Consider the following 70,881-nt stretch of genomic DNA (forward strand, 5'->3'; position numbering starts at 1 on the left):
TTCCTAGCTACTCGGGAGGCTGAGGCAGGAGAATGGCATGAACCCGGGAGGCGGAGCTTGCAGTGAGCCCAGATCGCGCTACTGCACTCCAGTCTGGGTGACAGAGCAAGACTCCGTCTCAAAAAATAAAAAATAAAAATAAAAATAAAAAATAAAAGAAAAATCAGCATTTATAAAACAGCCACATTTGAGGGGTGATTACTGCTTTTTTTTTTGAAAAGGATTCACTATAGCACATTTCCCCTGTGCAATACAATTTCATTATTTTTTAAATGTCAAAAGCAGTCTATGCTATTGGAAAACAAGCAAATGACACAAAGAAGTGTGTATGTCAAAGTGAAGGGCCTCCCTTTAGCTCTCCTCTGTTTCTGCTCTCTGGAGGCAAGCTCTGATAATAATTTGGGGAGCATCCTTCTGGAGACCCTTTTCTATGCGCCATTCACTGATATAGTTATATGTTTTATTTACATTCAATTCTACTTAAAAATGATAATCACAGGCCGGGCGCAGTGGCTCACACCTGCAATCCCAGCACTTTGGGAAGCCGAGGCGGGCGGATCACCTGAGGTCAGGAGTTCGAGACCAGCCTGACCAACATGGAGAAACCCCATCTCTACTAAAAATACAAAATTAGGCGGGCGTGGTGGCACACACCTGTAATCCCAGCTACTTGGGAGGCTGAGGCAGGAGAATCGCTTGAACCTGGGAGGCGGAGGTTGCGGTGAGCCGACATCACGCCATTGCACTCCAGCCTGGCCAACAGGAGCAAAACTCCATCTCAAAGAAAAGAAAAGAAAAAAAGTGATGACCAGAATGTGTATCTTGTTTTATGACATGGTATCTTTTTCTTTTTTTTTGACATGGTGTCTTTTTTCCCTCCTATTGCATTCTTTTCATAGTAAACTTTAAGTCTTATTTACATTGTTTTTAACTAAACTTTTTAGTTTAAAACAACTGTAGATTCACATGCAGTTGTGAGAAATAATACAGATCCTGTGTACACTTTCTTCCAATGACAACACCTTGCAAAACTGTAATACTGCAACCAGGATGTTGATATTTATGAACAATCCACTGATCTTTTTCAGATTTTCCCAGTTTTACTTGTACTCGTGCGCGTGTGCATGCGTGTGTGTGTGTGTGCGTCGTTTGTTTTTGTTTTTGTTTTTGAGACAGGGTCTTGCTCTGTTGCCCAGGTTAGTGGGCAGTAGCAGTGGCAGGATCATGGCTCACTGCAGCCTCCAACTCCCAGGCTCAAGTGATCTTCTCACCTCAGCCTCTCACCTAGCTGGGACCACAAGTGTGAGCCACCATGCCTGACTCATATATATATATTTTTTTTTTGTAGAGACCGGGTGTTCCTATGTTGCCCCGCTGGTCTCCAACTCCTTGGCTCAAGTGATCCTCCTGCCTGGGGTTTCCAAAGTGTTGGGATTACAGGTGTGAGTCAGAGCACCCAGCCAAGTTCTATACAATTTTATCATGTTTAGTTTGTGTTCCCACCACCACAGGCAAGATACAAAATGGTTCCTCATCATTCTCCTGTTGCATTTTAAATAACACAATTTACCGTGTTCAATACCATGTATTTCTCCAGGTGAGGTGTACATGTGACAGGCTCCAAAAGGCTTTTAATCACCACAGTAGTGCTGCCCAAGAAAATTCAAGGGCCACGAATGAAAGTTGCCTATGAAATTAGACATTTCTCAGGAGCCAAAGGTAAAAGAGGCCAATTTAAATAATATATTTCAGAAAACCGAATATATCTAAATATCCACATTTCAACATGTAATCAATATAAAAAGTATGAATGATATGCTACTTTTCTCATACGAAGTCTTTGCAATCCAGTGAGCCCAGTCCTCTGGCAGCTGTTAGCATGGACTGAGTACCTCTTATGTGTCTGACTCTGATCCAGGCACTGAGACACAGACCAGCTCCTGCCCTTTAAGAACACAGGCCAATGGAGGACAAGCACAGTTCTACAACATGAGACAGGCCACGGTGGAAGCAAGCAAAGGGGGCCTGGGAACACCTGGCTAGTAGTGAAGGCTCTGTGGGGGCTTGGCCTCAAAGCCCAGGGACAGCAGGGGGACCAGTCAGAAGGAGCCCCAAGTGTCTGGGTGGGAGCGATGGTGTTCCCTGAGATGGGAACCAAGAGGAGAGGCACTTTGGAGGGAAGGCCCAGTGTGGTTTGGGGATATCCAATAAAAGATGGCCCCTCCTCAAAGTTAGCGGATGCTAGGCTCTGGGGTGCAGGGGAGGGTTTTGGGCTTGCTATTGAGGTTTCCCTGGAGGTTGATGTCACTGGGGGCATGGAGATTACTCAGGCCAGAAGGTGTGTGGGAAGCATGGGGCGTGGGGTACAGAGTACACCACATGGAGAGCCAACATCAGGGGGATTCCCAAGGGAGAAAGACAAGCCAGGGATCATCCAAGGAGGCAAGGCGGGAGGAGTGCAGGGATCTGTGGACCCACCCAGCCCCTTCTGTTCTGAGGTTACAATGGGTGATGGCTCTGTGGGGCTGCAATGAGTGGTGGCACGCGCGGAGGGCCAGGGGAGGAGGGACATGCTGTGGGCTCCGGGTTCAGGTCCCAGGACTGAATTGGAAGCACCCTGTCTGTGTTGAAGTTCAAGATCTACCACTTCTGTTCCCAGACCTCCCAGTTCTTCCTCACCTTTATGCAATTTCATTTTTGATAATTTCAGCTTCCTAAATGTACACATCTGACTTCACTTTCACTCACATGTCTCACCCCCACCCCTCCACCGGCCCCTTCTATTACAAACCCAGGAGACACAGGAAGTGCAAGGAAGGTCTGGAGCGCCAAAAGCCAGGAGCCTCAGGAGTCAGGTGTCCTGACAGCCAGGAACCCTGACACCCAGGAGCCCTGGCACCCAGGAACCCCAACAGCCAGAAGCCTCTACCACCAGGAGCCCTGACAGCAAGGAACCCCGACACCCAGGAGCCCCTACTACAGCCAGGAACCCTAACAACCCAGGAGCCCCTACAGCCAGGAACCCCGACACCCAGGGGTCCCGACAGCCAGGAGCCATTACGGCCAGGAACCCCGACAGCCAGGGACCTCGACGGCCAGAATCCACTACATCCAGAAGCCCTTATAACCGGGAACCTCCACAGCCAGGAGCCCCTTCAGCGAGGAGCTCCTTCAGCCAGGGAGCCCCGAAAGCCAGGAGCCCCGACAGCCAGGAACCATAACAGCCATGAACCCCGGGAGCCAGGAGGCCCGCAGCGGAGTGCCCAGACTTGGCAGGGTCAGAGCCCCCAGCGGGATCCAAAGCCCGCCGCCGAGGCCCCTTCTGGGATTTCTCAGGCTCGGCAGCCTCAGCGCAGGCAGGGGCGGGGCTTTCCCTCGCGCAGCCGCTCAGCTCCCCGCGGCCCCGCCCACATCCGGCCGCCGACACTGGATTGCTTCTGTCTGGCGGCGGCAGCATGGCGGCGGGGGCGGCTGAGGCAGCTGTAGCGGCCGTGGAGGAGGTCGGCTCAGCCGGGCAGTTTGAGGAGCTGCTGCGCCTCAAAGCCAAGTAAGCGGGGCGGCGAGCGGCAGGAGTGAGGAGCCAGAGCGGGAGCGGCCGCGAGACCGGGCCGGTGTGGGGCGGCGGGTGGCCCAGCCTGGCTTCTTGGTGCCCGGCTCCCTTCGGCCTCGGGGGACCGGGCCCGGCGCCACCCGTAGACTCCCCCGAGCCTCCGCGTGAGTGGCCCGAGCCGCGGGTTCCCCGCCCCGGAACAGCGAGCAGGGCGCGAGGCTCGCCTGGCAGCCCCGGCCCCAGCCCTGGCTCCGACCCCGACGGCTGTCCAAGCCCGGGGGACGCGACCTTCCCGGCCTCTGGCCTGGGCGGCCCCGCCGCGGGACGGAGGCGGTGGTGACTCAGCCGTGCCGCAGTGGCGGGGCGGGGGACGGGGCGGCGCCGAGACCCCGGCCCTCGGCGCCACGGAGCAGGACCCACGGCTGCGGGCTCCACCTTTCCTGTGCCCGCCGGGAGGGAGCGGCAGGCTCGGCGTCGGCCCGTTGCTCTTCAGCCTCCCTTCAGGAACGCCCCTGTCGCAGGAAGAGCGGCTAGGGAAGGCCCCGTTGCATTAGCTAGGCCTGGCTGCCTTTTGAAGTCAGCCTTTAAAGTTTGTTGGAGAGCAGGTAGCCTCAGTCTTCAGACTTAACCTGTTGCCGGAGACAGAGATTTCCTGTTCCATGAACTGGTGTAGTGAGAGTCTGTTCAGATTTGGCGCCGGTGTCCAAGTCTTCAATCCCTGGGAAGACTACAAAAGGAGATCCATAGGAATGCATAGAAAACGCTTTCTGGGTGGACTGGAAGCTCTGAACTGCAAGCATGCTTACGAGTAAATGCTTACTAGCGTGCGTGCCTGCAGGGAAAGGTCTGCACGTGGACTCTCCGTGATAATACCACCTCACATTGTAGACTCCTCCAAGGACTGAATTGTTCTCTTAGTTGTATTATTAGCGGTTGTTATGGGAACTCTTATGTCGGGTTGCCTGGGATCCAGTCCCACCGCAGCCACTCAGTAGCCATGTAACCCCTGGGCACGTTTCATGCCCAAGCCTCAGTTTCCCAACGGTGACATAGATTAGCACCTGATAGTACCTCAGGGTTGTTGTGAGGGTTAAATGAGATGACGTATGTAAAATACAAATAATACAATGCCTAGTATGCAGGAAGCACTCAGTAGATGTTGGCCCTTAGTATTTCAGTAGGAAGTAGAATGGTTCATGGAATTCACAGGCAAAAAGCTTTGTTTTGTTTTGTTTTTGAGACAGGGTCTGGCTCTGTCACCCAGGCTGCAGTGTAGTGGAGCGATCACGGCTCCCTGCAGCCTCCGCCTCCCAGGCTCAAGTGATCGACCCACCTCATCCTCCCGAGAAGCTGGGACCACAGGTGCTCACCACCACGCCCGTCTAATTTTTATTTTTTTTTATAGAGACGAGGTCTCGCCATGTTGCCCAGCCTCGTCTCGACCTTCTGGACTCGAGCGATCTGCCCTCCTCAGCCTCCCAAAGGGTTGAGATTACAGGTGTGAGCTACCACGTCCGGCCAGAAATGCTTATTGATCTAAATTTTGTTTTGTTTGTTTTCGAGACAGGCTGTTGCTCTGTTGCCCAGGCTGAGTGCAGTGGCGTGATCTCGGCTCACTGCAGCCTCTACCTCCTGGGTTCAAGCGATCCTCCCACCTCAGCCTCCTGAGTATCTGGGACTACACGTGCGGTCCACCACGCTGGGCTAATTTGTGTATTTTTCGTAGAGGCAGGGTTTCCTCATGTTGCCCAGGCTGGTCTCTGGAACTCCTGAGCTCAGGTGATTCGCCTGCCTCGGCCTTGTAAAGTATCGGGATTACAGGCTTGAGCCCCCGTGACCTGCCCTGTTGATCTAAATTGAGTGAAATTTTGCTGACTGAATTTGAATTAGAGGCAAGTAGTACTCTGATTTTGCAATGGAGAGTGCAGGTGAGATGGGGTGTTGCCTTTGGAAATGGGGAGGGGTGCGAGTTACTGACTAATGGTTAGAAATGCTTTATGGGGGTGATGAAATTAAAGTGTTATTTAAACAGCTCTTTAGGCATTTCAGGTTTACCTGGGAAATTGTTACGGAAAAAAGCGGGGGTTGGGGAGGGACATGTGACATTTACTCACTGATGGAAGCTGGGTTCTGACTCATCCAGTACAGATCAGCACAATCACAGGAGTCACCAGAAGTGGCCTCTTGAAATGAGCAGGTCTTGTGTGGACCTGCCCTAAGTAAACGTTTTGAATTTACCATCACCTGAAAAGACTGTTTTGTCTGTTTTACATGTTTGTTTTAAATGCTTCATGTTTTAAAAAGTCCTTAAACTATCAAAATGAATAAAAGTGTTTTTTTTTTTTTTTTTTTTTTTTTTTTTTTTTTTTTTTGAGGAGACAGAGTCTCTCTCTGTTGCCCAGGCTGGAGTGGAGTGCAGTGACACAATCTTGGCTCACTGCAACCTCCGCCTCACGGGTTCAAATGATTCTCCTGCCTCAGCCTTCTGAGTAGCTGGGATTACAGGTGCCCACCACCACGCCTGGCTAATTTTTGCATTTTTAGTAGAGATGGGTTTCACCATGTTGGCCAGGCTGGTCTTGAACTCCTGACCTTAGGTGATGGGCCCGCTTCCCAGCATGCTGGGATTACAGGCATGAGCCACTGCGCCCGGCCAAAATGGATAAAAGTTTAAATGTAAGTACCATTTGGATGTATCCTTGCCACTGGCCTGTACTTGAAATGACCCAGGAAACAATGTACACTTTCCTTAGTGACTAGTTTAAACGGACACATGATGAATGATGTGTGGCATGTGGGGAAGGAGCAAATTTCTGCAGCTTTTTTGGTGAAGATGGAGACATTTAAGAATATTAGGCCGGGCGCGGTGGCTCACGCCTGTAATCCCAGCACTTTGGGAGGCCGAGGTGGGTGGATCGCGAGGTCAGGGGATCGAGACCATCCTGGCTAACACGGTGAAACTCCGTCTTTACTAAAGAAAATACAAAAAATTAGCCAGGCGTGGTGGCAGGTGCCTGTAGTCCCAGTTACTGGGGAAGCTGAGGCAGGAGAATGGCGTGAACCTGGGAGGCGGAGCTTGCAGTGAGCCAAGATCGTGCCACTGCACTCCAGCCTGGACGACAGACCGAGACTCCATCTCAAAAAAAAAAAAAAAAAAAAAGAATATTATGGTGGCTTACACCAGCAAACCCAGCACTTTGGGAGGATGGCTTGAGGCCAGGAGTTTGAGAGTAGCTTGAACAACATAGAACCCATCTCTACAAAAAATAAAAAAAGTAGCCAGGCATGGTGATGCATGCCTGTAGTCCCCAGCTACTCAGGAGGCTGAAGTGGGAGGATTGTTTGAGCCCAGGAGTTCCAAGCTGCGGTGAGCTATGATCCTGCCACTGTACTCCAGCCTGGGTGACAGAGTGAGACCCTGTCTCAAAAAACAAAAAGTGCCCGAATTTTAGTACTTGTGTTGATGTAATAATTTTAAATCTACTTTCCAAATCATCGCTTCTCCAATTTTAAAATTTGACATGAATTGAAATTTTTTTCTTTTAAGTAGTTGAATCAGATATTTACATAAGTTGCTGAAATCTCAGCTGGTTTGTACAATGGGGTTATTAATATCCATTTGCAGAGTAAGCAGGTTTAGTATATGATATGTTTAATAAGCAGTAGCTGGTATTATCTGCAGATGAATGTAGTAGCAGAATACTATAATAATTGAAAAACAACTATTTGCTGATGAAGAGCTGAAGTTTATTACATTGTCTAAAGTTACATTAGTCAGGATTTGAATGTGGTTTTTGTCTGATGGTTTTTCTCCAACAATGCTCCAGGCATATGGGGCTATCCATTAAGATGGAAAGAATACTGTAACATGTAATCCAAAAGGGGATAATGTTTATATTTGTTTGAGATATAGTATGTCCTTATAATATTGGACATTATGTGCTTAATTGAGAAATGGAAGGTAAGCATTAAATAGGAGAATATTGTGGATAATTTCAACTAACAATATCATGTTTTAATGTTTTCAAATGTTTTATATTTTTGTTTCATCTTCTCAACATCCCAGAGTGTTGGTTATTGCTATTTTACAGATGTGGAAGTTAAATTACTCTTCAAAGCCATGTTAGTAATAATGAAACTGAAATGAATTCAGTTTCTATGGCATACTTTCTTCTTTTCTTTTTTACTTATTTGGGCTCATACTGTTATAAAGTTTGGTAACCTACTTTAATTTTTGAAAAATGTAGTTATATTAGTATTTTCCTGTGGCGTTGAAAGTTCTTTGAAAATTTGATTTGTAATGGCTTTATAATGTTTTCTTATGACCATTTAAAAACTATTATTGAGCATCAGAAATTTTTCTGATTTGCTACGTAAAGTAGTGGGAAAATATCCATGTACAGAAAATCTTTGTCTCTTAATTACTTCCTTAGGATTGATACTTATGTGTAAGAAATTTCTGAAAGGTCCCAATTTAATTTTTACCAGCAGGACATGAAAGTACTTCTCGTCATCCTTTTTATCATTGAATATTATGATTTAAACAGTCCTTTTGTTGGCTGGGCACGGTGGCTCATGACTGTAATCCCAGCACTTTGAGAGGCGAATGCAGGCAGATTGATTGCTTGAGCCCAGGAGTTTGAGACCAGCCTGGGCATTGGCCAAAGCCCAACTTTACAAAGAACAAAATATGCCTGTAGTCTGGGAGGCTGAGGTGGGAGGATCACCTGAGCCCAGGAAGTCGAGGCTGCACTTGCCTTGCACTCCAGACTGGGCATTAGAGTAAGACCCTGTCTCAAAAAAAGAAAAAGAAAATTTTTTTTTTGGTCAATATGGTGGAAAATGGTATCCCAGCTTTAAAAAGAAATTGAAGTATTACATACAGTAACAATGCACAGATCTTAATCGTCAGATGTGGTGAATTTTCACAATTGTATACACACCGATAACCACCATTCACAGGAAGAATATAGAACCCAGGAAGTTTTCCATCCCCTTTAGCCCAACTACTGATTTCTTACTGTCACTGTAGATGAGTTTTCCCTGCTCTTGGACTTTGTGTGAGTAGAATCATACAGTTCTTTGTCTGTGGCATCTTTTGCTCACATATTTTCAAGCTTCATTTGTGTCATTGCTTATGTCTGTAGTTGGTTCCTTTTTACTGCTAAGTTACATTCTGTTGTATGAATGTCTATCACTTTCTCCTGTTGGCGGACATTTGGCTAATTTCCAGTTTTGATTTATTATGTATAGGGCTGCTGTGAGCATTCTTGCATGAGGCCTCTGTGAACCTCTGTTTTATTCTTGCCATCCTTAGGCAATGGACAAAAAAGCTTCCCTGGATCCTCTTCATTGCTGGAGGCTATGGTGGGCAGAGGCTCCTGAGGGAGGGTTTTGAGGGGTCAGGCCTGTGTTCTAGTTTTAGGGCCAGAATTCAGTTCCAGGGCCCCAGACAACTGCAAGGAAGACTGAAAAATGTAATCTAGCTGAATGCACAGGAGGAAGATGAAACAGTGCTTGATTGAAACAGCACAGTCTCCGCCGTGGACCTGAGGCCCCACCTACTCAACCATTGAAGCTGCTGAGTTGTGCTGGATGCAAATTAACACCCGGTGACTAGGGGCTCCTACAGTGTGTCCTTCCCTGCCTTAGGTGGGTCTTCATTTGGAGCTTCCTGCTTTCCTTGTGTGCCTGTGGACACTCTCCCTTCATCAGTCCTACCAGTGGTCTTGCCCTCTGTTTTCCTATGCTTTGATAAATGACCTTGCTTCCCACCTGAGAGAAAACAGGATTTCAGGTAGCATCTCCCCAAGCCCTCCTTCCAATCTCACCTCTCCCAACACTTACCATTTATTTGTAGCCTTACCCATTCTTAATTCCTTGGCTCCTGACTCAGAGGAGACTGCCTTCTTCTTCTTCAAGGTAAGCTCTTCTCTGCTCTGGATTTCCCCTCTTCTGCCTCTTCTGAGTCCTTGCATCCTCAGCTGTCTTGTGTCTACGGCCCTTCCCTCTCCATTTGCACTATCCCCTAGTAAAATAAACATATAAGGATTTTCTTGTATTAAAAAGGCCCATCCCTTGATTTTGTCTTTTCCTCTGCCTGTACAGATCTCTTAGAGTACATCTCTGCTTCCTCATCTTCACTTCAGTCCTCAGTGGACTGCAGTCTGACCTGTGCTTCTGCTATTCCATTGAAGGTACTCTCTCTGTTAGTTGCTCTTTCCTGCTGCATTGGATGATTGTCACTCTCTCTTGACACTCTTCTCTTGACTTCTATGTGACCCTTTAATCTTCCAGTACTGCCTAGGACCCCTTAATCTTCCAGTACCGCCTAGGAGCCCTTCTCTGCTTTACTACGTAAGTTCCTTCTCCTCCATCTGTCCTAACTTAATGTTGATAAGCCCCCTGAGGCGCTGACCTCGGGTCTCCTCTGTGTCCCTCTGTAACCCTTTGCGGTGTGGTGCTGGCACTGTTCCTTTCTTGATTCCCAAATCTGTATATCAAGTGCAGACTTCTTCCCTGAGCTCTAGACATCATACTAACAACCCACTAAACTTCCTTTCCTCAGGTTGGCAGCTTCTGCACTATGATTTGAGGCATAGTGCCACCACTAGCCATCAGTCTCTAAGCCAGAACTTGGAGCCAGCTGTAGACTGCCTTATCTGTCACCAAATCCTGCCCCTTCTACCTTTGAAATCCTCATGCTGCTCTTTGCTTCTGCTTTCCTGACACTTTATTGTAGGCTTATTCTTTTCTTGCTGGTATTATTTGATCAGTTTTTACAGTTTGTTATTCCTTTCCTTACCCATAGGTTAGTTGTCCTTCGTTCTTTTTGCCATGGAACATTTTCTGTTCGTGATTTTTCAGATTTTTTTGGGAGGTGGTATTATATTTGAACAGAATTCCATAAAACTGAAGGATTTTTTAGTTGGATATGACCATAGATATCTTTGCCAAGATAATTTTGTATGAAAACTAACTAAAATAGATACTGAGTTATTAATATATTCTGTGTGTTCATACTATAAATGTTTAGATTTTTTTTTTTTTTTAAATGGGTCTTGCTCTGTTGCCCACACTGGAGTGTAGTGGTATGATCATGGCTCACTACAGCCTCGACCCCCTGGGCTCAAGTAATCCTTCCACCTTAGTCTGCCAAAATGCTGACTACAGGCATGAGCCACCTTGCCTGGCCTAGAAAAATCTTTTTTTTTTTTGAGGCAGAGTCTTGCTCTGCCGTCCAGGCTGCAGTGCAGTGGTGTGATCTCAGCTCACTGTAACCTCTGCCTTTTGGGTTCAAACAATTCTTCTGCCTCAGCCTCCTGAGTAGCTGCGATTACAGGCGTGCACCAACACACCCGGCGAATTTTTTGTACTTTTAGTAGAGATGGGGTTTCACCACGTTAGCCAGGCTGGTCTCGAACTGCCGACCTCAAGTGATCTGCCTGCCTCGGCCTCCCAAAGTGCTGGGATTACAGGTGTGAGCCACTGCTCTGGGTCTAGAAAAATCTTTTGTAGCATAATATTAAAAAGTATAAAAGAATGTCTTTGTGAAAAGCAGTTCTATTCTTTTCCTCGTTTTGCACTGGCATGCCTTCATTTTCAACACTTACTGCTGTTTCTATGGCCACGGTTATGTCTCTCCATCACTATACCACATTTAAAAAGTAAATAGTGATATTATTAGTAATGTGTCTACAACCATTTTTCACAAACATTGTGCCATTAATACAGAAATTCAGTTTCCACTTTGCCCAGGGGTCTGAAAATATGGTTGATTTGCCTGGCTTTTTATTTTTTTTTCGTTTACTTTAAGTTCTGGGATACATATGCAGAACGTGCAGGTTTCTTACATAGGTATGCACGTGCCATGGTGGTTTGCTGCACCTATCAGCCCATCATCTAGGTTTTAAGCCCTGCATGCATTAGGTATTTGTCCTAATGCTTTCCCTCCCCTTGCCCCCCACCCCCTGACAGGCCCTGGTATGTGATGTTCCCCTCCCTGTGTCCATGTGGTTTCATTGTTCACCTCCCACTTATGAATGAGAACATGCAGTGTTTGTTTTTCTGTTCCTGTGTTAGTTTACTGAGAATGGTGGCTTCCAGCTTCATCCATGTCCCTGCAAAGGACATGAACTCATTCCTTTTTATGACTGCATAGTATTCCATGGTATATATGTGCCACATTTCCTTTATCCAGTCTGTCATTGACAGGCATTTGGGTTGGTTCCAAGTCTTTGATATTGTAAATAGTGCTGCAATAACATAATGTGTGCATGTGTCTTTATAGTAGAATGATTTATAATCTTTTGGGTATATACCCAGTAATGGGATTGCTGGGTCAAATGGTATTTCTGGTTCTGGATCCTTGAGGAATTGCCACACTGTCTTCCACAATGGTTGAACTAATTTACACTCCCACCAACAGTGATTTACATGACTTTTAATTGAGGTGGATGAATATTCAGATCTACTTCAAATGGGCTTCACTTGAAATATCATTGACTTGAAAATTTATCTGAAAGAGTCTGAAGACCTTGCAGAGTGCTTTTATGTTCCAGTGTTGTATACAACAAAATTCTAGCAATATGAAAAACTTCAGACGGTTCTTTTAAAGCTTTCTTTTTTTTCTTTTTGGTAATTTATATCAGTATTTGTTTATTTCCAAAATTGGTATAATTTTAAATAAATGCATTTAATTGATTTACAGGTCCCTCCTTGTGGTCCATTTCTGGGCACCATGGGCTCCACAGTGTGCACAGATGAACGAAGTTATGGCAGAGTTAGCTAAAGAACTCCCTCAAGTTTCATTTGTGAAGGTATTTATATTTCAATGTCATGTCTTGTGAATTTAATTCTGATTTATGGGTTAGATTAGGGCTGGGTGCGGTAGCTCACACCTGTAATCCCAGCACTTTGGGAGGCTGAGGCGGGCAGATCACCTGAGTTCAGGAGTTTGAGACCAGCCTGGCCAACATAGTGAAACCCTGTCTCTACTAAAATACAAAAATTAGCTGGGCGTGGTGGCGGGTGCCTATAATCCCAGCTATGTGGGAGGCTGAGGGAGGAGAATCTTTTGAACCCGGGAGGCAGAGATTGCAGTGAGCTGAGATTGTGCCACTGCACTCCAGCCTGGGTGACAGAGCGAGACGCTGTCTCTAAATAAATAAATAAATAAATAAATAAAATAAAAAATTAGATTTTATTAACTAATATAAAGATGGAGTGGTGTGGAATTCCAAATATGTATAATTGGTGTGGGATCTGTTATTTTTGCACATCATTCTTAAAAATCTTAAAATAATTTTGCATTTTTTTTTTTTCTTTGAGACAGAGTCTCGTTCTGTCGCCCAGGCTGGAGTGCAGTGGCACTATCTCGGCTCACTGCAACCTCTGCCTCCCCGGTTTAAGCGATTTTCCTGCCTCAGCCTCCCGAGTAGCTGGGACTACAGGCACATGCCTCCACACCCAGCTAATTTTTTGTATTTTTAGTAGAGATGGGGTTTCACCATCTTAGCCAGGATAGTTTTGGTCTCTTGACCTCGTGATCTGCCCGCCTTGGCCTCCCAAAGTACTGTGATTAGGCGTGAGCCACCATGCCCGGCCAAATGTACACTTTTCCTTGATCATCCTCGGGTGTGAGGCATGACTACCAAATGTCAAGGTGGCTGTGGGCTGGAGTTTTGGAGAGCACAGGCAGACAAGTTAGTTCCCTGTGGGTAACTGTGGTTTTAAGGCATTTAAAATAGTAACACAAATTATGTCATTGAAAAGCTAGGTGTGCTGTAGAAAATAATTCAGGAAAGGGTATGTAAATGCTGCTAGGGAACAGGAAGTTGCTATCTTGGTTTAGATGAAGGCAGACCTACGGGAGAAGGTGAAAGTCTTTCTAACCTGTTCAGAATGCAGAGGAAGATGGAAGCCAGTCAGTCTCTTCCTTGCCTCTTTTGTTTTTCACTCTGGTTTTGTGTACTCCTACATTCCTGCTGTCTCTCTTGAGTGGATGAGTGCTAGGAAAGCTGTAGTTTTGACTGTGGATTAACTCAATTGGTTTAGTACGTTAAAGATATTATTCAGGACTTAGTACTGGTTTAGGCAGCAGGGCCAAAATATGTGTTGAGAGTCTTAGAAATGAATTATCAGGAGGGGAGGTGCACCTTGTATTCCCAAGCCTGAATCCTTAAGATTTAAAAAACAAATGAAAAACCAAAGTCTTATTTTTTAAAACAAGAATCTGTGAGTTCAGAGTACATGTTACCCAATATACTCATATATGGGGTTAAAAATAACATCAACTGTATTGGTCTGTATGCCTCTTTCTATGTAAACTGAAAACACAGAATTTTGACAGGGTAATTCATTCGTATAGTAGGTGATAAAATTTTCAGGAGGCTTCTGTATAAATAAGTTTGCTTTGAATAGATATTATACTCAGTTGGCTCAAAATTCCAAACAGTATAGAAAGATGTCCATTGAGAAGGCTCACCCTGTTCCTCCGTTGTCACCCTTGTGTCCCACCACATAAGTAACTGCTTGTATTAATTTTGTATGAATCCTTCTAGTGTTTCTTTATGCAAATAGAGCAGATGTGAATATAGTGATTAGCTTTTTAAAATTTAAGGACTTATTTAAAATTCCAATGAAATGTATAATGTAACTTTAGAGTGTAACCCTAAAATGTCCAATATGAATAATAGAAGGGGGCGTTAAAACTGCATGTTTGGTCAGTGATAAAAGATAATGATTACAAGTGAAATGAATGATTAAACATTTCAATCATAAGATTAATCAAGATGATGGTAATTGTTCTAAGTATGCTTTTATGTGTATCATGTTACTGGTTTAGGTAACACATTGTTCTTAGCTGCTATCTGAATGATTTATTTAAAGTGGCTGTAGAATTACTTCTCACATTGGTACCAGACTTGGCAGTGAGATTTTAAGTTGTTCAAGTGCTTAAGTATCTCTGTGAGCCAAAGGTTGGAGGAGCCCTCAGCGATTTTGGGTTGTGGGGGATACCTGAGCCTGACTGCACCTGCCACTCATGAGGATGATGACAGCGTAAGATTGGTCATTCTTCCAGGAGTCATCACTTTCCAGAAATTCACTCTATGACATAGTTTTTCTTTGATTAGCCATCATTAAGGGCAAAGGTACTTTGCATGGCATTTGTAAGGCAGCTAATTAAAAGGCACTTGCCGGACAATAGTAAGCAAAAGAGAAGTAGAATGAGAGATCATCGTTCTTTCCCAGTAAGAGAGGCATGCAGGCTGGGCGCCGCGGCTCACACCTGTAATCCCAACACCTCTTGAGGCTGAGGTGGGAGGATTGCTTGAGGCCAGGAATTCAAAACCAGCCTGATGCACATAGCAAAACCATCTCTACAAAAGAAAAACTAAAAAAGTTAGCTGTGCATGTTGGTGTGCACCTGTAGTCCCAGTTACTTGGGAGGATAAAGCAGAGGATTCCTTGAGCCCAGGAGGTCTCAAGGCGGTCACACCACTGGACGTAGAGTGATACCATGTCTCAAAAAAAAGGAGGAATGTAGTTCATTTTAAAACAGCTTTCTTTTTGTTAATGAGAGTTTTTGGAAAGTTCTAGAGTAAGAACTAATGTTCTTCTGCTTCATCTTGTGTCTATTTGATTTCTTTTTTTTTTTTTTTAAGAAAAACATGTGCCAAGGATTTCATTTCATTTTTTTAAAAAAAGAGTATATAACAAATACTCATAGGAAGCCTCACCTGGACCAGGCATTTTATTTAATTTATGAATTTTTTTTTTATTTATTAATTAATTTATTTTTTATTTTTTATTTTTTATTGATCATTCTTGGGTGTTTCTCGCAGAGGGGGATTTGGCAGGGTTACAGGACAATAGTGGAGGGAAGGTCAGCAGATAAACAAGTGAACAAAGTTCTCTGGTTTTCCTAGGCAGAGGACCCTGCGGCCTTCCGCAGTGTTTGTGTCCCTGGGTACTTGAGATTAGGGAGTGGTGATGCTTTTAACGAGCATGCTGCCTTCAAGCATCTGTTTAACAAAGCACATCTTGCACCGCCCTTAATCCATTCAACCCTGAGTGGATACAGCACATGTTTCAGAGAGCACAGGGTTGGGGGTAGGGTCACAGATCAACAGGATCCCAAGGCAGAAGAATTTTTTCTTAGTACAGAACAAAATGAAAAGTCTCCCATGTCTACCTCTTTCTACACAGACATGGCAACCATCCGATTTCTCAATCTTTTCCCCACCTTTCCCCCCTTTCCATTCCACAAAACCGCCATTGTCATCATGGCCCGTTCTCAATGAGCTGTTGGGTACACCTCCCAGATGGGGTGGTGGCCGGGCAGACGGGCTCCTCACTTCCCAGTAGGGGCGGCCGGGCAGAGGCGCCCCTCACCTCCGGGATGGGGCCGCTGGCCAGGTGGGGGGCTGAACCCCCACCTCACTCCCGGACGGGGCGGCTGGCCGGCGGGGGGCCGACCCCCCCACCTCCCTCCCAGACGGGGCGGCTGGCCGGGCTGAGGGGCTCTTCACTTCCCAGTAGGGGCGGCCGGGCAGAGGCGCCCCTCACCTCCCGGACAGGGCGGCTGGCCGGGCGGGGGGCTGACGCCCCCACCTCCCTCCCGGACGGAGCGGCTGGCCAGGTGGGGGGCTAACCCCCCACCTCCCTCCCGGACGGGGCGGCTGGCTGGGCGGGGGGCTGACCCCCCCACCTCCCTCCCGGACGGGGCGGCTGGCCGGGCGGGGGGGCTCCTCACTTCCCAGTAGGGGTGGCCGGGCAGAGGCGCCCCTCACCTCCCGGACGGGGCGGCTGGCCAGGCGGGGGGCTAACCCCCCCCACCTCCCTCCCGGACGGGGCGGCTGGCCGGGCGGGGGGTTGACCCCCCCACCTCCCTTCCGGACGGGGCGGCTGGCTGGGCAGAGGGGCTCCTCACTTCCCAGTAGGGGCGGCCGGGCAGAGGTGCCCCTCACCTCTCGGACCGGGTGGCCGGCCAGGCGGGGGGCTAACCCCCCCACCTCCCTCCCGGACGGGGCAGCTGGCCCGGTGGGGGGCTGACCCCCCCACCTCCCTCCCGGACGGGGCAGCTGGCCAGGCGGGGGGCTGACCCCCCCACCTCCCTCCCGGACAAGGTGGCTGCCGGGCGGAGACGCTCATCACTTCCCAGACGGGGTGGCTGCTGGGCGGAGGGGCTCCTCACTTCTCGGGCGGGGCGGCTGCCGGGCGGAGGGGCTCCTCACTTCTCAGATGGGGCGGTTGCCAGGCAGAGGGTCTCCTCACTTCTCAGACGGGGCGGCCGGGCAGAGACGCTCCTCACATCCCGGACGGGGCGGCAGGGCAGAGGTGCTCCCCACATCTCAGACGATGGGCGGCCGGGCAGACACGCTCCTCACTTCCCAGATGTGATGGCGGCCGGGAAGAGGCGCTCCTCGTTTCCTAGACGGGATGGCGGCCGGGCAGAGACGCTCCTCACTTTCCAGACTGGGCAGCCAGGCAGAGGGGCTCCTCACATCCCGGACGATGGGCGGCCAGGCGGAGACGCTCCTCACTTCCCAGACGGGGCGGCAGCTGGGCAGAGGCTGCAATCTCGGCACTTTGGGAGGCCAAGGCAGGCGGCTAGGAGGTGGTTGTAGCGGGCCGAGATCACGCCACTGCACTCCAGCCTGGGCACCATTGAGCACCGAGTGAACGAGACTCCGTCTGCAATCCCGGCACCTTGGGAGGCCGAGGCTGGCCGATCACTCGCGGTTAGGAGCTGGAGACCAGCCCGGCCAACACAGCGAAACCCCGTCTCCACCAAAAAAATACGAAAACCAGTCAGGCGTGGCGGCGCGTGCCTGCAATCGCAGGCACTCGGCAGGCTGAGGCAGGAGAATCAGGCAGGGAGGTTGTAGTGAGCTGAGATGGCAGCAGTACCGTCCAGCTTCGGTTCGGCATCAGAGGGAGACCGTGGAAAGAGCGGGAGAGGGAGACCGTGGGGAGAGGGAGAGGGAGAGGGAGAGGGAGCTCAGTCTATTTGATTTCTTAGTCTTTTTTTTGGAGACAAGGTCTCACTCTTACTGCCAAGGCTGTAGTGCAGTGATCTTGGCTCACTGCAGCCTCTACCTCCCAGGCTCAAGCAATTTCCCCACCTTAGCCTCCCGAATAGCTGGGACTATAGGTGTACACCCCTGCCCAGCTAATTTTTGTATTTTTTGTAGCGATACGGTTTCACCATGTTGCTCAGGCTGGTCTTGAACTCATGGGCTTAAGCAGTCTGCCTACCTTGGCCTCCCAAAGTGCTCAGATTATAGATGTGAGCCACTTTGCCCTTCAGTCTTTTTTTTTTTTTTTTTTTTTTTTAATGATGAAATGGTTTGGCATTTTTGGCTTGTGAAGTAAAGGGATCAGTTCATTTTTGTGACTGGGATTTATAAAATCATTAAATAAGTGATCATACACTAGATATTTTTAAACAGATTGTAAACTTTTGTGACTATCAACAATTTCTTATTTTGTAGGAGCTGGTAAAAATAGAGTTAGAAGAGTTAGTCACCCATTTTTGGTCAGAGTAGTTAGTTTGTGCTCATTGGAATTGAATGCTGAAAGACAAGGTTTTCATATTTATTGCATCTGAATCCCTCATTCTCTGTATTGATGATATGGTCGTAAAGTGTATTTGGAGTGGGGCACAGTGGCTCACACCTATAATCCCAGCACTTTGGGAGGTGTGAGTGGGAGGATTGTTCAAGGACAGGAGTTCGAGACCAGCCTGGGCAACATAGCGAGACTTCATCTCTACAGAATAAAAATTTAAAAAACTAGCTGTGTACACCTGTTGCCCCGGCTACTTGGGAGGCTGGGGTGGGAGGATTGCTGAAGTCCAGGAGTTAGAGGCTGCAGTGAGCTATGATTGTGCCACTATACTCCAGCTTGGGTGACAGAGTGAGACCTTGTCTCTTAAAAAAAAATTAAAAAGTGCATCTGTACTCCTTTTGGGTGCTGTGTTTATAATGGGTGGTGTACCATTTACCTGAGTCACTGCCATGTCTAGTGGGCTCTTCTGGGCTCCATCCTGAGTTTGTCACACCTCCTAGGGCCCAGAGGAGATGATGTGGTATTTCTATCACTAAAAGGAGTTCAAGACCAGCTTGAGTAACATGGTGAAACCCTGTCTCCACTAAAAATACAAAATTTAGCCAGGCATGATGGCGCATGCCTGTAATCCCAGCTACTCGGGAGGCCGAGGCAGGAGAATCATTTCAACCCAGGAGGTGGAGGTTGCAGTGACCCGAGATCGCGCTACTACACTCCAGCCTGTGTGACAGAGCAAGACTCTGTCTCAAAAAAAAAAAAAAAAAAAAAAACAGGAAAAGTCTTAGAGAAACCTTGTGTTTATTCAGAATAAAATGAAATAGTTAAAATGTTTTAGTGCCTTTTATTTTCAAATTACATAGTCAGTATCTTCTCTCATACTGATTCTTGTTTGTGTCTTTACCCAAAATAGGAGTACACCTTTGTCATTTAATTAATTGTTTGATAGAATCTTCCAAAATATGGTATCTGGCAGAGGGGGGTGGGAGAGAGGAAGAATAGCACAAGGCTTTGTTGGGTACCTGCTGCTGGTTGTATTTGAGATCCAAATCAACTATTTTGTATGAAATCATAGCTATTTTTTCCTGTAGCTTTTTTTTTGTCTCTGTGCCATTGGTTGCTTGGATCAGGAAATGCCCTATATTTTTGTCTATATTGTCATTTAATTCCTTTTTTCATTGCCTCCTTGACTAGATGGTGAGATACTTGACATGGGGACCTTTACCTCATCAGGTTTTCATTAGTAAAAAAAAAAAAAAAAAAAAAAATAGGGCCGGGCATGGTCGCTCACGCCTGTAATCCCAGCACTTTGGGAGGCCAAGGCGGGTGGATCACGAGGTCAGGAGATCGAGACCATCCTGGCTAACACGGTGAAACCCCATCTCTACTAAAAATACAAAAAAAATCAGCCAGCTGTGGTGGGACACGCCTCTATTCCCAGCTAGTCGGGAGGCTGAGGCAGGAGAATTGCTTGAACCCAGGAGGCGGAGGTTGCAGTGAGTTGAGACCACACCACTGCATTCCAGCCTGGGTAACAGAGCAAGACTCCATCTCAAAAAAAAAGAAAGAAAAAGAAAAAAATGACTTTCCTTTGTTCGAATGGCTCCTGCTTTCCATGCAAGCCTCCCCGATCCCACTTCCAGCTTACTACTCCCATCCTGCTAGGCCATAGTATACTCATTTTACCATATCATGTACTTCAGTGCAAACATTCTCAAAGTCAGACTTACCAGCTAGCTGGTTGGTGAGATTTTATACTATTGTATTTCATTTGACATTAATTTTGTTTATATAGTAGCTGCTGTACTTGCATTTTATTTTCATTGTAATTTAAAATATACGATCAAGGGTATGGAGGAGTTACGTATTTAAATGTATTTTTGCTTCTTAAAAAACAAGAATCTTTATAGTTTATTCTTATTTTGAAAGTGTGACTATCTTAAAGATACAGATTGCACTGTTGAATTTCTAAAGATCTGTACAGTCATTATAAATGTAAATGTAGTTTATGTTTAATTTCTAAGTGTATAATTACTGTATGTAAACAGATAGTGTTGGGCAATCTTCTGAAGGGTACCAACTAGCTGTATAACCAGGTGCACGCTAACTAGTGGAATTAAAATTTTTCCGTGGCAGAGAATGTTGGCCAATTTATTTGGCATCTTAAGAGAGCATATGTTGGATTTCATTCTACAGGAAGGAACTCTAAAAATGCATCTCAGATAATTCTGGTAGAATTGGTTTTTTTTTTTTTTTTTTTTTTTTGAGACAGAGTCTCACTGTGTCACCCAGGCTGGAGTGCAATGGCGTGAACTCAGCTCACTGCAACCTCTGCCTCCTGGGTTCAAGGAATTCTGCCTCAGCCTCCTGAGTAGCTGGGATTACAGGTGTGTGCCACCACTCCTGGCTAATTTTTGTATTTTTAGTAGAGACGGGGTTTCACCGTGTTGGCCAGGCTGGTTTCGAACTCCTGACCTCGTGATCCGCCTGCCTCGGCCTCCCAAAGTGCTGGGATTACAGGCATGAGCCATTGTGCCCGGCTCTGGTAGAATTGTTAAATCTTAAAAAGACTGTAGGTTTTTATCTGTGCTATCTTGGTAATTAAAAAAACCCAAAATTAACATGGTTTTATTAGCTGTTTCTGGGCTAAGTTTGGTGAAAGTCTTTAAAGAAGTTATCAAAACTTTTTTTTAAAATTATTATTATACTTTAAATTCTAGGGTACATGTGCACAATGTGCAGGTTCGTTACATAGGTTTACATGTGCCATGTTGGTTTGCTGTACCCATCAACTCATCATTTACATTAGGTATTTCTCCTAACGCTATCCCTCCCTCAACCCCCCACCCTCCAACAGGCCCCGGTGTGTGATGTTCCCCTCCCTGTGTCCATGTGTTCTCATTGTTCAGCTCCCACTTATGAGTGAGAACATGTGGTGTTTGGTTTTCTGTCCTTGTGATTGTTTGCTGAAAATGCTGGTTTCCAGCTTCATCCTTGTCCCTGTAAAGGACATGAACTCATCCTTTTTTTATGGCTGCATTATATTCCATGATGTATATGTGCCACATTTTCTTTATCCAGTCTATTATTGTTGGTTTAAAGTCTGTTTTATCAGAGACCAGGATTGCAACCCCTGCCTTTTTTGCTTTCCATTTGCTTGGTAGATCTTCCTCCATCCCTTTATTTTGAGCCTATGTTTGTCTTTGCACATGAGATGGGTCTCCTGAATACAGCACACCGATGGGTCTTGACTCTGTCCAATTTGCCAGGCTGTGTCTTTTAGTCTTTTAATTGGGGCATTTAGCCCACTTACATTTAAGGTTAATTTTGTTATGTGTGAATTTTTTTTTTTTTTTTGAGACGGAGTCTCACTCTGTTGCCCAGGCTGGAGTGCAGTGATGCCATCGGCTCACTGCAACTTCCGCCTTCCAGGTTCAAGCGATTCTCCTGCCTCAGCCTCCTGAGTAGCTGGGATTACAGGCACCTGCCACCATACCCAGCTAATTTTTGTATTTTTAGTAGAGACAGGGTTTCACCATGTTGGCCAGGCTGGTCTCAAACTCCTGATCTCAAATGATCCACCTGCCTCAACCTCCCGAAGTGCTGGAATTACAGGCATGAACCACCACACCCAGCCTGTTACGTGTGAATTTGATTCTGTCATTATGATGCTAACTGGTAATTTTGCCCGTTCGTTAATGCAGTTTCTTCATAGTGTCGATGGTCTTTCACCATTTGGCCTGTTTTTGCAGTGGCTGGTACTGGTTGTTCCTTTCCATGTTTAGTGCTTCCTTCAGGAGCTCTTGTAAGGCAGGCCTGGTGGTGACAGAATCTCTCAGCATTTTCTTGTCTTTAAATGATTTTATTTCTCCTTCACTTATGAAGCTTAGTTTGGCTGGATATGAAATTCTGGGTTGAAAATTCTTTAAGAATGTTGAATATTGGCCCCCACTGTCTTCTGGCTTGTAGGGTTTCTGCCGAGAGATCTGCTGTTAGTCTGATGGCCTTCCCTTTGTGGGTAACCCAACCTTTCTCTCTGGCTGCCCTTAACATTTTTTCCTTAATTTCAACCTTGGTGAATCTGACAGTTATATGTCTTGGGGTCGCTCTTCTCGAGGAGTATATTTGTGGTGGTCTGTGTATTTCCTGAATTTGAATGTTGGCCTGCCCTGCTAGGTTGGGTAAGTTCTCCTGGATAATATCCCGAAGAGTGTTTCCTAACTTGGTTCCATTCTCCCTGTCACTTTCAGGTACACCAATCAAACGTAGATTTGGTCTTTTCACATAGTCTCATATTTCTTGGAGGCTTTGTTCGTTTCTTTTCACTCTTTTTTGCTCTAATCTTGTCTTCTCACTTTATTTCATTAATTTGATCTTCAATCACTGATATCCTTTTTTCCGCTTGATCGAATCGGCTATTGAAGCTTGTGTATGCTTCACGCAGTTCTCATACTGTGGTTTTCAGCTCCATCAGGTCATTTAAGCTCTTCTCTACATTGATTAGTTAGCCACTTGTCTAACTTTTTTCAAGGTTTTTAGCTTCCTTGCAATGAGTTAGAACATGCTCCTTTAGCTAGGAGAAGTTTGTTATTACCGATCTTCTGAATCCTACTTCCGTCAACTTGTTGAACTCATTCTCTGTCCAGTTTTATTCCCTTGCTGGCAAGGAGTTGTGTTCCTTTGGAGGAGAAGAGACGTTCTGGTTTTTGGAATTTTCAGCCTTTCTGCTCTGATTTCTCCCCATCTTTGTGGTTTTATCTACCCTTGGTCTTTGATGTTGGTGACATTTGGATGGGGTTTCTGTGTGGATATCCTTTTTGTTGATGTTGATGCTATTCCTTTCTGTTTGTTAGATTTCTTTCTAACGGGCCCCTCAGCTGCAGGTCTGTTGGAGTTTGCTGGAGGTCCACTCCAGACCCTGTTTGTCTGGGTATCACCAGCAGAGGCTGCAGAACAGCAAATATTGCTGCCTGATCCTTCCTCCGGAAGCTTCGTTCCAGCGGGGCACCTGTCTGTATGAGGTGTCTGTCGGCCCCTACTGGGAGGTGTCTCCCAGTGAGGCAATACGGGGGTCAGGGACCCACTTGAGGAGGCAGTTTGTCTGTTATCGGATCTTGAACGCCATGCTGGGAGAACCACCTGCTCTCTTCAGAGCTGTCAGGCAGGGACGTTTAAGTCTGTAGAAGCCTTTTGTTCAGATATGCCCTGCCCCCAGAGGTGGAATCTAGAGAGGCAGCAGGCCTTGCTGAGCTGTGGTGGGCTCCACCCAGTTTGAGCTTCCCTGCCACTTTGTTTACACTGTGAGCATAGAACTGCCTACTCAAGCCTCAGCAATGGCCTACTCAAGCCTCAGCAATGGCGGACGCCCCTCCCCTAGCCAAGCTTCAGTGTCCTAGGTTGATCTCAGACTGCTGCGCTGGCAGCGAGCAAGGCTCCATGGGTGTGGGACTCACTGAGCCAGGCACGGGAGGGAATCTCCTGGTCTGCCAGTTGCAAAGACTGTGGGTAAAGCGTAGTATTTGGGCAGAAGTGTACCATTCCTTCAGGTACAATCACTCATGGCTTCCCTTGGCTAGGAAAGGGAAATCCCCCAACCCCTTGCGCTTCCTGGGTGAGGTGACGCCCTGCCCTACTTTGGCTCGCCCTCCATGGGCTGCACCGACTGTCCAACCAGTCCCAATAAGATGAACCCGGTATCTCAGTTGGAGATGGAGAAGTCACTCATCTTCTGCATTGATCTCGCTGGGAGCTGCAGACTAGAGCTGTTCCTATTCGGCCATCTTGGAAGCGATCTCCGCCTAAACTATCAAAACTGTTAATTTAAATTTCTGTTTTGAAATTTATATTTGGCTGTTTGACAAAGATTCTGATTTTGAAATTCTATTTTTTTTTTTTTTTAATATCACACATCACAGAGTAGAGGGAAGCCTCTTTTGGAGGTTTAGCCAAATGTTCCTGAATAGCAGGTTTAAGTGTTCTCTCCTTAGTCTTGCAGCTCAGTGCCATCATTGGTAAGTGGCCATCCCCATTCTTGGCTTAGGTATAGTGACCACCTTTGTTTAATATTCTGTCAAAATTTATCAAACACTAAATGCCACACAGTAGTCTAGGCACTGAGGATACAGAACATTAAGGGTCACAGACAACAAATAGTAGACATATATGTTATCAAGGTAATTTTAGGTAGTAATAAGTTCTGCAAAAGAAAGAAATAGGCTATGAAAATGGGAACTGGGATAGGTAGGATACTTTATTTAGATTGGGCTGGAAGGGTGTATCTAAGGAAGAGAGATCTTTCTTTTTTTTTTTTAGAGATAAGGTCTCGCTCTGTCACCCAGGCCAGGGTGCAGTGGCGTGATCATAGCTCACTGCAGCCTCAAACTTCCGAGCTTAAGCATTCCTCCCACCTTGGCCTCCCAAAGTGCTGGGATTACAGGTGTGAGCTACTGTGCCGGCAGGGCCATTTGAAAAATGGAAAGGAGCCAGCCATTGGGAGAGCTAGGAAGAGCTTTTAACCAAAGTGCAGAGTGTCAAAGCAGAAGGCTAGTGGGGCTGGAGGGTGGTGAGAGTGTGACGTGAGGTTGGAGTGGCAGGCAGGGGTCAGTGACCTTGTGGGGAACGATAACATTCAGGTCTTATTCCAAGTGCAATAGCAATGACACAGTTCCATTCCTGTCATAAGTCAGTTACTCTGGCTGGAGAATGGTTTGAAGGGGGAAGGGTGCAGAATAGAAGCAGGTACCCCAGTTAGGAGGCTCCTAGGCCAGGTGAGAGATGAAATGATGTCATGGTCTGAGTGGGATTATATTTTGGAGGGGAGCCCAGAATACCTGTTGATGGAGTAGGTGTGAGAGTGAGAGAAATGGATTAATCAAGGTTGTCTCCTTTTTGATTTTAGGAACTGGATGGATTTTGTGAGATAGAGATGCCTTGTGGGAGGAGCAGGTTTAGTGAGAGGTGTTTGATAGAGCTCTGAGTGCAGGTGTTGAGTGTATAGTCTGGAGGTGAGGGGAGAGGCCTGGGCTGGGAAGAAGTTGGGAGTTGTAATAGCAGCGTCATTTAGAGCCATAGGATCGGATGAGCCCACTCCAGGAGAATGAGTGTGGATAGGCATAGAAGAGGACTCAGAACCAAGGCTGGCACATGCCGGTGTTCAGAGGCTGCCAGAGATGACAGAAACAGACACTGAGTTTGAACATTTAGGGAGGGCAGAGGAAACATGGAGAGCCAAGCGGAAGGTGTTGCAGGAAGGTGGTTGTGGTCACTGTTACTGAAGGATACTGAAGGGTCAGTGGAATGAGGACAGGGCAGCAGCCATGAAATGGAACATGGTGTAGGGAGGCGCTTGGCTCCAGAGACACACTGTCTGCCTACATCATTCAACAGGTTTGTAATTGTCCTAGTCCATTTGTGCTACTATAACAGAATACCTTAGACTGAGTAATTTTTAAGCAACAGATTTATTGCGCACAGTTCTAGAGGCTGGGAAATCCAAGATCAAAGCACCAGCAGATTCAGTGTCTGGCAAGGGCTTGCTCTCTGTTCCCAAGATGGCACCTTGTTGCCGTGTCCTTACTTGGCAGCAGGAGAAGAAGGGCAAAAACGGACTAGCCAGCCTCAAACCCTTTTATAATGGCACTGTTCCCATCCATGAGGGCATAGCCCTCTTGGCCTAATCACCTCCCAAAGGCCCCTCTTAATTGCTATCACTTTTGATGTTAATTTCCAGCATATGAATTTAGGAGGGACATATACATTCAAATCATGGCAGTGATCTAGGCCAAGTTATGGAACCTCTTTAAGTTCCAGTTTCTTCTGTAAAATGGATGTTAAAGACGGTGCCTGTTGTTGTAAGGATTAAGTGAGTCTATACGTGTGAGGATTAAGTGAGTCTATACGTGAAGCACACTTAGAATAGTATCTGGCCCAGAATAAATTGTAGCTATTCGCCGTTACTGTCACAGTGGCATCCGATGACCCCCAGCTCAATAAAAGTAGAATAGAGAGAGGATTCCCCATCTCTGGATTTACCTGATGCCTCCCTTGCGCTTTCTTTCCTTCTCCATAGACACATAGCAGGTGGGACTGGTCCCAAGGTTTGGATTCTTGGTATAGGAAGCAAGTGGTTCCCACTTGAGGCATTTTGCCTGGATTCTGTTTTGGAAATGTTCATGTTTGGTTGGTCCTGAAGTCTTGTATAAATCCTACTTTGACATGTAATCTTTCTTTTTGATTGTAGTAGTAGAAAAAATTAACCATAGTATAGTGAAAAAAGCACAGGTTTTATAGTCAAACAAACTTGGATTGTTTCTCAGCTCTGCCATTTATTAGCCATGTATCTTTGGGCAAGTTACCCAAGTTATCTCCTGTGTTAGTTAGGGTTCTCTAGAGAAACAGAACTAACTAATAGGATAGGTACAGATAGATGAGAGGGGATTTAGGAGGCTGAGAAGTCTCACCATCTGCCCTCCACATGCTGGAGAACTAGGGAAGCTGGTGGCGTAGCTCAGTCCAAGTCTGAAGGCCTGAGAACCTGGGGGCCGCTGGTGCAAGTCCTGCAGTCTAACGGCTGGAGAATCTAGAGCTGTGATGTCCAAAGACAGGAGAAGATGGATATCTCGGCTCCAGGAGGGAGGGATGGGGCAGGAGGGGTGGGGGATGGGGGTGTGCGGAGGAGAGGGAGGGAGAGAGAGAAAGACGGAGAAAGACAGGATTTGCTTTTTTGCTTTTCTTCTGCATTTTTTTTTCCTAGTTCTTTTCAGGCCTTCAACCTATTGGATGGTGCCCCCCCCCCCCCCCCCCCCACCCCGCCCATATTGGGTGAGAATGGATCTTCCTTACTCAGTCTACTGATTCAAATGCCAGTCTCTTCCCAAAACACCCTCACAGCCATGCCCAGGAGTAATGTTTTAACAGCTGTCTGGGTATCTCTTAACCCAGTCAAGTTGAAACCTTAAACCAACCATTGCACCTCCTCTTTAACTACTTATTAAGTTGAAATGATAACATGCTAAAATTTCGCACCTTTCAAAATTGTCTGTAGGCTAGGCTGTTTTATGTTAAGGCCTTCTCATGGTTTATGGCACAGGGTAGGTCGCCCATGAATGATAGCTATTTCTGATAATCTTTGAGCTCTTCTGAATGCAGATCCTTTAAAAATATTTATATATTTATTTTCTATTTTCATTGTTAAAACTGTTACATTAAATCCAACAAAAATATTTCTAACGAATTTTAGTGCTGCAAGGGTTTTAGGACTTCAGATGCCCTTGATGTTCTGGAGAACTCTTTTGCCTTAAATAATGTTCCTGTTCCCTTCTTCTTAAGATTTGTCTGTTACCATTGTCTCTGTGTTATGAGGATCTCTTCTTCTGGGAGCTGATTGAGTGGAGGCAGTTGTGGTAGTTCTTAGCCTTCAGCAGGAATTGTAAGAGGTCATTTGCTTCCCAGAAGAATTGTTATTCCACTGGAAATCAGCAGGAATATAAGAATGTAAGAAGAAATCAGATTTTTTTTTTTTTTTTGAGACGGAGTTTTGCTTAGTCGCCCAGGCTGGAGTGCAATAGTGCGATCTTGGCTCACTGCAACCTCTGCCTCCTGGGTTCAAGCGATTCTCCCGCCTCAGCATCCCGAGTAGCCGGGATTACAGGCACCCGCCATCATGCCTGGCTAAGAAATCAGATTTTAAAAGAAGATAGGAATTTGTTTTTATGAGTCAGAGTGCTACCTGTTTTGTTCTGGTTTAAGATCACATTACCTTATTTCTACTTAGTATTGCCTTTTTTTTTGGATTTGTATTACTTTTTGGTTAGAATTCAGTAGTACTAAAGGAAGGGCCCTTTTGTGATCCTTGCTCAATGCCCAGTGCGTAGTGGGCACTCCATAGATGTTAGCTGAAAGACAGAAAATAATGAGCTGGAGGATGGTAGTGTAGGCATGCCCTAGTCATTAACTTTTCTGGTCATCTTTGATCTGAGTGTGCTGTTGTGTATGTGAAAGAAAATAACACAAACGTCTTTAAAACTTTTGAGAGTCTGTTCTAAATAGCTGTCTCGAATGCCTTATCTTTTTGTTCTTTTTTCAGATTATTAGACTATTGTTGATTTTATAGAATTTTCATATAAGTACATTTTAAAAATGGAAATAATTAAAAATATTGTTGCAAAAGGGTTTTCTAAAAAAATAAGAATTAAGGTAGTAAAAGAGCACCCAAGAATGTAGGAGATAGAAGATAAAAGCCAAATACATAGGACTCTGCTTCCCACTTTCTCTGCAAGCTTTATTTGGGTAGATATAACCTGATTGGGTAAGGCTCTAAATAAAAATAGTATTTCAAGCCCAGTGGAAATCTTTTACTCTTGGAAAAATACAGTGTATATATTTTAAAAACTTTTAACAATATAATTTATCAATAAATTTTATTTCCTACAGGTATAATGTGAATACAGATTTTTATTGGTTTTAAAAGTTTATATTAAATTGACAGTCCTATGAGGGAAGGATATAGCTCGGTATTTCTCAAAGTATATCATTTATAAAGACCTACATAAATAGCTTACAGTAATTGTGCCGTAATTATTTAGAAATTGTGTTACTAAATGTGTTTTAAATTCATGCATCAGATATCACATCCTGTCTTGTTCAGGGGCCTCAAGGAAATTATCAAACACAATGCAGTCATCTTATTTAAAAGGCATTTACATTGTAAATAGACCGGAAGCAAGTAACCTAGCAAGATATCTGCCTAGTGTCCAGCAGCCTTGCAGGAGTTAAAAGCAAAATTTATCAGACATCAATAGTTTATTGAAGAAATAGTCCTTTTTGCTTCATAATTTGCAGAAGGCTGCAACTGTCAGTCATGATGTACTGCCTCTTGAAATTAGTCAATAGAGCAAACAGCAAGAATTGCTGTGGGCAGAAAATAAGCACTGTAATCATGACATAACTGGGGTCAGTGATTTATGGATTTCAATATAGTAGTAGCTGCATATGATTGAAAATTTACTAGGTCACTAGTGCACCAAAAATTTTATTCACAGCCTCCAGGCATCTTTTGAAATGTGCAACAAAATAAAAACCTCTGAACCTGTTTTGACACTGCAAACTCAGTGGATGACATGCCAGCCCAGTGAGTCTCATTTAAATGTAAATGTGTCATAAACTTTTGTACCATGCTCTTTAAAAAATGCCAGCTACTTGAAGGGATAATGCATGTGAAACTGATTTACATATTAAAGTAGTGAAAAAGGACCTTGTAATAACCAAGTTTGAATTCTTTTATTTTAAAGTTGGAAGCTGAAGGTGTTCCTGAAGTATCTGAAAAATATGAAATTAGCTCTGTTCCCACTTTTCTGTTTTTCAAGGTAAGGATAAAGGTGGTACAAGAGATTATCCATTTGTAGGGTGCCATGGGGCTACCTATTTTGTTTCTTTACCCTCTCTCTAATCCCCAAATATTAGGTGTTTGGCTGTTTCTGGCCCTCCACCTTTCTTCTGATAGTCTCATTTTTGCACCGATGCTGAGAAAGAAGACCATGCCAGCTGCTTGCCAACATCTTAGAAAAGTGGCATGGACTGTGTAGGGCCAGCAGCCAGAATCAGAGCTTCTTGATCAAAATTCAGATATGTGGCTGTGGAACCCCAGTGTTCCCTGAGTTGGTTAAATTGGTTGTTTAGAGCATGTGCCTGGACATAATGGAACCTCTGGCTGGTTCTGGTTTGATGAATGACTTTTAGGAAGCAGGTGCACACCTGTGCTTCCAGGCACCCATGGGTGTCATCGTAGTTTCCCAAATACCTCATGTATGCTTAGTAATAGATTCATTCCAGCCAATGTGGGGGCAGTCTTTTTTGTATTATGTTAGATTGACCTGATTTGACTTTGAGATGTTGCAGTGTTTTCTCAGTGTGTTTCTGAGAAAAGAAAAAAATTATGTATTTCTAAAATTGAGATGCAGTGCAGGCAATTGGCAATGAGGGTTTCTTTTTTTACATCTCCAGTAATACTGTTGTCCCCTTTAAAAATCTGCTATAACAATGTCATTATTATGGAATGCTGCATGTATTCTAAATAACTTTTTAAACTTTAGAATTCTCAGAAAATCGACCGATTAGATGGTGCACATGCCCCAGAGTTGACCAAAAAAGTTCAGCGACATGCATCTAGTGGCTCCTTCCCACCCAGCGCTAATGAACATCTTAAAGAAGATCTCAACCTTCGCTTGAAGAAATTGACTCATGCTGCCCCCTGCATGCTGTTTATGAAAGGAACTCCTCAAGAACCACGCTGTGGTAAGAAGCTGCCTTTAAGATAATATAAACAAAATGGGTGCTTTCCCAGAATGGGGTATGGTTGAGATGGGCATCCTGTTTCCAAGGATGCTATACCATACATCTTATACTTGTGTTCACATACTTTTAGAAAATCAAAAAGGTTGTAATTCCCAATGACACTATATAAGAATTAGTTTGCATTATGGACTCAGCATGTTGGAACCAAAAGGGGTCTCAGAACTCATCTAATTCAGATTTTTGTTTTATACTGAAGTCCTCAGACTCAAAGATAGAGGTGACTTGCCCAAGGTCACCTGGTAAGCAGAGTTAAGATTAGGTTCCAACTACCATATTGCTGTCTCTTTTGCCTGTTTAGCTACTTTTGCTGTTAACAGTTATTTTTTCTTTCTTGGCAGCCTCCTGTTTTTCACCTAGTTCAGATTCAGCAATTAAAAAATTTGCGGAATTTTTTAGTGTTTTTGTGTCCACCCTGTGTGCTTTTGCCTCCCCTGTGTCATCACTGTCTAATGATTCTCTTCCTGCATTGCTGTCATTTCCAGTTTATAGCTGCTGGTAATGGAAAGATTCCAAATTCTTGGCTTGTAGTCACTCTTATTTTCTGTACACATGGATGCTTATAATTTTGTCCTTAAGTAAGTTTTAGAGTTATTTGACCCCTCTGGTAGTGGGTTTATGTTATTTTCTTTTTACTGTGCCTAGTACAACATTAGTATGCTGCATAATTGAGCATTTAATGCCATTTGATGATGCTGTTGAGACTCTAAGAGTATTTGTATCAACTACACAGGAGGGACTTTATTAAGATAGGGGCAGTAACATTGAGTATGCTCTTGATATGATTACAGCATGTCCAGAGTGACTTTATAAAGATAGCCAAGCTTCTAGTGTGAATTTGATTCTAAATTCTTCCCTGTAGGGTTATTAAATTACATATTAGCTTATGATAATGTCTAGTTTTAAAAATAAAGTTTCATGATGAATTCTTATTTTTTCGAGATGGAATTTCGCTCTTGTTGCCCAGGTTGGAGTGCAATGGCACGATCTCAGTGCACCAGAACCTCTGTCTACTAGGGGTCAAGCGATTCTCCTGTCTCAGCCTCCCGAGTAGCTGGGATTACAGGTGTCTACCACCATGCCCGGCTAAATTTTTTGTATTTTTAGTAGAGACAGGGTTTGTCCATGTTGGTCAGACTGGTGTCAAACTCCTGACCTCAGGTGATCCTCCTGCCTTGGCCTCCCAAAGTGCTGCTGGGGTTATAGGTGTGAGCCACCGTGAATTCTGTCTTAAAAGTATCTCTTAGTTCTGCCTAAAAAATTTCCCTGCCAGTATTTATGTGTCAGATAATGCCTGCTATTTGTGTATTGCAAAGCTAACTTAGTCTGTACTAAACTAAAGGTAGCAACAGATAGTCTCTGTTGCGTTTGTTATTTTGTTTTTAACGGGGGTTGCAGATGGTTCACATTCACCTTCTTCCATGAAACATGAAAATTATTTCTTGTACTTTGTGTGGTAGCCACTAAATGGGAACTTACCACTTCAGTCGAATGGATTGTATTCAGCACCTTCATTCAGATCTCAGGTACAGTAGAACTGGCTGTGAAATGTGGGTGAAGCACACCTACAGTGAAATCTCTACAGTATTCTCTCCTTTGGGGTTGAACAGTAGCAGTCTCAGTCTTTTCTGAATGATAAACCTAATGAAAAGGCAGGTGGCAACACTGAAGCTTGGGGAAGGAGTGCTCAGAGGAGAAGGATGTCCTGGGAAGTGTGCTGCACTGGGTGTCATGCCAGGCGAGCCTCAGGCCCACCCCTGCGGCCTTAGCAACTTTGGGGACAAGTCAGGTACCCTCCTTGTGCCTTTAATTCCTTCTAGTGCTGTTGGGAACAAGATTGGCTGTTGGAGCCAATCTTGGAGGGCCTTTTCAGTGTAGATATTGTATGATTATTCAAGTAAATTAGAGAGAAACTTAGACATTTTAATTTTTCTGCTTACCTTTTACTTTATTAAACTGAATTTAAAATATACTGCTAGCATTTTTATATTTATATTAAACTTATTTAAATTATGTTTATTATAATGGAGTGAGATTTGGAAGACTGTACAAATAATAGAATAAAAAAGAAGCTTTGAAATATTTCAGGGCTGAGCGTGGTGGCTCATGCCTGTAATCCCAGCACTTTGGGAGGCTGAGGTGGGCGGATCGCTTGAGGTCAGGAGTTCGAGACCAGCCTGGCCAACATGGCGAAACCCCGTCTCTACTAAAAATACAAAAATTAGCTGGGCATGGTGGAGTCCTGTAATTCCAGCCACTTGGGAGGCTGAGGCAGGAGAATTGCTTGAACCTGGGAGGCAGAGGTTGCAGCGAGCCGAGATCGAGCCACTGCACTCCAGTATGGGTGACAGAGTGAAACTCTGTCTCAAAACAAAACAAAACACATTTCAGAGCCATCTGAAAACATAGTATTATAGATATTTAATTAATAAAAGACAATAAATATTTTGAGATACATATGATTGAACGGTTACAGTTTCTTCTTTTAAAGTACTTCTATGTAATTTTTATAACTACATTTTCAGTGGGTTTTTCTGTTTCCTGATATTTTCTGTTACGTGTCTTTCTGTCATATATAGTAAATAGATCATTTAAGAATGTTGCTGTTCTTTAATAAAATACTTAGGATTAATTGGAAAATATTTTTAAACTGTTTTCTTATGGGAACATAAGTCACCTCGACCCTCTGCTGTTCCTTTCTGAGCCTGGTTAGTGGAGCATTGTTTTTGCTCTTCTTCTGGCATTTTAGAGAAGGGTGTAGGCAAAGCTCCCTTTATAAAAGCACTGGCCATCTCATCTTGTGAACACGCACGTGGCTGCTCTTTCCTTATTTTGCACCAAATTAGCTTTGAAAGTGCTATCTCTGCTAACACCACTGAACTCCCACTGCGGAGTATTTTGATGTTTGTTTTTTGATTAGTTTGTCCCCACCTTGCTTTCTGCTAATCAGAAAAACATGAATGAATAACATTTAAATTTTATATCTAGAAAACCTTGAAAGCCATTTTTAGGGTCTCTCCTGGAGCCCCACTGGACTCAGCCTAACCCCTGCACAGGTCACGTCTCCATCTTCTTATCCTTCACCTGGGCTCTACCTTCAGAATTGTATGGTGTGTTACGAGCCTGACGTGTAGATAGGGTCTCAGTTGAAAAGAATTGGATTGTCCTTACTCTGTGCTCCTCATGAAGACGGGAAAATGCTTGTTTTAGGAAGAGTTTCCAGAAGCACTGAGGTATATGTCATCTTAAACAGAATCTTAAATCCTTGAGCAGGTTAATTATTTGGGAATTCTTATAACTATTTCAGTTAACAAAGCTTTTAGCAAAGCAAAAGGTATTTGAGACATAGTCAGATATTCCTCCTGCAGTGAGAGTCATCCAGCCGGGCTCTTACTTTTGAATCAGCCACAGAATCAGGTTTCAGAGATGTTTTTTAGGGTTTATTGTTAGGTAGTGATGAGATGCGGTGTTAGGCACCTATTCATGTCATGAGTAGAAATGACTGGGGGTGGAAATGGGGATTCTGCGGCAGTTAAACATTACTTTTCTACATTTAAATATTTTTATTGCATGCATGCATTTTTCTTAAAAAAAGGTGTGTAAATATTTTGTTACTAGAATAAAGCCTTCTTGCCATCTTACCCTTAAGCGTAACATTTCTAGTCTGCCACTTTAACTCTTAAAAATGAAACACTACCAATCAATCTTTCTAGTCTGCATGTAATTGCCTAAAGCTAAAATAAAGCTTTTTCTCAGCCAGTTACAGTAAAAATGAGTTAATATATTGGCAACAGAATAACCATCAGCAATCAGCCGTTAGCTGTTTACTAATGAACTCCCAGATGAATAAAAAAATTTCAGAATCAGTGTTTTACTTCAGGCTGTACATGAACTTAACACTTCAGATGTAGGAAAAGCAACTTATATGCTATACAAATAAATACTAGTGCTTCATCTCAATAAACTGCAGATTTGGAAAATGTTTAGAGCTCACTTGTAGATCCATGTTTTAATAGTAAATATGATTTTGGGTGACATCAGTAAAGCCCATTCTTGCAATTAATCTTATATTGAATTTTATGGTTTGATTTTATTTAAAAACAGTTGCTGACACTGCTAAGTCTTATAGAAATTTTGCATCTGAAGAATAGGTTCTTTTCCAGTGAATTACAACTGTGTTTGAGAAGAAGAATGAGGCGTGAAAGAGTGGGGCCCTACAAAGTATTGGGAACAATGGAGAAGAATTAGCTTATGGAAAGAAAAATACTTTTTTTTTCAGACTAGGCTAATAGGTTTATAAAAGACCGATATTCACACTCTTATTCTTCAGTTCTAATGTCATAATAAGATGATGTCAAAAAAGTACAGAATAAAAATGTGTCACAAAAGTATAATAAAATCATGGAACATAAAATTGTCGCCATAGTGTAGTAAAAAAATTACATTACATACTTTAGGGAATGTAAATAGTTTTAAAAAAGAAAGTGTCAAGTTATGACATGAGATGAGAAAGAATACTGTCAATCTATTGATGGTTCATGTATAACAACAGAGAAGATAGCTTTAAAATTCAATGTACTGTGTGTATTTTAGACTACAGGAGAACACATGCCTTCTTGATTTTTAATTTATCCTACTTAGAGATAGTGAAGATTGAGAACTACTGAAGTGGGAACTCAGGAAGTAGTAAAATGGCAGTAGAAATGAAACAGCATTGGGTTTTAACTATAGTCAAGTAGTAGTTAAAAATAACAATTGTAGAATTTTTTCATCTGCCCAGAATTGATTCTCATAGATTCACAACAGAAAGGCTGGGAGGGACTGTCAGAGCATCAGGTCAGTCTCCTGATTAGTAGGAAAGTGCTGAGCGGAGGCCACCCATGGCCTCATCATGTGTCACCTTGGTGGGTGGAGGGAGCAGGTGTCAGATTCAGATTTCTGGTTTTGTTTAAAGACAAGGTCTTGCTTTATCACTCAGACTGGAGGCTGGAGTGCAGTGACAATCTCATAGGTCGCTCCAGCCTCAGACTTCTGGGCTCAAGTGAGCCTATTGCCTCAGTTTCCCCAGTCTCTGGGATTACAGGTGTGCACCATCACCCCCAGGTCTCTGCTTTTTGGCTAGTGCTATTTTTCCTGTGACAAAAAATGTCCATGATATTGAAGAATAACTTTAATAAATACACACACCACTTTTTTTTTTTTTTTAGTAGTCACAGTTGTGTCAAAAAGTTAAGTCATATCTGAGTGTGTGATATGGTTCAGGGTCAAATAAGGGGATCCAGGAATTTATTTTCTCTTTGTATATTATTCAACCATGCTAATTAAATCACCAGCAAAATAAGGCAGGCGTCTATGTCTTTTAGATGATATGTACGCTGAACTAATGTATTATCATGTGTATGTGTTTTGGGAGAGAGAAATTAAGTGCTTCATTTTCTTTTTTTGTGTACAGGTTTCAGCAAGCAGATGGTGGAAATTCTTCACAAACATAATATCCAGTTTAGCAGTTTTGATATCTTCTCAGATGAAGAGGTTCGACAGGGACTCAAAGCCTATTCCAATTGGCCTACCTATCCTCAGCTCTATGTTTCTGGAGAGCTCATAGGAGGACTTGATATAATTAAGGTTAGAATTGAGAAGTCTGTGCTTTGTAAAGAAATTCCATTTAGAGCATACTTTTTAAAATGTTGTGATAAATCTAAGATACAAATTTCTTATGAATCTATATTTACTAATAAGAACCTGCAATGAATACACAGTATTTCTGATTAGTTGATTGATCAATAATCTGTGTTACGGTATGATCAAGGAGATTTATGTTATAATAATTTTTTTCATAAAACTGATATGTGTGCTTATTTTAGGAGCTAGAAGCATCTGAAGAACTAGATACAATTTGTCCCAAAGCTCCCAAATTAGAGGAAAGGTAAGTGTTTTAGAAGGTTTCAAATAGCCTATCATTTAATATATTAAAAATATTTTAAAGTCCTCAGGTTTTGCATTGCTCTTTCTGTGTAGAAATCAAGGATTTGGTATTTGTGTGCCAGAGGTCGTAATTGTTTAGTCACATTAGCCATGCAAACTTTGGCAAATCCAATTTGTATTGGAGAAATTTTAGCACCAACTTAGTGATCATGTGGAGGATCTTCTTTGCTTTTATAGAAATGTCATTGTTTCTGTGGAACAACCAAGTTTTGCTTACCTCTCTGCATTTCAGAGCCAGGGTCCAGTTGTTTTGTCACTGCTCCTTGGCGTAACCTCAGCACACTCGTGTTTTCCTGGGTGCAGCCTTGGTGACTGCTGCGGGTGCTGCCCCAACGCCAGAGCACTGAGTGATAAGTGGTGAGTGTGAAAAACTCATCACCTCGCAACAAGCTTTGAGCACTTCTCATGGCCTTTCTAGACCACGAGAATTTACATGAACAGATTTTGGAGGTGTGAAACATGTATTTGTTTTATCAAGGATCTCACTTGGCTTTTAGAGAAGTTCTCTTACAGAAGTGTTGGACTTTGGTGTGTAAGGCAACTTAATGGGATTTTTATTGCAGTAAAATTAATATAGAACTTTAAAAAGGAATTTATTATATCAGCAATCAGCCATACATAGTTGGGGCTGGAGATTGTAAGATAAACCTTCCTTTGGTAATTTTTTTTTGCCATGTAACATCTTGAGAATTTCTAAAAGTGTTTAATAATAATAAATACCTCATTTGTCTGTCGTTAATTAATAATTTCTATAAACAGTGTCCAATCCACGTATGTCAGGCTGATCTTTGAGTGCCGCATTCTGTCCTGTGGTTGGTACCATTTCCTGTGTTCTTCATGAGAAAATGATACTCCTCATCCCTTTGTTGACTCTGGGCGTCTTCATGTGTGGTTCTTGCCTGTAGCCTGGTGATGCCCTTGGCCGATGGAGGCTGTGTGGTCTCCAAAGACAGCTGTGTTTTTTGTATGCTTGTATTTGCTGTTCAGTTGATTTTCCTTCTCTGCTGAGTGCACTTGCTGCTGTTAATGGCCTTGTCTCCATCAGACCTCCGTTTTCCTAATGTGCAGCTTCTAAATCTCTGCTTGCAGACACCAAAAGGTAACTGGCTAGAATTATGTAGGAAGTAAAATTCAGCATATTTGGAGTAATAATTTAAAGGGCTCCGAATGAGCAGAGTGCAGGAAGTGGAGTTCATGGACTTGTGACGTGTATTTTGGCAGTACTTTGTGAGCTGTGGTTCCCTGTATCCAGGTGGCTGGGTTAGTTAGTTGGGTTGTCAGGGTCAGCATTGTATTCCTATATCTGTTCATATTTTTCTGAACTTGAGCTAATCCCACTCGGTTGGCAATGTAAGTGATACAGCTTTGTGCGTGATTGAAGCATTTCATTTGGGATGAGTTTATAAGGATATTTATTATTTTTTTTTTTTGAGACGGACTCTGGCTCTGTAGCCCAGGCTGGAGTGCAGTGGTGCTATCTTGGCTCACTGCAAGCTCCGCCTCCCGGGTTCACGCCATTCTCCTGCCTCAGCCTCCCGGGTAGCTGTGACCACAGGCGTCCGCCACCACGTCTGGCTAATTCTTTTGTACTTTTTAGTGGAGACGGGGTTTCACCGTGTTTTGCCAGGATGGTCTTGATCTCCTGACCTCGTGATCCACCTGCCTCAGCCTCCCAAAGTGCTGGGATTACAGGCGTGAGCCACCGTGCCCAGCCTCTAAGGAGATTTTTGAGCTGTGAATTGGGAGAACATGGTGGCGTGACCCCATGGGGCTTAGGTTCTTTAGTGACCCGTTGTCCCAGCACTGACTTTTCTTGAGATTTGTGACTAAACTTGTGGCTGTATACAGATAATTAAAATTCCTGACAGCATGTTAGATTATGATGTTTGAAAGACTATATAAAATATAAAACATGTTAAGATGAGAGAATTTGATTTTAGTATCTGGCATTAGTTGATGTTCTGAGGTTTAACGCTGTCACCCTGCAGTCCGACCTTGTGAGCTTTACACGTGTACAGTGGTATGCAGCATCATGATGGAAGATGGTGCACACAAGATCTAGTTCTGGAAGTTTTGGATGGGCTTAATATATAGGCCCCTTATTGAACAATTCCTTACTGAATTGGTTATTATTATTATTTTTTTATTACTGTGAGTTGATGGGCTTAAATTGCAACTTGAAGGAACATTCGTTGCCTTAAAAGCCATATTGTGTTTTACAGTGGCTTAGGGAGAGAATGAAATCAAGGAAAATGTCAACGCATTTGCTTGTTTAATACCACTCAAAGCTGTGAACTGTCATCCTGCCATCCCTCAAATATGCATGTTACTCACGAAGCGGAGGAAAAGTGGTGTTGCATAATTGAGCTGAGCCGTTTTATATCAATTTTCTCTCTTTAGGCTCAAAGTGCTGACAAATAAAGCTTCTGTGATGCTCTTTATGAAAGGAAACAAACAGGTAAAGAACTCAAAAATGGTTTTATTTGTAATTTCTTTTGATGTTAACATCTGCAACAAGGGGACAGTTAAATCTTTTTCCTAGCTTTAGCTAATGAAGCTGTAGCGATATCAGGAAGTTATCCAGGCCTTAATTGGTGCTTACGGAGATCAAACAAAGTAATCTACATTTTGCTTGACTCTATCATCAACATCTCAGTGGGGTGCATTTCTTTCTACTGCCAAACGTCGTCAGCTAATGTGGTCAACACTGTTAGCACTTTACTGGTTGTATGAGTTGTTATGTCATTATCCTTTGTTTGAGTTTGTGGACTGCTGAAGTGTGCAGCTGAGTCAGTGGACTTCCTGAATGCAGGGAACCTGGTCGTGCTTGGGTTTGCACCCCTAGATCGTCCTTTTGTGACAGTGGAGGAGCAAACCCTGGCTGTAGCAGGTGTGCTCTGTGTGTTTGATGAATGAGTGAAATGGTCAGCATTCTCATTTGTAATGGGATGGTTCTTATAGCTTTTTGATGCAAGTACATATTGATTATGCGTCATTTTGAATATCAAGTTTGATAGATTGCTTCCACCAACAGTTTGAGCAGAACTAATTTTCTTTCAGATTGAGGTCAGGGTGGTAATTTCCAGAAACCAGCGGTACACATTTATATCATATTTTGTAATTTTCATAGCAATTGAACCTCTACTTAATTCTCAATCAGTTGTTGAAGTAGGCAGGGTTGGACAGACTTTGGCCTATTTTAGAGATAAAGAAACCAAAGCTTCGAAAGGTGAGGCTGTTGGAATAAAGAAACTGCCTCACTTGTTAGCAAGATGCACCAGGCAAGTGACACGGAGAACCACTTTGCTCATTGGGAAAGGGACACAATACTTCACAGGGCAGACTCTGGTTGCCATAACTAGTGTATAAGTTAACATAACTAGTATAATGAAGCTAATTAGTTAACATAACTGGTTAATATAATTAGGTAATAATGAAAGTAACAGTAACAAAGAAAATGTTAATATAAATTTCAGCATGTTGGAAACATTAGGTTAGGGCCTAAATTCTTTGATTTTGGTTCAGTGTATTGAAACAATAGAGGAAGTTAATAATTCCTAGTAATGGTAAAGTGACATTTTTTCTTATTCTCGGTGATGGTTTAAGTGGATATTTATTCTCAAAACTATTTTTTTCTGGAAACCTAGAAAGTATTAATACATTTTGGAAACAGTGTTATTGGGGCTATTAAAATGTTGACATGGTACCATATCTTTTCCACAAGATTGCTGGAATTTGGAGTCCTGTGGCATGAAAAAAGCTTAAGATTTTCATAAACTCAAAAAAGTGTTAGTATTCTGTAATGTAAAAATAAATGAGGCTGGGTGCGGTAGCTCATGCCTGTAATCCCAGCACTTTGGGAGGCCAAGGCAGGTGGATCCCGAGGTCAAGAGATCGAGACCATCCTGGCTAACATGGTGAAACCCCATCTTTACTAAAAATACAAAAAGTTTGCTGGGCGTGGTGGCGTGTGCCTATAGTCCCAGCTACTGGGGAGGCTGAGGCAGGGGAATCGCTTGAACCTGGGAGGTGGACATTGCAGTGAGCCGAGATCACACTCCAGCCTGGGGACAGAGTGAGACTCTGTCTCAGTAAATAAATAAATAAAAGAAAAAGAAAAACGGGAGTCAGAATCCAGTTGGAAATGGGAAAATAATTGTCATAATCATTGCAAAAAGGCTAAGTGAGTTAAGATCATTTTGCATGAGTGAATTAAAGAATGAACTCAAATCTCTGTAGAAAATCTCGGTTTCACTTAGAGGAACTTTTTGACCACAGAGAATATAAACTGTTGGAACACAGGTCATCTCAAGTGGTTACAAACCAAAGGAAAAGGAAGTCTGTGGGTCACGTGTGCCTGGGTTGATGTGTAGATGGGTTCGTACTTGAAGACGGGATGAGCAGAAGCTCTGGGAGCTGAGCGAAAGTAGTGGCAGCTATGCTGGACAAGTGTTGTGCTGGTTGACAAGAGTATTAGGTACAACCATGCTGCTTGGGTCATACAAAAATTGTAATCTTTGCAAATTTTTTTTCATTTAGGAAGCAAAATGTGGATTCAGCAAACAAATTCTGGAAATACTAAATAGTACTGGGTATGTAAATGTTGTTTTCAAATGGTGTATTAAAAAAATTCCAACCTGGCCAGGCGTAGTGGCTCACGTCTATAATCCTAGTACTTTGGGAGGCTGAGACAGGAATATTGCTTGAGCCCAGGTGTTTGAGACCAGCCTGGACAACATAGTGAGACCCCATCTCCACAAAAAATAAAAAAATTAGCCAGGCATGGTCACATACATCTGTGGTCCCAGCTACTTGAGAGACTGAGGTGGGAGGATCACTGGAGTCTTGGAGGGTGAGGCTGTAGTGAGCCGTGATTGCACCACTGCACTCAGCCTGGGTGACAGAGCAAGACCCTGTCTCAAAAAAAAGAAAAAAATATTTCAACTTTTCAGTTCTGCCACTGATACTTTTCAGTTGTAATGTCTATATCCATGCATATCTGTATCTTTCTTTATTTTTTGCTGTATTGTTTTGTGAATGCCTTAACTTAGATCAAAATAGTATTTTCTGGCCAGTATCAACCTATTAGTAACATAAAGGAGGTCTTTAGGCCACCTTTGGAATAACTATTTGTCTACTTTCCCAGAGGAAAGTGTATAACTGAGTCCTCACCATGCATAAAGATATTTCAGGGGAATATATTATAGGTAGTTTTTAATTTTTCTCAAATATCCTAGTTGCTAAACAATACAGAAAGCTGAGGGGCACATATTAAGGTCCATTACCTGGATCTGAGAGGTAGCACAAGTTAAATTGCAGTGCTCCTAGTTTTGATGTGCTCAGTGGCGAAGCTGTCAGGTAAGAACATTGCCATTGATTTTTGTGGTTAAAAACAAAAGCACTTATTTGGAGATATACAGCACATGTTCTATAGGGTTTGTCAGATATTTTTGTTTATTTCTCATTTCATGATTGTATCTTTTAAAAATCATGTATTCTAACTGTAGCTTCAAATAAATTACTTTCAAGTAATCTTTGATATACTTCAAAGATCTATTGAAAATAGTTGAATAGCACAGGTTGAATACAATTTCAGGGTCATAAAAAGAATATAGGGCCAGGCACAGTGGCTCACACCTGTAATCCCAGCACTTTGGGAGGCTGAGGTGGGTGGATCACTTGAGGTCAGGAGTTCGAGACCAGCTTGGCGAACATGGTGAAACCCCGCCTCTACTAAAAATACAAAAATTAGCCGGGTGTGGTGGCGCACGCCTATAATCCCAGCCACTCAGGAGGCTGAGGCCTGGAGAATCACTTGAGCCCAGGAGGTGGAGGTTTCAGTGAGCTGAAACCACCCCACTGCACTCCACCCTGGGTGACAGTGAGACTCTGTCTCAAAAAAAAGATGTGGTTGTCTTCTTTAGATTATTATGACATTTTATAGAGGCAAGTATAGTCAGTTTATTGTAATTGTAACTTCAAGCCTGTTCCTTTCTTCACCCGTGCCCTGGGCCATACAGTGGGGGCTGGCTTGTTTTTGGTCATTTTTGATTTTCCCCTTTCTTTGTCGACCCTCTGCTGCGGGTCCACAGTGAGACACACACAGTCCATCCCTCTCTAGCAGTACCAGGTTCCTCAGGTGTCTTCTGAGCCGACACACTGGGCCTGACCCAGCTCGTGTCTTTGGTGGAACATCTTGGTAACTTGGCTTTCTGTCCCATATCTGTCTAATCTCCATTGTATTGAAAGCACCCTGTTGTCGCAGAGAGCAGGAGGATGCTTTGGGAGAGAATAACCTCCCAGCTCTGGACTTGCTAAGCATGATTGGCCCTAGGATGACTGAGGCCATCCAGGACCTCAGCTTCTTTTAAATGAGCAGACCATGCTCTTGCTGGGAGTCAAATGTATGTGGAGAAAACTCCTTTTTACTTTTTCTCATTTCTTATCTTTTCCTTTAGTAGCCAAAATACACATGCATGAGTGGCTGAGAACCAAGTGTGTATTGAGGTTTGAAAGGTACCCTTTATGAATAACTTTTAGGAAGTATATTGGCTGTTAGGACTCCACATACATACACTTGGGCCCAGTGCTTCCTGGATCCTTTATGAATAGTTGTATAACTCATTGTTTTTATCACAGTATTAAGAGATCTGCCACCTTTAGTTAGTTCAACTTGAACAAAGACTTACATTGGGGTTTTTAAAAAGCATTAGGTTTACATTGGGGTCTTTTTTTGTTCTTTCAAACATTCCTTTTTTGGTAATTGCTTCTGATTTATCCCGTCATTTAGTTTTTTTGACTGTTCCCTGCACCATAGACAGTTTCCTTGGGAACTTGTTTACTAAATAAACAAGATTTCCCTATGATGGTTTGAGTTTTATGGAAAGTCTAGTTTTTTTTACATGTAGCATTTTCTTTGGCCACCTTTGGGAATTGCACCTGTACCCTCAGGCACCCTGCAAGGATTTAGGCATACATGCTTGCTAATACCTGAGCACCTAACGGTGAAATCGCTCTGAGTAGATACAGTTGGATATTCATGCAGTGATTTTTCATTTTTTGTACAAGTAATGTTCATTGTATGGTATAAAGCCACAAAGCTTTCATTGGCCTTTTGTACATTAAAAACAGCACCCTCTCTGAAATAAGTTTAAGTGTGGAAAGCATGTTTCTTGCTAAGGTGGAGGGAGCTGGCAGCGTGGTTGTTATCCGGCTGCTGAGCCCTCCAGCCTCCGTCCACAAGCACTACTACATCCTGCTGCACGGGCAGCTTCCAGGAGGTTAAGAAGCAGCAGCCTGGGGTGGGTTAGACATTAGAAGTGGGTGAGAGTGTTCAGTTAATGAAGGCTCGTGCAGATGGGGGTGTGGGTCTGATCCAGGGGTTGGCAAGTTGCAGCTGGCTGCCCATTTTTGTAAATAAAGTTATATTGGCACATAGCCACATCCCTTCATTTATGCATTGTCTGTGGCTGCTTTTATGCTGCCCAGCAGAACTGAGCAGTTGCAGCAGAGACTGTCTGGCCTGTAAAGCCTGAAGTGTTTAGTGTCTCACTCTTTAAGAAGAAGTTTGCCCACCCCTGGTCTAACCCAATATTGTCCGGAGAAAAATCCAGATAAAGTCATATGTTGGAATGACTAATTCTGTGTAGTACCAGACAGATTAAGAAGTAAAATCATTTCCATTGGTCTGTAGTACATTTTGTTAGCAGTGAAACAGTTTTCTTGATTATTTTAAAAACATCAAATGCATAGAGGTTTTACAATTTGATTTAACTGTGTTTCCAGTTAAAATGTCTTCTCTTTTTTGCAGTGTTGAATATGAAACATTCGATATATTGGAGGATGAAGAAGTAAGTTCTGTGTTTGATGTTTCACCCGTGTCTTAGCTTTAATCTTAAGGGCCTGATAGGATGGTTTCAGGATTCCTGTTGTTTCTTTAGGTTCGGCAAGGATTAAAAGCTTACTCAAATTGGCCAACATACCCTCAGCTGTATGTGAAAGGGGAGCTGGTGGGAGGATTGGATATTGTGAAGGTAAGGCCAGTTCTTCTGCTGTTCTAAAGAATGGGAAAGATTTTGGTATGTTTAAAAATGATTTCATATTGAATGGAAACTTGAGAGTTGTTTTTGACTCCTGTTTCCAGCCTGACTCTCAGACATTTCTAGACCAGTATCACCGTTTCTGTGTGCGTGACTACCCTGCCATTCTCACTGTCCCCACGTGGCAGCCTGTTCTTACTTTCACACCTGAGCTAACCATTGCATCTCCTTTCTGTGGGGTGATCTTCCCTGTCACTCAGGGTCCTTGTTAGATCCTGCTTCAGCTCCCAGACAACAAATTATTTTTTCTTGCCTTACTCATCTGCCCTTGGGTGCATGGAGTGACAGCAGTGTGAGGCCTGTGGCCCGGTGCTGCCCATCCTTGCCACAGAGGCTGAAGATCACTGCCCCGGTCCCCTGAAAGAAAAAATGTAGGTCCTTTTTTGGTTTTGAGATGCTTGGAAATCTGTTATCTGTTAGATTGTGTTTTAGATAAGACACCATTTCTTATGTATCTTGAGTCCTTCCTGATGCTTTGTGTATTTTAGGAGTTCAGTAAATGGTTGTTGGATGGATAAGTGACTTTACTTCTTGATTGAGTTTTAAATGGACGTTACTTTGCATGTATTTAATGTCTAGAATTCAGGGCAGACCCACCAACTAGCACCTGTGTGCTCTGTAGCTCTTTGATTAGCCCAAAACAATAAACAGAAGCTGTAGGTTTAATATCTACACACAGGCCCCACTGCACCCCAGGCCCACTGTGGGCATGGTGGCATCGAGGAGGGTGGTAGCTGGTTGGGTATAGAGAGGAGCTAGACAGGAATGCTGGGCAGGAATGCCAGGGTCTGCTCAGGGACATGAACAAAACTGCCCCGAAAAGTGGGTTGCTGACTGCCCTCAGGCCTTCCTCTTGCCTCAATCAATCAGAGAATTTTCTGAGGTCAGATCTTCGACTTTTTATGTGGAAAACAAATAGCAAGTAGTACTACTTCTAGTTATGTTGTAAAATAAAAGTTTTTTTTTTTTTAATTTTTTTTTGAGAGAGTTTCGCTCTTGTTCCCCACTAGAGTGCAATGGTGCAATCTCGGCTCACTGCAGCCTCTGCCTCCCAGGTTCATGTGATTCTCCTGCCTCAGCCTCCTGAGTAGCTGGGATTACAGGCACCCGCCACCAAGCCCCACTAATTTTTGTATTTTTAGTAGAGATGGGGTTTCACCATGTTGGCCAGGCTGGTCTTGAACTGCTGACCTCAGGTGATCCGCCCGCCTTGGCCTCCCAAAGTGCTGGGATTACAGGCATGAGCCACCGCGCCTGGCCAAAATAAAAGTTTTTAACACGTGCTTTTGTAAAGTGAAGCACTAGCCTACCACTGAAATGACATCAGCACTTTGGACCAATATGTTTTATAAAAACAAAGCTTGAGTTCCATTGATGCAGAGGCTCTTTTTGTCCTTTGGTGGCCTCTGTGTAGGTTTTGTTTCCTGTGGAGTTCCAGGTTTGATATCATACTTCTTAAACAAGCCAGTGAGACATTTTTCCTGGGGAATGGTCTCACTCCTGGAGGAAAAAAATTTTTAAGACTATAGCTCTTGAATAGCCCTGAAGCAGCAAAAACAGATCTGCATTTGTTTCTTCCCTACCTCCCTCCTTCCCTCCCTCTCTCTCTCTGTCTCTCTCTCTCTCTCTCTCTCTCTCTCTATATATATATATAGTCTTATTTTTGTAAGACACAAACAGTACTCAAACCCAAAATACTCTTGAGCCTGTTCTTGTCTGAATGTTTTATAGCCTGTACCTTAGCCATTGGTAACTCTTGGGAAGATACAATCAATAAATCTCATTTAATTCTAAAGCTAAGCTGCGTGGGTAACTTCTTTTTAGTTATATAACAGAGTGTTATATGATTTTTTATGTTCACCTGCTAAGAACATATACGTTTGAAATGTGTGATATTGTTAACGTTTTTCCTTGAGAAGATATATGGAATAGCTCTTACGATCCGATTTTGATCTGTTTCTTGCAGAATGCAGTTCTTCATGTTCAGTTCAATTAAAAGATGTTTGAAATGGTCTAATCTGGCTGGCCTCTTTGGAGCAATGAGCGTTTGTTTTGTTGAATGAGGGACTGAATAATGATTTAGTTACTCAGCCAATCTAGTGTCCTGAGAAAATTGTGAGTTGTCATTGCCTCTGAAGAGTAAACGGTTCACTACTGCTGTTCCAGAATGTTTGGACTTAAGACAGTTTGTTGAGAGAGATAGAAGATTTGGTTAGGTTTAGACTTTCCACCTGCCGGCTCGCATTAACAGCAGTGAGGGTGGCGAGGACTGCCTTATTTGGCGCGCTCCCAATGTTCCAGGCACACTGCTTTGGTGCTTTAAGAGGCTGCTTCACGTAATCTCCCAAGCAGCCTCAGAGAGCAGAATTCTTCTTAGTCAGTAGATGAGGAAACAGAGACATGGAGAGGTCAGGTGAATTGTCCACCATCCCATAACTAGTAAGCCATTGAGTCCAGATTCCACCTGAGGGCCACCTGCCCTTGCCCACTCAGCTGCGTGGTCCTCTCCGTGCCTTCTTGAGTGTGTGCTCAGAAAAGTCCTGCTGGGTCCCTTGGAGGGGCAGGGTGTCTGCTCGTTGAGTAGGTAGAAGAAGATCCCTAGACATGACTTAAAGCCGTCTGGGTTTTGTGTGACAGCATCATTCCTATTTGAATTTCATCCAGAGGAGGTCATACGGATTTTAATGGTTTTATTGATTGATGTTTATGCTGTTCAGTGATAACCTGAAATGTTATATCATACTAAATGTTTCTTTAAACCAGAAAATCTTATTTATCATGTCTGTCCTTTCAAACTTGGTGTCTATAATCCAGATTTTAAATCTGAAAAACAGGCACAAGGAGCATGGCGCCTGTACTGCAGTTCCAGTCAACCTAGTGGTAGCTCTTTTGATGCCATGTCTGTTTCTGAATTGTTAGGTCTTTTTAATGGTTTCTGCTTTTCCCTCTTACTGGTACTCTAGCTTTTCCTGAGGCAGAGATGTATTGCCAGGTTGGGTTTCAATAGCAAAGCCTGATTCCTCTCTGTGAGTGGAAGAACGGGAGGGGAACAAGCATCATATTTGAGTAGACTTTTAACGTCACACTGCTTTTTTTTTTCCTTTTTTTTCGAGACAGAGTCTCACTCTGTCACCCAGGCTGGAGTGCAGTGGTGCAATCTTGGCTCTTGGGTCACTGCACCCTCCACCTTCTGGGTTCAAGCAATTTTCATGCCTCAGCCTCTTAAGTAGCTAGAATTACAGGCACATGCCACCATGCCCACCTGGCTAATTTTTTTTTTAATAGAGATGGGTTTTGTCATGTTGGCCAGGCTGGCCTCGAACTCCTGACTTGAAGTGATCTGCCCCCTTGGCCTCTTAAAGTGCTGGGATTATAGGTATGAGCCACTGCGCCCAGCCACATTACTTCATTCTTCAACCTTGAAAGTCACTTGATTTATTTTCCTTATTTATTGCTACAGTTTAAATAGGGGCTTCATTGGCTCCAGTTGCTGCGTTTCCTAATACTAAACAATCTGTTGGTTTTAGGATACCTTAACTTCATTTATTTATTTATGAATGAATGAATGAGATGGAGTCTCGCTCTAGCCCAGGCTGGAGTGCAATGGCACGATCTTGGCTCACTACAAGCTCCACCTCCCGGGTTCAAGAGATTCTCCCTGTCTCAGCCTCCTGAGTAGCTGGGATTACAGGTGCCTGCCACCATGCCCAACTGATTTTTGTATTTTTAGTAGAGACAGGGTTTCACCATGTTGGCCAGGCTGTTCTGCAACTCCTGCCCTCAGGTGATCTGCCCTCCTCGGCCTCCCAAAGTGCTGGGATTACAGGCATGAGCCACTGCACCCAGCCTTATTTATTTATTTTTTAAGAGACAGATTTCACCATGTTGGTCAGGCTGGTCTTGAACTCCTGGCCTCAAGTGATCTGCCCACCTCGGCCTCCCAGAGTGCTGGGATTACATTTGTGAGCCACCACACCTGGCCAAGAATACCTTGTTAAATTTTTTAACCTGATAGTGTATTCAGGGTTTATGGCTCATTTAGTTTGAGAATGTTAAGAGACTGGAGTTTTAATCCAATAGGTGTTTCTTTTGGTTCTCAGATATACATACAAGCTGTGATTGTTTAGATGTTTCCATCTTTTTATATATGCATATACATATTATTATTGTTGTTTTTTATTTTTAGGAACTGAAAGAAAATGGTGAATTGCTGCCTATACTGAGAGGAGAAAATTAATAAATCTTAAACTTGGTGCCCAACTATTGTAAGAAATATTTAATTACATTGGGAGCAGTTCATGATTTAGTCCTCAGAAATGGACTAGGAATAGAAAATTCCTGCTTTCTCAGTTACATGTTTCGTGTATTTCACAATGTCGTGCTAAATAAATGTATGTTACATTTTTTTCCCACCAAAAATAGAATGCAATAAACATCTTCAAATTATTAACAATAATTGTATGAAAAAAGTGTATCTTTACAGCAGTATTAAACATACAGCTACTATAATTAACCCACCTTAAATCTCTTTTTCTTAGTACATGAGTATCTTCTAGCAGTTAAGAAAGGCAGTCTTCAGAAAATGGAGAACGGTGGCGGAATGCAGTACACAACAGTATTTAGGACAACTCCTTTGCCAACACAATGGCTCCCCTCGCTGGTGAAAGATCTCTTTACAGCTTAGGAAAAACAACGGAAATTAGTTTCTGATGTCATTGCTGAGCTCGGCATTGGTTACATTGCAGAGGCAGTGTAGGATGTCTGCAGGTTTAGAGACTCATTTCACAAGGCACCAGTAGTGAATTATCAAGAAACATTTAAGAGGAAAATGATTTCTCATTGAATATGGTACAACAAGCACTTTTTTCATAAGGTCTAGAAGAATGGGTAGTCATGACAAAGAATGGAAAAGTATTGTCATTTGTTGTAAGCATCACTACTTTTTTTTTTTTTTTTTTCAGACGGGGTCTGGCTCTGTCACCCAGGCTGGAGTGCAGTGGCACGATTATGGCTCATTGCAGCCTCGACTTCTCGGGGCCAAGCGATCCTCCTGCCTCAGCCTTCTGAGTAGCTGGGACCACAGGCGTGCAGCACCATGCCCACCTAATTTTTTATTTCTTGTAGAGATGAGGTCTCCTGCCTCAGCCTCCCAAAGTGCTGGAATTTACAGGTAGGACCACCACACTTGGTCCACTTACTTATAATAAACATTGATTTGGTCGTTCAGGTTCCTTTGGTCCTCCTATTGAGAACAGTTTGAAGTCCATGAAAATTTTAACAATATTTTTGATCCTGAATCTAACATATTTGAAAAATAGTTGCTTCACTAGGCTTCCACAGTGCAGGCTTCAAATGGGATGGCTAAATTCACCTCATGGTTCTTAGTTTTTTTTGTACTTGTGGCACATTCTCTTCATATATTACCCCACCCTGTTTGTTTGGGCAGTTAAGACGCTGGTACTGTCTGGTGGCGATAAGGAAAGGGAAACAGAAGTCAGTAATTCAGACAAGAATAAACAGGATGAAATGCATCTATTCCTAGGTAAGATTAGCCCACCACCTCCACACTGCTGCTGTCTCTTCAGCTCAGGCTGTTTTTCTCTGTTTTGATTGTGTAAAGAGTAGAGTGCTGATTTGTGTGTTACAGAGGGTGGTCTGTACAAGTCGTAAAGCTCGACATGGCCTTGCTTCCTGCTAGGTGTTAGGACACCCATGATGGTGGATTTTCTTGGCATTCTGTGTAATTAGATAAGGCTGTTTATAGCATTGGTCCATGAGAACTTCCTTGTTTCTATTTAAAATGAAAATCATTGTATAAGTAAAACTTCTTAAATGTAGATAGAAATAGAATTTTAACTGAAATTTTATGAAGCCATTGGCTGCAGGGATGTGTGTCATGGAGGAGGGCTCCATACTTTTTTGGTATACTTATCTCAAACTTAAATCATTTGCATACTGCTTTTTCTCTAAGTGCCAACTGTCCTAGTATATTTTCTAAGTCAACTTTTACTTTCACTTTATCCTAAGCAAGAATATCTTTGGCATCACAGATTCAGTAAGCCCGTTTTTTTCTAATGCACATACAAATAAATAAAATGCACAACTTTTAACATAAATGGCTGCCTCCAATTTGGGAAATACTGTTCTGGCCAGAGGCCGTTGCTCTGATAATGTCATGTGGTTAGCGCATTTTAGGAAGACCTCCTTTCCCTTTGTTTGACTCCTGCAGGACATAAGATATCAGTGACGTTATCCTTTGTTGAGCCATCCTGGTTTGAGTCAGGATTAGTGTTGAGAGTTTTTGGGGAGTTGCCCCTGTGTCCTATATTATTTTATCCTCTTAAATTCTGATGGTCATTGGCTCCACTGACTCCAGGTAAGTTGGGGTGACAGTGCAGCGTATTTCTATTTTCTAGTTGTTTCTGGCCAGACATGGGGAAGGTCAAGACATCTTGTTCATGCAAACGGATTGATGGCCATTCCTAATCTGATTTTATTAGTGTATTTTAGGAAGTAAAGTAAGATTCTTGAGCCCAGCTGAACTTCCCCTATTGAATTTTCTAACAAAAAGAGAGTTTGCGTATGGGTTTATAATTGAGCCTGCTCTTGTAGAAATGTTTTATCAGAATTGAAATCCTCTCTGATCCTCAAATTCTAGAGACAAAGTTGTTTTCTGAATTTGAGAAATCTGTTCAGTTCACAAGGAAAGGTGACAATGTGTCATTTGGATGTTGTCCCACACGTGAGGCCTCGTTGGGTGCTTGTGGTGGGAGGGACCCTCCAGGCAGGCTTTGTATGGAGGGTTTTCATGTCTGGACACATTTCTGTTCCGAGAAGCACTGCTGCGTTTTTGGGAGCGTGGACCCTGGCCAGAGCCTGTGGCCAGCTCTGCCTGCCCTCCCTTTCTTGGCCTGCTCTGTTGAGTATGTAGTGGGGCTTTGTGTGGCATCCTGCCAGGTTAAAGCTGCATGGTGCTTAGGATAGAGCTGGTGCTGTGGGGAGGCTCTCGATGATGGGGGCTGCCATCTATTTGCCTGTTAACTCTTAGAAACCAAACCTCAAATGTCAGAATTTCCTTTCTAGAAGAGGCTGGTTGAATAGGAACCAGAAAGGCCCTCATACAGGCAGGGCTGTTCACTCCTCTTGACTTGCGTGTTTGTGCCTTCCTTGTAGGAAGGCTTCTTAGGGAATTGTTATCTGTTTAGGGGAAATAAGCCTGCAGGAATGAACTTTTTTTTAAAATAAAAACTCTTGATCAAAAATGGAAAGAAAAAAACCAGTGAAACAGGCTAGGTAGTTTGTGGAATTCTCCTTTGCAGGTGAGGGGAGAAAGCAGCTATCTCAAGGGCACAGCTACAGGTTGGGAGCTGGGGCTTCCATCCAGGGTCTGGGACACCCAAACCTTAGGCTTGCCCCTCCCGGGAGGCCTCCCCCTCAGAGCTATGTGGGATGCAGTTGCCTTTTTACCTGTGATGAGAAACTGGTGAATTGCCAGGATTCTGGCTCTGGCTTCAGTCTGCCCCTTTCCTGGGGATTAGAGGGCATTAACCCTGCTTCCTACAGCCAAGCAGCTCTTCCTCATGACTCTACTTTCTAACTCCGGGGGTTGACTGATTGATTTGAAGACCGCCTTGTTGATGAATGTGTTGAAACTTGCTATCATAATGTAATGCTCCTTAATAAAATAACAGGACCTGGTGGGTTCAGTTGCCTTGCCCACGTGTGACTTACATGTTTTTGCCTTTTTTTGTTGAACACTGAGCCTTGCAGAACCGTCAGGAAGTCCACCTTGGTCCCACTGGATTGATCATTAAGAAGGAAGGAAAAAAGTTATTTGCCATTTCCATTCTTTACAAAAATGTCTTAAGTCTGCTGAGGAGTAGACTAAAAAATAGCATGTTTTTATAATTAGAAAGCCTCATTTTAATAACTTAAAAATGTTTAATCTCTGAAACAACTGTAATACATTTTAAGCGCTTGGTAATCATTATCTGCCTTATTGGAAAGAATTATACAAATAAGACCTATCTTGACAGTCAGAAGTTACAAGCTTAAGATTGCAATATGAAACATGATTTCTGGTTTAGTTTTTAAAGTAAAATCAGCTTTCTTTTCCTTTGTTTTTTGAGACAGGGTCTCCTCTGTCACCCAGGCTGGAGTGCAGTGGTGCAGTCATGGCTCACGGCATCCTTGACCTCCCAGGCTCAAGATCCTCCCCGCTCAGCCTCCTCAGTAGCTGAGATGACAGGCATGTGCCACCATGCCCGGCTTTGTTTTGATTTTTTTTTGTAGAGATGAAGTCTCACTATGTTGCCCAGGCTGGTCTCAATCTCCTGGGCTCAAGTGATCCTCCCACCTCAGCCTCCCAAAGTGTTGGGATTATAGGCCCTAGCCACCATGCCTGACCTAAGATCAGTTTTCTTAAATTTGACAGTTGCTACTTTTCAAAATTCAAACCTTTCTAAATAAAAGTAAGTTGATTATTTGCAGATGAATTCTTGTTTTATACACATTTCAGATGTTGAGTTTGAGGACGTAGACCCTTCCCTTTTTGTCTAGTCACATTTCCTCACGGCCGTTCACTGATCGTTGAATCAGCGTAAATATGGACAGTTTCTCTTGAGTCTTTGGGTCTTCATTTCTGAAGGCTCCTGTGTCACGTAAGACTTAAATAAATCTTACGCTTTTCTCTCGTTAATCTCTTTTGTTATAGGAGTGTCGGCTGTGCCCCTTGTGATGGATGAGGAAGGGTATCCACCTTTCTGAATCAGACACAAGCTGCAGTAGCTTCCTGATGCCTCATTCACCAGGATGGGTAACTTTAAAGACAAGTTTTATAACTGGCATCCCATCTGGTTTCAGAGTCTTGGGGGCTTTTTTCATACAGCTTTGTCTGATATTTAGAGACATTCAGATTCAGAAGACATGAGTTCAGTTAGCTCATGGGCCGGGCACGTGCACTGACTCACTGGCTGCAGCAGAACATGTTGAGGAAGGAGTCTTGGTGCACTTAGGTCACTGTAAGGTTCTAGGGCTAGGAGCTGGGTTTTGAACCAGGATCTATCAGCGCAGCCCCAGTGCTGTGCTTGAAGCCTCGTGCCACACTGGCTTTGAGGTAGCACGCTGCAAGTTAGTGAGTGGAGTTGCCCAAGTCTGGGGCTTCTGAAATGACCTGGTATTTTTACGTTCCTGTTAGAAATGGTGTGGCTTTTACAAATTAAGTGCCAGGCTGGGCACAATGGCTCGTGCTTGTAATCCCAGCACTTTGGGAGGCGGAGGCAGGCGGGTTGCTTGAGCTCAGGAGCTTGAGACCAGCCTGAGCAACATAGCGAAACCTCATATCCACAAAAAATAAAAAATTAACTGGTCATGGTGGTGTGCACCTGTAGTCCCAGCTACTTGGGGAGCTGAGATGGGAGGATTGCTTGAGCCCAGGAGGTCAAGGCTGCAGTGATCGTGCCATTGCACCCCAGCTTGGGTGACAAAATAAGAGCCTGTCTCAGAAAAAAAAAACAGAACAAAAAAACCTAATTGCCCGGACCCGCAAATTCTGACTGAAAAAGACCTTCTTGTTCTCCCCATGGTCGTTCATCTAAATGGTTGTCAGTGGTACGGTGTTCATCTTTTCTCAAAAAACCAAGTTTTATTTGAGGAAGTTACAGATTTCCATATGAACTCCTAGAGAGAGAGCCTGCCCTTGTTCAGGGTTGCCCGGGGGATGCCTGCCATGTGGTAAGGTAAGGGTTTCTCTGCCCCTCATCTCCCAGCCTGCTGTCCCCAGGAGCGAGTTCCCTAACCCCTAGCCCTGTCGTTGAGCCCAAGCTTGTAACCTGGATATGGGAGCTGTCTATTTAGGAAGAAGGCATGCGTGGTAATTTCTAAATGAATTAAAATAGATTTTTATGCTCTTGTACTATGTTTTGTGCTTAAAAGGAAGAGCCCCGATATAATGGAGAAAAGCCAGAAGGAGCTTGGATGCCCTCAGAGAGCCCTGTCACCTGTCTGTAGGGGCAGAAAGGAGGATGCCTTTCCTCACCCATCACAAGGGGCACAGCCAACACCTAGAATAGATTACCAAGGAAAAGTATAAAATGTATGTAAAGACTTAGGTGACACAGGAGCCTTCAGAAATAAAAACCCAACAGAAACTGCATGTTCACACTCAGATTCAACGAAGAGTGGGTGGCTGTGCAGAAATGTGATTGGACAGAAGGGAAGGATCTAATCGTAGACTGGATGGGGAAGCCTTGCCCCGTGTGTAGCGTTTTTCCTTCCAGGTACAGGGCAGGGCCTTTCTGGAATGAAGGTCTGGGATCCATTTTCAGATAAAGTAGTGTTGAGGATGTCTTTGTGGCCGGCTCCTGTAGTGGAACTCAGATCCGGGTGCTCGCCAGTTACAGAGTCCAGTTGACAAGAGCAAGGTCTGGTAGAAAGAAAGTGACTATTAACCAGAACTAGTCATGGGGATATGGCTGGATTCCCACCCAAAGTAACTACTTTGAATTTCTGGAGAGAAGGCAAGGGTTTAAAAAGTGGAGAGTAGGGAACTTGAGATGGGAGGCATGCAGGGATTGTGCTGAGTACAGTGTGTGTCTTGTTCCGGTGGCTGTCCTGGGCCTCAGTCCACCTGGAGTGCGGGCTGGTGTCATCTCAACAAGTGGCCAGATTTGACTGGTCACCTTGAGGTAAGCTCTGGGATTTTGCAGCTGGGTTTCCACGCTTGGTCTGTCTCAAGATTAGTCCCTGGAACTTCGAAGTAAGCACGTAATTAGAGACTAGCTCACAGACACATGTGAAGAGAGTATACAGTGAGAAAGGGGAAGGGTATGGAGTCTATTTTAAGATTAAGGGAAAAGGTTTCTGCAGTTTGCTTTAAGGTTGCATCTCAGGACTAAAGAAAAAGGAAAAAAAAGTCTAAAAATGCATTTTGAAGTTAAGCTGCTCAGTTACACTCCTACACAAAGGCCAGGGAAAGTTAGAGACATATTTCTAGTTTTTTTTTTTTTTTTTCTCTTGAGACAGAGTTTTGCTCTTGTCCCCCAGGCTGGAGTGCAGTGGCGCGATCTCGGCTCAGTGCAACCTCTGCCTCCTGGGTTCAGCCTCAGCCTCCCCAGTAGCTGGGATTACAGGCATGTGCCACCATGCCCGGCTAGTTTTTGTATTTTTAGTAGAGACGGGGTTTCGGCATGTTGGCCAGGTGGGTCTCAAACTCCTGACCTCAAGTGATCCGCCTCCCTCAGCCTCCCAAGTGCTGGGATTACAGGCGTGAGCCACAGAGCCTGGCCATGTTTCTAGGTTTTATGGCTGGCCTTGCAGGAGAGGGGTTCTGGTTTCTATGACCTGCACTGGGGAAGAGGCATTCTACTTTCCGTGGCCTACTTTGAGGGGAGGTGGGGTGCGGGCAAGGGAAGGGGCCAGAGGGTCAGAGAGCCCTTGCTTCTGAGGCCCTTCCGGTGTCCTGCAGTTGCTCAATGTGCCAAAACCACAGGCCTTGGGGTATCATTTTCTGAGCCCCAGCATATCCCTCTATTTTGCCTTTAGGTCTGGAGGAAGGTTCCAGGGCATTTGCCCTTGGTGGGTGCGGGTAGGGAGGATCTGCGGGTCTTCCTCATGCCAGGAGTCTTATCCCAGAATCAAAGGCTCCTGGTGGGTAGGAGCGTGTCCCATGTGCAGCACGCTTGGCTGTCCGAAGTTGCTGATGAGAAGCAGCATAGGATCTGGCAGGGACAATCCTGAGTGGAGAGGCTGAGATGGGAGGTGGTGGCCCACGGTTAGCGGGCTGGATTTTCTGGGCCAGCCTCCATGCCAGCATTTTGTCTTCATCCCGGAACCCCGTGCACTGAGGTGCAGGAAGCGTGTGTAGTTTCACACACTTAAGTGTAAGAAAGCATGTTCCTGTTGAAAATAACACCCCGCTGGGCATGCTGTGGGGTGACGGCAGGTTTTTGCCCTCCTCCTGCAGCTAAGCCCTGGAGCCCTGGGTTCCCATCGGGGCTGTGGCACTCTGCTGGTTCCCGGGCCACTGCCAGGGAAGGAGCCTCCTATATTGCTGGACGGGGCCTGCGTGCAGGTCCAGGTTTATAAATTTTAGGGCTTGTTCAGAAAGCAGGCAAAAAGTGCTGTTGGAGGTGCTAAGATATAAAGGTTTTCCCCCGGGTGTGTATTATTTGCTACTTAATATTCTAAGTAAAGAAAAATTAGAACATTAAGTTATTAACATGAATGTTTCTTCTTTTCTTTACACTGTGTAGTGGCAATTTCAAATGCAAATATAAGAGCATTTAACTTGTGTGTGGGATACTTGAGCTGGCCCATCTATGTCTATCTCAGCTTCTGCCAGGATGCTGGAGGCACTGCACAAAAGGAAATGCTCTTGATCCATGCACATTCCCTCAGCGAATGCTGCCTTAAGGCTAAGGTTACCATGAGAGAGAAGGAGCTGTGGGTTGCCCTCTCATTGCCTGCCTTCTGTGTCATCTTCAGTGTGAGTAGTTGGCTAGTACAGGCAAGAGACAAGGCAGAGAGGATATGATGGCTTCCTCCGTCATCCGTGTTTCTTAGAATGCAATTGCTCTCTTTCTGGGCTGGAAGCAAGTTCTCACGTGATTGGAAAGCGTGGTGCCAGGGCTGTCAGCTCCAGCTGTCCTGTGGTAGCTGGTTACACGCTGAGGTTGCCCTCGCCTTGAGTCTTGTCACCTCCGATGCTGAGGCCCACTGGAACGCTGCTTCTGGCGCATCGCGAACCCTGCATGTTAGCCGGGTGGCAAGGAGTAGCCAGTTCTCTGCTCACCCACATGCTCTGTGGTGCCCCTGCACTAACAGCACGAGTTCAGATAAAATTATTAAGAATTTCGAGATGACGATAGCAGAACGTGAAACTGAGTGTGGTCCTTCTGAGTGCAGGGCCCCATGGGACCGCACAGGTGGCAGGCCTGGAAGGCCAGCCCTGCTTCAAGGAGTGTGGCTGAAGGAAGTCGGGGAACTCAGGCCCTGACCCCAGGGTTCTCCTTTCCCGGAGATTCTGTTAAAGGGCCACTCACCTTAGCCATGATCTCTTTGAACTTGCTCCGAACTGCTCGCTAGAGAAACACACACCTGGTCACCTGTGACCCCTTGTTCTAGGTGCATTCCTGCAGGGACATACTCTCCACCCGATGCTGAAACCACCACAGCAAACAGGTGCTGTCCTGAATAGTTGACATGTATTAAGTCATTTAATTGTCACCACAACCCTATGAGGTAGGCATTTTCAGCCCCATTTGACAGATGGGGAAACTGAGGCATGGGTGAAGCACACTGCTCCTGGTCATAGTACCTGTTGGATTTGACTCTGGGCCTCCTGGCTGCAGTTTGCCCTCTTAACCCCTGTGAGGTGTGAGGAGTCAGTGAATTGGCTCCTGTGGCTTGGGAGGGAGACATGTTCCTCTGGGTGTCCAGGGACAGCACTGGGTGCAGGGTGGAGTGCTGGGCTGTGGATGGGCCCATACTGGTCCTAATGGTAGGCAGAGAGGGTGAGGAGGTGCCCAGGACCGGCTTTGCCGGAAGGAGAGAGAACGCTGGCACCACAGGAGCAGCCCACCGTGAAGGCCATGCCCTGCCCAAAGCACGGTGCCTATTTAGAACCTGAGGACCCCCCAGCACGATGGCGTTTTTGGAGTTATTTTTGTTGGTGGGGAAACAAGCTCAGGAATTTGCCAAAGCTCTCATCCAAAGGGCGAGTGGCTCAGCCAGGGTTCATACCAGGCTCCGGATCCTGCTTCTCCCGGATCACAGCAAGCGCTGTGCTCAGGCCTGGGGTGGGGGACGGATTCTCCCTGAAGGCAGGTCTGACTCGGGCGGGAGCACCCACCCCGCTGGGTTCTTACGGCGGATCCGTTACCTGGGTCTCCAGAGGGTGAGGTCGCCCTGGGCACCCTGGGAGCAGCAGTTCAGATAGAAATCCTCCCATGCCGTGTGCAAACACTAAGTTTTTTGTTTTGTTTTGTTTTGTTTTGAGACAGTCTCGCTGTGTCGCCCAGGCTGGAGTGCAGTGGCGCGATCTTGGCTCACTGCAAGCTCAGCCTCCCGGGTTCACGCCATTCTCCTGCCTCAGCTTCCCGAGTAGCTGAGACTACAGGCGCCCGCCACCACGCCCGGCTAATTTTTTGTATTTTCAGTAGAGACCGGGTTTCACCCTGTTAGCCAGGATGGTCTCGATTTTCTGACCTCGAGATCTGCCCGCCTCGGCCTCCCAAAGTGCTAGGATTACAGGCGTGAGCCACCGCGTCCGGCCGCAAATACTGGAAGTTTTAAGTCAAGTGAACAAACATTAAACTGTTCTGTCCTCTTACCTTGACAAATACACCTACCAGTGACCGGGAAGGCTGCCTTGTGAATTTAGAAAGTCCTGGGTCTTGGCAGCTTCAGGGGACAGATCGCCCCGCTCACGTGTGCCCCTCTTGCTTCCCACCCTGTTTCTGTCCCTTCCCCGGGGCCCTGGGGCACACAGGGGTGGGATCGGGGGTCCGGGCCGGGAAGGGCTGCTCAGGCTCCGGGCACGCACTCCTGGGGGCGGCCCTTGCGCGTCCCTTTTGGAGGGGTCTGCCCCACGCATCCGGGGAGGCACGCAGCCCCTGGTGCCAGGGTCCAGGTGGTGCTACTGGGGAGGGCGCGTGCAGGAACCAGCAGCCCTGGAACCAGACGCCAGGATAGGAGCTGGTCACGAGCCCTGCCTGGCTGGGTCGGGTCCCTGTCCTGGGTCCCAGAGTGCCCTGGACGTTGGGGCTGCAGGGACACCCCGGGGCCAGCGACGGCAGGTGATGTCCAGGGCCCCGCGCCAACTGGGAGCTTTGCTGCCGCTGCGGCCTGGTGTGAATTTGGAGGGACAAGGCCGGGGCGCGAACTGAATCTACCGTCATACGCGGAGTCAATGCACCATCTCCAGGACCTCGAAAGCCTCAGCTTCCACGTATGCAAAACGGTCCATGGTGCCCTCGTCCCCTGGTCGCTGCTGCACCATCGAGGTCAGCGCGCGGCAAGTCCCAGGTAGGCCACGTCGGCTGCAGACCTCGGCGGCGGGCGGTGGCGGCGCGTGTCCACGCGAGGGCGCTGCGCACCGCGCTTCAGCCCGACCTCGCCTTCTGCAGGGGCGGTCTCCTGGCGCCAGGGGGCGTGCGAGGACCGAGGAGAGCGCAAGAGTAAGCCCGCGGGTGCCGGAGCGCGCGCCCCGCCGTGTGCTGGGTCCAGGGCGCGCGGTTGGCCTGTCCGGGCCTCCTTCGCAGACGAAGCGGCTGGAACGTCTCGGGGGCTCGCCAAGCCAGAGGCGCACGCCTGCACACGTGTGCGGGGCTCACCTGGTGCTGCGGCCGGCTCGGGCGTTACCTGCACGCACCGCTCTACCTGCGGGAGCGGAGTGGAGTCCGCGGTGCCTGCGTGGCCGGGGCAGGACCCACAGGGTCCGGCTCAGAGCCCCGCCCCGCTGTCTGCGGCTGCCGAGCCTTTCCAAGCTCGAGGGGGCCGGGACCTTTGGGAAACCAGCGCCTGAGGCTTGGGGGCGGTCATGCTGGGAGTGGCGGCTGCGGGGAAGCAGGGCGGATGCCTGGACCCCTGGAGCCCTGCCCCCTCGTCCCCGGGGACCCGGGGGTCTGTCTGGTTGGGGTCCGAGCGGCCTTGGGGTGGGCGCTGCATCCTGGCCCGGGGTGCGCGGTTGTGCAAGGGACGCACCTGTCCCGTCCTGCCTGAGCTGCGACCTGGGCCAGAGAAGGGAGCGGAGCTGGCATAGTCCCAGCCCCAGCCCATTGGGGCGCCTTGCCCGCCTCCCCAAGCCTGGGCCGGCTCGGCCGCTGCAGCCACCGGGCCTGGGCCCCAGCACTCGAGCCGCAGGGCGTCGCAGGCCTGGCCTCGCTTCCCCAGAGTCGGCCCTCCCCAGGAATTTTTTGTTCCTTAGCCCTAGTGAACCTTCTGCGTCCCCTCGAAGAGGGGAGCCAAGGGACCTTGGGGACAGTTGAGGTTCGGGTTTTTAAAACACCAATAGGCTTTATTTTTAGAACAGTTCTACATTTACAGAAAAAATGAGCAGCTAGTCTGGAGCTCTTATTACACCCCCTGCTGCCCTCCCCAACCCGCCCCGTGAACGTCTTGCACAGGCGACGTGCATTTGTTCTAATGAATGAACAAATAGTGACACGTTACTCTTAGCTAGAGTCTATACAGCTGAGGTCCCCTTTCTGTCCCAGGGTCCCACCGGGTCGCCGTCTGCTCACGCTCCTTGTCTCTGGTGATCGTGACAGTGTGAGAGTATTTTGAAGGCTCTTTCTCGACTGGGGTTTTCTCATGGTCAGGTTGGGGCAGCGGTGTTTTGGGAGGAAGCCCGCAGAGGCAAGGCGCTGCCCCCCTCCCATCACATCGAGGCTACAAGCTGCTGACACGCCTTCTGGCTGCGGCGCTGACCTTAATCACCTCGCAGGTCTCCACCCCAGTTCTGCTTTCTCCCTCCTTCTATAGGGTGTCGTTGGAAGTCCCTGTGTGCAGCCTACACTGAGTGTCCCTGAGGGGGAGGAGCCCATAAATTGCTGAGTTCTGCATGGAGACTTCTGCATATTCATCTCTCTTCTCCATTTTTTTTTCTTTTGGAGACAGGGTCTCTCTCTGTCACCCAGGCTGGAGTGCAGTGGTGCGAACACAGCTCATTACAGCCTCGACCTTCTGGGCTCAAGCGATCCTCCCACCTCAGCCTCCCAAGTAGCTGGGACCACAGCCATCATCACACCTGGCTAATTTCTTTGTATTTTTTGTATAGACGGGGTTTTGCTGTGTTGCCCAGGCTGGTCTTGAACTCCTGATCCTCCAACTTTGGCCTCACAAAATGCTGGGATTACAGACATGAGCCACTGCACACAGCCTTCTCTGCATTTACTCATCTATTTGATCATTGTGTCAGTGTAGACTCATAGGTATTATATAAGGGGTTAGGAGGGGTGTGGTTATAGGCTGCTTGTGTACACTTGGGCACTTGTTGTGTGTGTCCCTATGCTTGTCTGTGTTTGAAATGTTTCTAATGAAGTGAAATAAAGATGGGGTTAGGGCCGCCACTGAGGGGTGAACCAGGCTGGTAGACAGTCTCTTACCAGAGCCTGCCCCTGTGTCAGGGAGGGCTGGGTCTGGACTGGGCTGTGTTGGGCCTTTGTCCCTGCCTGGTGCCCTGTGTGTGCTAATGGCTTTGGTCCTAACAGAGGCTCCTGGGGCCTAGGGGGTGGTTCCTGTTGGCCTCCAAAACCTGCCCTACTCAGTGACCGAGAGAGCAAGTTGGGACCCACTGGGACTGGGCCCTGCCCTTCAGGTGGCCCTGTGGCCTCTCCGAGTGCATGGCAGTAGAAGTGGTGGGGGACATTGCAACCTGCAAAGTGCTGGGCTGGAGGCCACTTGCTGAGCCACGCTGTTTCTGGCAGGGACTTTCTGACAGGGCTGATGTGTGTCCTGAAGGGACTCCTGCCTGCGTTTGGGGCTGTCCCTGAAGCGAGAGCATGGGGTGTCTGTGGGGGCTGGCTCCCCTCTCCTGAGCCCACCCCGGTCTCTGTGGATGGCTGCCGGCCTGGGTTGATGGATGTGGGCTCATTATCTTGTCTGTCTTAGGGGAAGGTATTAGCTTGGCAGTTCATAAAAGATTTTAATTAAAGAGGGAAGAATCATTTTGGCAAACTAGCCTTGTTCCCAAACTCAAATGACCTGTCAAGGTTATAAGTTCGGTTAATTTCCACACAAAACCTTGCTATTTTGGGGGAATTCAGCTGGAGTCTGGGGCGACACCACCGTGGGACTGGGCACCCTGGGTGGAAACCTGTTTCCCTCTCTCTTCTTGCCTGTGAAAGCCCCTGGCAGCCACCCTGTCCCTGCTTCTCCAAAGCCCCACTCCCTCTGCCCATCTGCCCACAGTCCCCATGGGTCCCAGTGTTACCCTTGACCCCTTCTCCACATGCCCTTCCCGCCCAGGTCCTGGTCTCCTGCAGAGCTGCCTCATCTCCAGGCATCCACGTAGGCTGCTACATCCTCTTCTCCATGTGCCAGTGATGGGATGCTTAAAATACATTTTGAGAGAGTTATGGGCTCACAGGCAATGGCGAGGGATGGTACAGAGAGACCCTGTGTACCCTGCCCTGTTCTCCACAGCAGGAGAATCTTGCAAAATTGGAGTGCAGTAGCACAGCCGGGACATCCCACCAATACACCACGAGCCTTGTTCTGGCTTCAGTTTTGTGTGCATCTGTGTGTGTGGGCACGTTGAATTCTAGACAATTCCACCACAAGCACCCACAGCCAGATGCAGAACAGCCATCACCGAAGGCTCCCTCCTGCCCTTTCACCCACAGCCACCTTCCCTCCCACCCAGCTCTCCTGGGTCGGGGGGTGGGTCTTTTTAAACCACACCGCAGGTCACGCCTCATGTAGCCTGCAGTGGCATCTCCCAGGCCTTCCCAGGCTGGGTCCGCAGGGCTCCTCACCATGGCGGCAGAAGTGGCCCCTGAGTGACAGCAGGTGCACTTGCCCTGCCCGGCTGTCTCAGGACCTCCTCACCCCTGCCTGGATGCTGCCTGGCCCACCCCTTCCACTGCCTCCCTCACACTCCTCCCCTTCCCCCGCCCGCCTTCCCCCTATGCTCTCCCTCTGACTAAGGGAAGAGTTTCTCAAGAACCTTGCTGCCCCTCTCTCTGTCTCTGTCTCTTTCTCAGTCTCTTTCTGTGTCTCTCTGTCTGTCTATATCTCTGCCTCAGTGTCTCTGTCTCTGTATCACGCTGTTTCTGTCTATATATATCTCTGCCTCACTATCTCTCTGTCCCTTCATGCTACCAGGACGTCTGGCTGCCCTTTCCTCCCTCCTGCATCCCTGGCATGTGGAACGGTGCTCGATGACTCAGATCCCTGCTCCCTACCTTGGTCTTTCCTGAGCCTGCTCAGGGCTGTGCTTGGGGACAGGATGGGGACCTGTGGCTTCTCTCACCTCCTCTCCTGCCAATGCCTGCTGCCCTGCAGGCCCCTGGAGGTCCCAGGCTGGTGACTGGGCATGCAGACGATGGAGGAGCCCCCAGGGGTCCTCGAGGCACCCCCTGGAAAGTGGCCAGGTGTTGATTTGGGCCGAGCCGTGTGTGGGTCTCCTGTGGCCTGGCCACCAGCAGGGACAGAAATGGCAGGGTGATCACTGGCTGACCCAGAGATTTTGTTTCCACTGAGCCTTGGCCTTCGTTGACTGTTACCACTGGGCTTTGAGTCAGACGTGGCATGCTGCTAGAGAGCAAGAAGGAGCGAGAGTGAGAGAGAGAGAGGGAGGGGAGGGGAGAGGAAGGGAGAGGAGAGAAGCAGGGAGAGGGAGGAGGACGGGTGGGGGGGAGGAGGAGGTTCTGAATTCTCCCAGACCTCCCAGCCGGCGCCTCCAGGCCGATGGAATATTTAGTTCTGAATCCTTCCCTGGTGCAGATTTCAAGTGAGGAGGGTGATCTGGGCCTTGTCCATCTCTGTCATCTCTCAGGTGTCTGGCAGGCTCGGCCCCTGGCTCGTGGCCATTGTGGGGGCACAGAAGGAGAAACAAGGACGTCCTTCGGCCTCAGGGGCTGGCTAGACGCAGGCAGGAGTGAAGATACACACGGCATGGAAAGGCAGCCGTGGCCCTTAGTGACAGCAGCGCTGGGAGCCTGGCTCCCTGGGGGCTGCTGCTGGATGGGTTCAGAGATGAGCGAGAAGGAGCGGTGAGCTGGGAACGCAGTGCCCTCCAGGCCAGGGAGAGCTGGGGATGGGGCTGTGGAGGGGCTCTGCTGGGGTCTCTGAGTCACACCGGCTCCTCTGTGGCACTCCTTGGCTTCAGCACCCCCTCCCCACTCCCTCCTGGGTGCAGGATCCCCTCCTGCGGTGTCCCCTTGCTCCCCAGTGCTGGGTCCATGGAGGCTCCAGACACCGTCTGCTTGTGCATGTCCAGCATCCATGCCGAGTCACTTGGTCACTCGGGGGACCCCACGCAGCTGGCACCAGGGGCGTGCAGTGGATGGAGGTCCATCCATAGTAAGTATGGGGCTAGCCCTTGACCCCACAGTGACTGGGAGCCCCCCAGCTCCTGGGCAGGGTAGGGGTGATGGAAGTGGAAATGCTGCTGGAAATACATTGGCCTGGGCCACTGCGGCAGGAGGAACTGTGCAGGGCCGGAAACCCAGGTGCAGGCAGGCTCTGTGGGTGGTGGCTGCTGGCCTGGGGACAGAGGCTTCAAGGACTGCAGTCGTAGTGACCCGACACTGACATAGGTGGGACTGGCAGAAGAGGCCAAGGCCAAACCTCGAGAATGAGCCCAGGTGGCTGGCTGGACCCCAGGGGTGGTCCTCGAAGCCATTTTTGGCCCAGGGTGCCGCGGGTCAGTGCCAGGAGCCCCACACGCAGCTGCGTCCTGTTTGCATCAGGCCCGAAGGATGGGAACAGGACAGGGAGCCAGGTTCCCATCGCCCATCAGGCCAGGCCTTCTCAGGAGCCCTCTGTGGCCTTCGTTAGGCTCCTATTACAAGGCTGCATATGGACAGGTGGGGCTTACCTGATTCTCGCAGCACGGATTCTATTTTTTGGAGCAGGGGAGCGGGTGGGCACCCTGCACAGCCCGGCCATTTAGTAAGACTCGCTTCTTTCTGGGTGTGCTGGGTGTTCACTATGCTTTCATGTCAACAGGAGAGTCACTGTCCCCACCCACTGTATCACGCACCCATTGCCACAGTAACAACAGTCAGAACCCCCACCCCAGTTCTCTGCTCCTGTCTGTTGCCAGCTTGGGCTTGTGGACTGTGCTTGGTGGGGCACTCACACACGTGGGGTTGGCTGGGGGCTGGCTGCTCTGGGACAACCCCGGATTGACAGCTCAGCTGGGCTCCACTGGGCCTCTCATCCTCCCCACAGCTGGCCTGGGCTTGTCCTCAGGGAGCTCACAGAGTCCAAGATGGCAAGTAGATGTGTGTGAGCCCCTGGAGCCCAGACTGGAGCTAGTGCCATGTCCAGCGTCCAGGGGTTGGGAGAGGCTTCACCTCTTCATGGGGGCTGCAAAGGTGCATTGTGGAAGTGTCAGGCTGCAGGGAGAGAAGACTGGTGTCCACTCACCAGCAGAGTTAAGCTGCGGGGAAATGACCGGCATTGGTGTGCATGTGTGTGTGTGTGGGTGCCCATGCATATGCGTGGGTGTGTAAACTCGTGGGTGCATGGATGTGTGTGCATGTGCATGGACACGTGCACAAGTGTGTTTATACATGTGTATGTGTGTGTGCATGTGTGCATGCATGTATGTGGGAAGACGCAAGCTCATTTCCAGTGTCCTGCTGGTGACCCCCAGGACATCTTGTGGAGAGCCAGGATCTGAGCCCACATGGGCGCCAGGGCAGGAGCTCCAAGCTTGGAGTCTCCAGCCTCCAACAGAGCGTGGACTGTCCCGGCTGCCTAGGAGAGACTCCAAGGATGCTCACACAGCACCTCAGCTGCAGAAGGTTGCAGGGAGCATGTTTGTGCAGCCTCTGCTCTGGAATGGCTGTCCTCCACTACATGATCCTGCGGGCATCCATGGACACAGCAGGCCACAGTGTGGCACCAAGGCCTGAGCTCGCCTGCCATGGCCCGTGGTGGGCATCCAGCCTGGCCCCTGCCACCCCATGACCCGCGGGGCATCCCTGCTCTCCTGGTAGCAGCAGCACAGTGTGGGCTGAGCACCAGTCAGGGCTGACAGGCTGCCCCTCTCCAGGTGGAGGGGGTATTCCCTATACCCCATATTCCCTGTCTGCCCCAAATCCTCTGGGTCAGCCTGGAATCAGGGGTTTGATGGAGCATTCTTCTCTAGGCAGGGCCTCATCGCAGTGTGAGCAGAGAGAATCTTTCCTTTATTAGGATACAAACTGGGAACTGATTTCTTCTACTGCTTGTGGCTGAGACCCTTGACATAAAAATTATTCTGTTGAAGGGGGATAATGCTGCTACCAGCGTCAACACTAACAACCATAACGGGGAATAATTTTCCAGCTGAATTGAGTAGGTATTCTGCAGAGTAGAAGCCACAGAGGAGCATGGCCTGGTAGCGGCATCACCTGGTGGAGGAGCATCGCCTGGTGGAGGAACATTGGCTGGTGAGGGAGCATCGCCTGAGGGGGGAGCAGCACCTGGCAGGGGAGTATCATGTAGTGGAGGAGCATCACCTGGTGGAGGAGCATCGCCTGGGGGGGAGCATAACCTTGTGGGGAGCATCACCTGGTGGAGGAGCATCGCCTGTGGGGGAGCATCACCTGGTGGGGAGCATCACCTGGTGGAGGAGCATCACCTGTGGAGGAGCATCACCTGTGGGGAAGCATCAACTGGAGGGGGAGCATGACCTGAGGGGGAGCATCACCTGGGGGGTAGCATAACCTTGGGGGGAGCATCACGTGGTAGGGAGCATGGCCTAGTGGGGAGCAGCACCTGGGGGGAGCATCACCTGCTAGGGGAGCCTCACCTGGTGGGGGAGCATCACGTGGTGGGGGAGCATCATGTGGTGGGGGAGCATTGCCTGGGGGGTAGCATAACCTTGGGGGGAGCATTGCCTGGGGGGGGAGCATCACCTGGTGGAGGAGCATCACATGTGGGGGAGCATCACCTGTGGGGGAGCATCGCCTGGGGGGGAACGTAACCTTGTGGGGAGCATCACCTGGGGGGGTAGCATGACCTTGGGGGGAGCATCACCTGTGGGGGGAGCATGACCTTGGGGGGTGAATCACCTGGGGGGGGGGAGCATAACCTTGGGGGGAGCATCACCTGGGGGGGAGCATAACCTTGGGGGGAGCATCACCTGGTAGGGAGCATGGCCTAGTGGGGAGCAGCACCTGGGGGAGCATCACCTGCTAGGGGAGCCTCACCTGGTGGGGGAGCATCATGTGGTGGGGGAGCATTGCCTGGGGGGTAGCATAACCTTGGGGGGAGCATTGCCTGGTGGGGGAGCATCACCTGGTGGAGGAGCATCACCTGGGGGGGAGCATCACCTGTGGGGGAGCATCACTTGTGGGGGAGCATCACCTGGTGGGGAAGCATCACCTGTGGGGGAGCATCACTTGTGGGGGAGCATCACCTGGTGGGGAAGCATCACCTGTGGGTGAGCATCACTTGTGGGGGAGCATCACCTGGTGGGGAAGCATCAACTGGAGGGGGAGCATCACCTGTTGGGGAGCATCACCCGGGTGGGGGGAGCATCACCTGGCCAAGGTGCCAGATTCTGTGGCTGTCCTTTAAATCCAAGTGTAGTGGCATATCCTTCCCCCTAAGCACAAAAGTCAACAACATAGTGACAAGCTGCTCATTAAGAATTTTGTTGCAGGTTGGGCGTGGTCGCTCACACCTGTAATCCCAGCACTTTGGAAGGTTGAGGTGGGTAGATCACCTGAGGTCAGGAGTTCGAGACCAGCCTCGTCAACATAGTGAAAAACTGTCTCTACTAAAGTACAAAAATTAGCCAGGTGAGGTGGCATGCGCCTGTAATCCCAGCTACTTGGGAGGCTGAGGTAGGAGAATTGCTTGAACCCAGGAGGTGGAGGTTGCAGTGAGCCGAGATCACGCTAGTGCACTCCAGCCTGGGTGACAGAGCAAGACTCTGTCTGGAAAAAAAAAAAAGAATTTTGCTGAGAACATGTTTGGCTACCTGTGCAAAAATGTGAGTAATTGATTTCAAATATAGCTAAAAATACAAGTTGTAAAAAAGACACCAAATTTTTGACCAGCAGAATTTTTTTTTCCCTCAGGAGCTCTTGGATCTCTTTGAGAAATGTATTCTGTTTCATCCTTAAGCTACAGATACGGAAAGAAAATGTCATCTAGAGGTTTCACAGCACACCGGGATTTATTGTAGCAACCCCTTGCTAAAGAGGTGCTCAGTGAGATGATATTCCAGTAAAAAGCTCACTAAGTCTCAGTGAAATGTCTGAGTAGCAGAACATTGAGGAAGCAATTTGGTTTCATTACTTGTAAGGGCATTGTGCATTACAGAGTCGGGTAGGCATGAGAAGCATGGGGCAAGTTAATGGAAATGGCCTTTTACTAGAGGGACACATTCCGTGATGCTCTTTTCATAAACATACATATACAAATCTTATTACTCCTAAAACATCCTTTAGCTTTTAATCATGAGTTCCTAGAAGCCCAGGCTGCAACCGGGCACTGCTGGCCCAGGACCAGGTTCTGGGATGAGTGTGACTGCATGGTCTCCAGGTGACCCTGGCCGGCCCCTTCTTCTGACCACTGAAGGCCCTCCTTCTCCTGAAAGACTGTATCAAAAGCAGATGGTGGGCTGGGCGCGGTGGCTCACACCTGTAATCCCAGCACTTTGGGAGGCCGAGGCGGGTGGATCACCTGAGGTCAGGAGTTTGAGAACAGCCTGGCCAACGTGGCGAAATCCTGTTTCTACTAAAAATACAAAAATTAGCTGGGCGTGGTGGCAAGTGTCTATAATCCCAGCTCCTCAGGAGGCTGAGGCAGGAGAATCACTTGAACCCGGGAGGCGGAGATTGCAGTGAGCCGAGATTGTGCCATTGCACTTTAGCCTGGGAGACAGAGGGAGACTCCGTCTCAAAAAAAAGAAAAAAAGAAAAAAAAAAGCAGATGGTGGTTTCAGGTCTTAAAGCTTTGCTTGTAAAAGGCACTGGTTTTTAGCCTCAACTTCACTTAGAAGGGAGACTTTAGAGCTTTATAAAAATCCCACCCATGTCCAGAGGGACTTAGAAGGAGTCCCTGAAGGCGGAAAGCAGGAATGCTCTGCTGAGATCACGTTTTACTTGCTTTATACCTAGAGAGTTTGTCTTTGAAGGGATTTGTGTATCTCAGGATGGCTGGCTGAGATGCTAACTCATGTACTTACACTCCCTATAGATCCCTTCACCCCATGACAGCAGATTTCTGCTTTCAGTTGCCCTTAATGCAGAACGGAGGCTCTCACTGGTGTCGGGATGCAGCAATAATAGGAAAGTGGAGCGACAGCTCCTGGGCCAGTGACACCCGGGGGAAGGACGGTGAAGGTGGAGGGTGGTGAGCATGAGCACTGAGCCACAGGGGCTCCTGGAGCACCGGAGGGACCCCAAGCAGTGAGGGCAACAAGGGTGAGGCCTGGCCCAAGCCTCAGATTACGCAGAGCACTGGGTGAGCCCGAGTTCTTAGCCCAGGCAGGCGCACAGTTGCAAGGTCAGGGGAAACAAGAGGACCCCCAGCTACGGCATGGGGACAACTTTTGAATCCTCTGATTCTCTGTCCCCACCCTCCATTTAAAGCTAGCACTCCCCTTGCTTGAAAACCACACGTGGACGCCCAGCCTGCAGGGCAGCGCAGCCTCCCTCAGAGTTTGGCCTCCCCTCCCCTACTGAGCCCCCAGGGGCCCGGTACCCCGTGGGCACTGCAGGACCAGCCAGCTTGTGCTGCCAGGAGCTGGGAGAGGCCACATGGGACTGGAACTTGGGGGTGGCATATAGGAAGGTGGGAGAGGAGAATCTGTTGCCATGGAAGCTTCGGGGTATGAGGTTCATGCCCTGGCAGGCCCCAGTGCTCAGAAGGCTCCTGCAGGCTCAGGAGCGATGGCCTGGCTGAGGGAAGAAGCGCCAGCGGGTCCAGAGAGGAGGGGGCCAGAGGCTCAGAGACACGGATGTTCACAGGAGGTCACATGTATGCTCTGCGGGGAGCCTGCTGGTGAGGGCTCCAGCGCCCCTGGGGAGCCCAGCGCTGGCCTCTTCTGCAGGCCAAAGCCGTGCCATCATAGAGCAGGGCTCACCATTTGGGGTGGGCGGGGCAGGATGTCACTGTGATAGGTACACAGAGAAAGAACACGGTTTTGCAATGGGTGGCAGCGAGGCCCTGACCCGGGGAGCACTGTGGAGAGATTTGAAAGGGGGACATGTGGCCCCAGGAGAGAGCGGGCCGCCTGCTGGGCATTGCTCAATGTCTATGGCCACAAGAAATGAGGAGGTTGGGGGTCACCAGCAGGACACGGTCACAGTTGTGGGCCACGTTTCTGGGCCTGAGCCAGTTTTCCAGCTGGAACCCACTGTCTGAGGAGGCCTGGTCTGCAGGAGGGGAGAGGTCCCGCTTGGCTTACACCCCTAGCCTGGGCTTAGAGAACAAGGGGGCCTGGCCCAGGACAGAACCTTGGGGAGCCCCTGGGCTGAGCTGGGAGTTTGCATAGCAGCCCCATGGATGTCCGCGGAGGCCTCAAGGTCCTTCATGAGCTGGCTCTGGTCAGTGGACGGGGCACATGGTGAGTACCCGGAGGGAAGGAGGCAGGGCCTCCATGGCTGGGGAGACTCAGGTTGTCTTTTCTTATCTGGGAACACCAATACCAGGGGG

At 46.7% G+C, this 70,881-nt stretch overlaps 1 protein-coding gene across 5 annotated transcripts; it reads left to right on the top strand.

Annotated features, from left to right (window-relative positions):
* Positions 1-3,395: 3,395 nt before the first annotated feature.
* Positions 3,396-54,464, top strand: GLRX3 (glutaredoxin 3). 5 transcript variants are annotated; one of them, XM_055354100.2, is made up of 12 exons: positions 3,396-3,547; positions 12,261-12,369; positions 29,410-29,484; positions 30,211-30,412; positions 35,922-36,094; positions 36,334-36,395; positions 38,855-38,912; positions 40,994-41,046; positions 44,265-44,304; positions 44,395-44,487; positions 49,515-49,723; positions 52,687-53,041. In XM_055354100.2, the coding sequence occupies exons 1-12, from the start codon at positions 3,456-3,458 to the stop codon at positions 52,745-52,747; spliced, it is 1,227 nt and encodes a 408-aa protein (XP_055210075.1). In that variant the 5' UTR covers positions 3,396-3,455; the 3' UTR covers positions 52,748-53,041. The 5 variants fall into 5 exon arrangements, with proteins under 5 accessions (XP_055210075.1, XP_004050330.1, XP_055210074.1 ...); XM_055354099.2 differs by having other exon boundaries at positions 3,416-3,547; positions 52,683-53,036; XM_055354101.2 differs by lacking the exon at positions 52,687-53,041 and adding an exon at positions 53,267-54,464 and having other exon boundaries at positions 3,423-3,547.
* Positions 54,465-70,881: the final 16,417 nt, after the last annotated feature.

Source organism: Gorilla gorilla, chromosome 8, assembly GCF_029281585.2.
Source record: "Gorilla gorilla gorilla isolate KB3781 chromosome 8, NHGRI_mGorGor1-v2.1_pri, whole genome shotgun sequence".
Classification (NCBI taxonomy): domain Eukaryota; kingdom Metazoa; phylum Chordata; class Mammalia; order Primates; family Hominidae; genus Gorilla; species Gorilla gorilla.

Coding starts and splice junctions, on each gene's coding strand:
- GLRX3 (XM_055354099.2), top strand. CDS start 3,456: ATGGCGGCGGGGGCGGCTGAGGCAGCTGTAGCGGCCGTGGAGGAGGTC. Junction 12,370..29,409: donor CTCAAGTTTCATTTGTGAAG/GTATTTATATTT, acceptor TTTATTTTAAAG/TTGGAAGCTGAAGGTGTTCC. Junction 36,396..38,854: donor GCTCCCAAATTAGAGGAAAG/GTAAGTGTTTTA, acceptor TTCTCTCTTTAG/GCTCAAAGTGCTGACAAATA.